Here is a 72,089-nt window from a genome sequence, read left to right as displayed (position 1 = left end):
TGTGGCAAACCTGACCTTTTTCCTTAATTCAATGTATGAAGCATCAGTTGTTTTAATTCTACTTCAAACACCAGCTCTAAGTCAAAAGTTTCTATACGAACAATGGACTGAACCTTGCACTGAGAAAGCAGAAGACAAAAGAAACTAAGTACAACCACTAATGAACCAATCAATCAGCAGAGAGCACATACACGAAGGGGAGAGGGCATCTACTAATTAGAATGAGATACAAACAACTGATAGTAGGCTCTTCTTTTGTCTCTTGCATGTACTTTCTGCGGGCCCTTTCATAAATTACATTATTAGCACAGTACAATGAATACACTCCGTATTTCTTGTGTCCAGGTCCTGCTGTGATTTCGCCCTTGCTCTGAAGCTTCAGGCTGCCAGACACGTCTGCACCCCTCTATGTGGACGTGCAGAGCCCTTTGCCTGAAGAGCTCAGTTTCCCATTTTTTTACAACAAACAAGATCAAGAATAGGCCTTTTTGGCAAGTGTTTTAGATTCTCAGTTCATGTGGCTGGAAACTTGAAAAACATTTTATATTTCTTATGTGTTTTAGTTTTCTAAACGCATATCCTGCTCTGGTTTACAGTGTGAAATCTAAGTGAGTGCAATAAAATGCATGAAATTTCTTGTTAATCTGTGAAGAACAATGATTTGACATTAGTTTTTTTATAATCCCTCAAATTTCAAAGGCTTTGCAATCCAGTATATAAATGCTGGTGCAAGGAATCTGATATCTTGATTTTTCACCTGTTTTTCCTTTTTCCCTTTTGCCACTATAAATGAAATAGGACTCTAGAAGAGTTAATAGCCAGATGCAAACCTAAGAGTCAGGGAAATACTTCATTGATTTAACTGTGAATAGGAGAATCCTGCAAACATATTGCCATTCTCTTCACATGAATTTAATCGAAACAGAAACTTCAGGACTCGCTGTAAAATATTTGCACTGGAAGAGTCCTTTCCAGCACTAGAAAGCTCCTTCATATGCTTGCAACAGCTGCCAGGCAGGTTTGCTAAATCTATTCAGGCTGGAAAAAGTAGAAGACTTTAGAAAATGCTGGAAGGCAGAGTCCAGCCAGCTTCCTGTGCCTGTTGGACTTTTGAGAAGGGAGACAAAAATAGCAGTTTACCCCCTTGAAAACTGGAGGGTTTTCAAGGGTGAGGTGACGGGGCTGCACGAGTGGATGGTCTCTGTGCCTCCACAGCCTGTGCGGATAGTGAATTTGGTGTTGTTTGGGGTTGAAGCAGCATGTAGAGAGAAGGGCCTGGGAGGTTCCCGCTGTGCCAGTGGATCTATGGCAAGGAGTCCTCTGTGAACTGGGGAGATGGAGCAGCTCAACACAACAACAGACTGAAGCCTGGCTAGCATGCTTGACATGCCTGGTAGCACACCATAGACTGCACTAGAATCACATTCAGGGTATAAACCAGAACATTTTCCACTCTGATTTAAACACTGATTTTGAACCCTAATTATGGCAGAAGGAGCCGTTTTTTAAACCCAGCGAGCTCTTGTACATGCGGAAATGCAATAAGTCACTTCGTTCTGACCTGGCCTTTCTTCTTAAGCACACCAAATTAGCGTGTATTTTGTAATCAATGCAGATGTGTACTTACACTTTCCAATGGGAGACAGTCTTCATTCGCTGTGACAGAGAAAAGGCTGAAAAAATGAGCAGGTAAACTGTATTTTTCAGACAAGCAGTGCTGACTCTTCCTCTGTGTTCAGAAACCACAGGCTCAGCTGGGCTTTTTTGATGGTTTTGAGCCATGGGGTTTCTCTTGAGTAATTTTTTGAAACTTTTCTCCTTAGTCACAAGAAAGAAGAAACTTACCCTTTCAAACAAACGTGCCTCATTTAAGAATTGGACTTTAAGAAACAAACCAGGTGTCATAATATTGTGAGGCACATGACTTAGTAGCTGGAGCTGCAACTCGTAGCAAAGAAGCTTGCAGGAATGGACAAGAACTGATAAATGGTAGTTCTTACTGCTGGGAAGGGTGAGCACCCGTTAGTCTCAAAGACCGTGTTGATAGAGCACAGCTTCACACAGCATAGAGGTAGCTCAACCAGCTTTGCATGAACTAGTCTGGCTACCAGGAGGAGGAGAGCAATGGGGTAATCACAGTGTCTCTGTTGTGTGAAAACCAGTAAGTTAACCTAGGAAGAATACCACATCACGAGGGCTTCTTCCAGGGTCCAGGCTACTTCCAATCTGGCTGGATATCGTCACATGGACTGTACAGCCTTTCCCTTTCTCCTGGAGACCAAAAAACATACGTATAAGAAGAAGAGCAACTATTCACTGCCCAGCCTTCCCCCTCTGTGGGTGTGGGTGGAGAAAAGCCAATAGTGGGATACACTTCAGTTCTTGATCCTGCTGCTCTGGATGCCTGGCTGGGAGTCCCTGAAACGGTGACACACCAGCAGTCCTTTTGGGTGCCATCAAAGCCCTGCTGTAAGTATGAGCGGCGTGGGAGAGTTGAGGTTTTCTGTTACATGTTTCCCACCTCAGAGAGAGGAATAGGGCTCAGGAGCTCTGGAAATCATTCCAGCTCCAGGACTGGTTTTGGTGGCAACTGTCATTCTAACTGCATATCACCTTGCTAGATGGAAAAATTATATCACTGCAATTCTTTATTAAGCAGACGTGAATTGTAATATAGCCGGGTCTCAGGAACAGATAAACGTTTAAAAAAATGGCATAATTCTGTTAATAGTTCTTTGAAGATCCCTTTTTCATTTCGTGGAGAATGTGGCAATTAGGTTTGGAGTTGTTAAGAAAAAAAGAGACACAGGAACTTTTCAGCCGTTATCGTCAAGTAATTACTGAAGGTTCATTACTTACTGGAGCTATGCTTCCTGTAATACAAATTTGAGCAAGCAGTGAACGTTTTGAGCAGACTCTGGATGACCCTGCATTACCTGTGGCTGGGGAAAAGGAGGGGAAGACGCAGTTTTGGCTTTTCTAGTCTACTTATTCTGCTGATAGGCTTTTTCCTTATGGTGCTCAAAGGCTGGGATGATGAAATGCCTTCAGTTCCAGCACATCCTTCAAGATGCTTTTAAAACTTAGAAACAACTATCAGGACTTCAGCTATAGCTTAGAAAATATGTCAAGGTAATATTTGGAGAGGGATATGGTTATTGATGTAAAATTATAAATTCTTTCAAAATCCTTCCCAAAATTATTTCCTTTTTGGGAATTTCATCATGCAGATGTTATATTGAACACCAGTTACTTTAAACTGTTTTTAAAGATTGAAGCAGGTCACTGCATGCTTGCATTTCGGTGATCTGATGGACACCTGTTTCCTTGTTTATCTTGCTTGTATTTGGTACCCCTTCCAGGCATGAGGTGATGGCGTGTGCTCTTCTTGTTTTAAACAAATCTTTTTTGACTTTTGTAGGATTATATGGACTCAGGTTGTTCAAAATATTTCAATAATTTTTTTCTATAAACTCAGCCTTTCTCCCCTGCAAACAAAGCCCCTTAATTAGGAATTACTGATACCAAAACACTCTCTTTCAGCATTTTCAAAAGGAACTCTTTTCATTTTTCAGTCCAAAATGCAATTCAGTTTTAGTGAACTTTAGTAAAGAAAAATCCTCAAGTTAAAGCACTTGAAATAAAATAAAAAGATGTTAAGAACAAATATTGTACAACACCAAATACTGTGCCTTTAACTCTTCCTTTCATTTAGGATTACTGAAACAATTTCCTGAGCAAAAGCTTTATTTTTACCATGAATTCTGACCAGGCAGGAAATAAATATTTCAAAAGCCAACAACATCAAAAAATAAACAAAACCAGTTGTTTGTATGATTGTAGTTAAAACACACGACAGAATTCAGTAGGCAGATTGCCTGTGTCTATGGGAAGAACAGAAGTTAAGAGTGGTGACTCCTTACAACTTTAAAACATCAGAGAAATAGAGCCTTCTTTTTCACATCGAAAAAATATTTTTCCTAATAATGTAAAGTGTTTAGAGACTCCTCTCTTGTATTTTGCTAGGTTTGGTGGCATTTTTTCCTGTGTAATCTAGAATTTAAAGTCAAAACCTTAACCTTAGAGAAGTTAGTATTTTTAGCCCAGTTGATGGCTTGCTTTTGTCTTTTGGCAGTGTGGATGTCAGCATCCTCAACAGTCCCTCTCTAAATCACTCAGGAAGTATGTTAGCAACAGCCCCTTCTTTCCAAGCTGGATGCTTCTATGAGGGGTTCAGAGCTGATCTTCCAGCCTGCAATAAGCCTGTTTCTTAGTGCCCTACATCAGGACCCACAAAGCTGCCAGGATGGACTTTGGGGGCTTCCTCCAGCATGAAGGAAATCTCACCATCTAAAACTAGAAATGATTTAGAAACAGAGAGGGATATCAGTCTTTCGACAGCTTATATGACAGCCACGCCACAGCTACAGAAGAGTGCACACATGATGTCCCTGCTTAAATGCCAATGAGGAGAAAATCCGTTTGTTTCACAAGATTAAGTGGAAACATCAGTCTGATTGACTGATGTTTTTAAAAGAGAGACTCAGTATCTGGTAGAAGGACCTAAATTGGCTTTTAGGCTTCATTTGTTCCCATCCTTTGGACAGCAGCACGTCTGTGAGGTCAAAGAGCTTTCCTCCCCTCTGCTCCATGGTACAGCTGTGACGACTCTCTGAAAGACTGCCACCTTTCCATTAATGCTCTGAGGGAAAATTATCCATAATATTAAGCTCACTGGCTTCATGAACTTACATGTAAGATGAATTTGACTAATAGTTTCCATGTGAAGGATTATCAGAAGACCTGCTGGCCTCATGTATTTTATACACACACATTTTATACAGCCAGTGAACTGTGCTTGGGTTTCAGCTGTGCCCAAAGCAACCAACAGGTTGCCCTGGACTAAATGCTGTAAAAAGCCCCCACTGTGAAATTGTCTGGCTTTCTTCCCTTTATATACAAAGCTGGTGAGTAGAGCATATAAATATAATTGAAAAATGGCTGATCTGCTTTTTGATTTATTGCCTACCGCCACTGCAAATCTACTCAATAATCCATTACAAAATGAAGTCTCTTATTTTTCTGCAGTGACAGTGTATAATGCACATCTGTTATCAAATTAAATGGAGGAACCAAAAGGAATTCTTGCCCAATTTATTAGATGGCTTTTGCTGTTCTTTTTTTATGGTCTGGTCAATTTTCAACCTGCTTAGACAAATTAATCTATGCACAACTATGGCACACACCCCAAGCAATAACTTTCAGTCACGTGTATGCATGTCAGTCTTGTGTGAGAGGACTTGAGTGACAGCAAAACCATGGATGCAGGAGATGAGATTTTTTCTGATAAAAAATACTTCTCATGTTGCTTTGGGATTTTGTAACACATTTAACCTTTCACATAGTTGCAAAATTTCCATCTTTCAAGGTTTTTTTTTCAATTGAGATTGTTGATTTAAGAGTGACAGATAGACATAGAGTACAATGACGTGACACTGCCATCTACTAGGTAAAATGCTGAAACACCAGAGATATTTATATCTCAGAAAAAAAATCTGCATACTTGACCTCTAAGATAATTTTCTTAGTTCATGCCAAGCTTTCACATTTTTACCTAACTGCTGAGCTTAGCAGAAAACATCACTGATCACATGAAAAGGTCAAAGTAAAGCTGCTATGTTCAGTTTAGTTGAAAGCATTGATATTTCCCTTGCACAAAAGTATATTTTATGATGTGTCCCCCTAATCCATAATGCCACTGCAAATACACATACACAAGTACATTTTTCCTTTATCATGGAAAGGGATTGTAAATAAACCTATTCTGGTATGGTAAACTGTATGAGTTGCACTTATTTGTTATTTAATGTATTCTACTTGCATCCAGATATTTACTGTTTGGAGCTAGCTCTGGTAGCTGAATTTTTAAAATTTAATACAAGTGGCCGAGTGCAATAAAGGTTTTGTCTGGAAAGTGATGCTTCACCTTTACATGTATTCCCACAGAACAGCCAGCAAATAGAGACACCATCATTACTGCCGCATAATAAATGCTTCGCACGTCCAACGATACTTCTGACGAGACCATCTCTGAAGCTACCGCTCTGCAGGAGGAAATGCCCATTATCTGACACACCAAATTAATGCTTTCCATTTATAGGCTGAACCCGTGTGTTGAGGAGCATTGTATAATGCATGATGCCGCATAATTGAAGCAGGAAAACTGGAGCACAAAGTATGGACAAGAGCAAGTCAATGGCAAAGGGAAAGAGCTCCTCCAGTCTTGCTTATATCTCCTTTCTTATAGATGTGAGCTCAATTAACATAGTAATTCAAAAGCCTTGTAAAACTGCTGAGCGCGTGGTACCAATGTGGCAGTGACTACGCATTGTTATGTACACTTACGGCCTTGCCATAAAGCTGTGTGGATCCCTGAGTGGTTTTTAGCCTCACAGTACCTCTAGCATTGTAAAAAGGTGTCCAGGTTTGCAATAGCAGCCTTGCCATGCTTTTTCTTATTCAGGCCTCTCTTAGACAAAGTATTGAGGAGCTATGGAGCAGGTCATGCAGACATGTAATCACAAGAGTTACCTCAGTCTTCTCATAGTGATGTGGGTACACGTGTTTTCAAATAGCTGACGCAGGGAGCTTCACGGCTGTTACTTTCTAGCTAAGAAAGAAAGGACATTAGCCCATCTGCTCAGCACCTGACTTTCTAGGCAGCTACAGGCTGATAAACTGATAATTCAGGACTAATATGTGTTAGTCCATCGGACCTGTTATTTCATCAGGAATTAACTTGCGGGTGCTTTCCATAGCACGGATATGAAAATAAACTCTTGTGACTATGATTTTATCTGTATAGATATCATTTAGGGATGGATGAAAACCAGACAGTCATGTAGCCTGCTGTGTTCTTTGGTAACTTTAAAAGTCTAAATTTAGTCTAAATTTCCTGTCACTCTACTAAACCAAAATTGTATCAAAATACCACTGGTCATCTTACTGAACTTTTGGCCAGAGGCTCGATAGGGTTTAATGGGACTGTAAGTGTCCCTCTTCCCACCCCTTCAGGTGGTCCTGAGTTCCCCAGATGCACTGATCAGGCCAAGAGGGCAGGCTGTGTCCTTGTAGTACTTCCTCCTGTGGTAGACACCTCAGTATGAGGAGACACGGAGACATTGACCTCACATCAGTGAGCTTACCTAGAGAACTTCTAGTCAGGTAGAAGAGAAAAAGTGTAGCCCTTTGGTGTCCTTCCCTCTGCACAGCTGTGGGAAAGGAACAGCTGGAGCAGGGAAGCTGTGCAGGCATCTGTGCCTTGGCCCCACCGGCACAGGGAAGGGATGGATCAGGGCAGGGATGCAGGATGGTGCAGGACGGGGCTAAACTCTGCAAAGCAGGGCAGAGAGGACTACAAGATTCGTATTGCATCTTCCAGGATAACTGTGGCTCCTGATCACTTTGGTATCCAGTGACATCACCAAGGTTTAGGAAAGGGGAACTGCCGTGGCATTGGCATAGTGCTTATCACTGGTACCACTGAAGACGCTGGAGAGAAACAAGGAGTCTCAAAACTGGCCAGACTGGGGATTTGCTGTGCTTGATACTGTGGCCGGCTCTCCTCTTACTCAGAGCTTGCTTTCAGAGACTGCTACTAAGTAGTTTTGAGATGAAAACACAGCTTATATCAGCGTTACGAAGAGCGCACCATGGGGACTGGTAAAAGTGCCCCTAACTCGCTTGCTTTCCAAGAGTCGCATCCTAGTTGGGTGTATGCTTCCAAGTCTTCCTTACCATACTATGTCATGCTCCTAATGGCTAGTGTGTGTGGGGAATATAATAATTAGTACATAAAAAAAAGGAATAAATTATTTATAATCAAGATAGTTATTATTTTATACATAGGTGATTATGTCAGAAATTATTTCTTGCAGGTTTTCAAGCACTAACTGAAAGTGGGTTTGATTAACTGGATTGCATCCCCTAATGAAATGAACCTATGTATGAAATGACCTCTTGTCTGAAACAAACTCTCATCCGCATTTTTTTTTCTCTAATGCATGAAAGAAGGATTAGATGGTGTCAAAAGTCTGCTTGCTGTATCTGATTACACACAGGTACTGCTATAGATGGAAAAATGCTAGAAAATAGAGAGTAGCGAATGTCTGTGCCCACCCAGAGGAAGAACTATCACATCTATTAGACCTTCATAAAACTCACTGAGCATGTAACATTGATCATTAAAAAAAGTAAATCAAAGTATATGAAGAGACAATAACATAGATTGTGAAATTGTGTGTCTACTTTATGGAAAAGAGAAAACCTTCACAGGATCCCCACAACCTGTGTCTCATTAACCTATCCTATTTCATGAATTCTCATTAAACATGTCAATTAGCACTTCTATTATCTCAGCTCAAAATGTTGTTCAGCTAATGAATAACTTGCATTTTGGTTTATTATTACACCTTTAACACTCTGGGCAACAGGTGAAAGCAAAGGGTGAGTGAGTGAAAGGGAGGTGAGCACTGAAAATCTGAGCAGACGTTCTGGACATTGCCCTGTGTCTTTTTTTTTGCACAGTGGATGCCCTACTGTCACAGAATATTAGAAAAACAGGACTGAAATTGAATGTCACTCTTGACAAAGGTATATCTAGCATTGTCTCAGAAACTTCCCATGAGGAAAACTCCGCACCTTTCCAAAAAATCTGCTCCAGGCCCTATTTCATTCTCCTTCCTGTAAATTAGCTTTTCCTGCTATCTGAAGAAAATCTCTTCTCCTGTACTTTAAGTTTGTGACTTTTTGTTCCATCCACATGGGACGTGGAAAACAGTTCATTGCATTCCCCTCTGCAGCAGCTTTTTCATACAGTATGACTGACTTGGTGTCTCCCTTCAGTCTACTTCCCACTTACGACCTCCATTTCTTCTATTGCCCTCAGACATCCTAAGTTGTAGACCTTGTATTTGTTGCTTTTCTTTCAGTTATCTCTTTTCTGAAGCCTGAGAGCCCAAAGTGGTTTGGCCGATGCGTAGCCACTACTAACCAGAGTTACGGGATCACTTTTGTGTGCTTTGCACACTGAAAGCTCATATATGTTCTCTATGAGAAAGCTTGCCTTTTTAGGATGTACGTAGCACTGTCAGCTCATATTCAGCTCCTGATTTATTATAAGCAGCAGCTCCTTTTCTGCAGGGAGCCTTTCTCCTACCCTCTCTGCTCAGCTGATTATTCCTGGATTTCACACAGTATTTTGGGGCCATAACTCTAACTGATCAACATTATTTTAAATTCTAATCCTGTTCTTCAATATAAGGTCAGTTTAGAGTAAGCTTAAAGAAGAGTGGTGGCGGGGGGGTTATTTCATCATTACTGATTTCTTCTTCTACATAATTAGTGAAAACAAGGAATAGTTCACAAGAACTCTGTAAAGCCCTGCCCAATACTTCTGTTTAGTGGCACGGTGACCTGTCAATATGTATTTCCTAAGTATGTTTATACAAACAGTTTTGTACCCTCTTATATTAGCTTCATCTAGACTGTGTTTCTTACTTAGTTTGCAAGGAAGTCAGGCAAAACAGTGTAGAATCATAGAATCATAGGGCTGGAAGGGACCTCTGGAGATCATCTAGTCCAACCCCCCTGCCAGAGCAGGGTCACCCACAGCAGGTTACACAGGAACGCGTCCAGGCGGGTTTGGAATGTCTCCAGAGATGGAGACTCCACCACCTCTCTGGGCAGCCTGTGCCAGGGCTCTGCCACCCTCAGGGTAAAGAAGTTCCTCCTCTGAAAAGAGCCTGGCCCCGCCTTCCTGGCACCCACCCTTTAAGTATTTATAAATGTTGATGAGGTGCCCCCTCAGCTGTCTTTTTCCAGATTGAAGAGACCCAAATCCCTCAGCCTTTCTTCATAAGAGAGGTGTTCCAGTCCCCTCATCATCTTGGTAGCCCTTTGCTGCACCTTCTCCAGCAGTTCCCTGTCCTTCTTCAACCAGGGAGCCCAGAACTGGACACAGTACTCCAGATGTGGGCTCACCAAGGCAGAGTAGAGGGGGAGGATGACCTCCCTCGACCTGCTGGCCACACTCTTCTTGATGCACCCCAGGATGCCACTGGCCTTCTTGGCCACAAGGGCACATTTCTGGCTCATGGTCATCCTGTTGCCCACCAGGACTCCCAGGTCTCTTTCCACCGAGCTGCTCTCCACCAGGTCAGCCCCCAACCTGTACTGGTGCATGGGGTTATTCCTCCCCCGAGGCAGCACCCTACACTTGCCCTTGTTGAACTTCATAAGGTTCCTCTCTGCCCAGCTCTCCAGCCTGTCCAGGTCTCTCTGTATGGTGGCACAGCCTTCTGGTGTGTCAGCCACCCCCCCAGCTTTGTGTCATCAGCAAACTTGCTGAGGGTGCTCTCTGTCCCCTCATCCAGGTCATTGATGAGTATATTGAAGAGGACTGGACCCAGTACTGACCCCTGGGGAGCGTCACTGACCTCCAACTAGACTCTCTGCCCCTAATCACGACCCTTAAAATATATAAAATTACTGGAGTCTAATAATGTCACACTCTTCCCTTTTCTTTAGACTTGTTGCAGTATCAAGGAAGGACATTAATAGTTTGATATGATATGTTATTTAGAAATTAATTTTGACTCTTTCTTAAACTCTTGCTATTTTACCAGCATCTGCAGTTTTGTGAGTAATTTGTTCCAATAGTTTTCCTGGCTCTGAAGTTGAACACAGAATCTTTATAGCTCCCCAGCAATTCCTGTGTCTCCTGTTGGAAGATGGTGTTATAATCATTCATCTTCCACCTTCTGAAATGTCACCTCTGATTGTTCTGACATTATTTCAGCCCATTCTTTAAATATCTTACAACCATTTTCATCCGGCCCAGCTGGGCTGAAAAAAAAAATGCAGTTACTCTGTCTTTCCTAAACCTTTCCTTTTGTATTCTAACCTGCATTCTTGTCCTTTTGATGCTGGTGTGGATTCACTTAGTAATCCAGTTACAGCCACATTTTCTGGTGAAGAGTGGAAAAAAAAAAGATACTAAAACATTTCTGCCCTTTTCCTGCCATCCATTAGTAGCTTTCGCTTGCTGTTGAGAGCCATTCCCCTGCAGCAAAGCTGAAGAGAAAAGGACAAGGGTCCATACTGGATATCTGCCAAAGTCTTTCTACTCTAATAGACTGGTTCGAAATAAGGTGCTATTCATCCACACAGAAGTGAGATAAAGACCTTAACAAGCATAAAGGAAAATGATGGGGGTTCTGTAGAAATTTCACTCTTAAGGGTAGAAATATGAATGCATGTATATACATATTTACCTCTCTCTTTTCTATTTCATTTTCAAAACTAGATTAAAAAGGGTACCTTTTTTTGTCTCCCATATTTGGAAAGTGGCCAGAAGGGGAATGGAAGGTTTTATTTCCATGACGTTATACTTCCCATGTTGAAAATAATGGGAAAAGAATGGGAAGAGAGATGATGAGCATCATCTTCCAGTGGTATGATCAAAGCATACAGCTTTCCTTCAGTTTGAAAGAGAAAGGAGCTAAGTCTGAACGGGTGCGTACAAATGACAAATTCCAACCAATTTAAGCCCCCTAGCCTATGGCAGTGAGAGGAATGCTAGAAAATTAGCTGATGCTGGTGACAAAATTTCCTAAGTAGGAGCCATGAAAAGTGATACCTGGAATGTAATTTCTTTTCAAACAGGCTGCTTATTCATCTTCAAAACATCTATTCTACTGAGAAGTAGTTTAACTATGTCACTTCAGAGTGTGCATGTAATAACTAAAAAGACTTTATGGCAACATTTCCTAATTCATTTTTCATGCCTATTTTGATTATATAACACACTGGAAATCTATCATACTCATTATATCTTGGGCTGATTAAGAAGGTGATAACAAGCATCCAGTTAACAACAATTGAATTACAATAAAAGATAACCATAATTATTCCCTGGTCCTTAAAGGTTAATAGTAGAGGGCTATGCACCTTCAGGGCTCGGTACGGTTGCCAAAATGTATGCAGGGAAAATTTAGGCTGAAAATATATTTGTAGTATCGTCAAAAGAATTATGAGCATGAAATGTATGTAACAAGTTGTTACTCAGAAGCAGCTATACTGTGGTTTTGCATTAGAAAAGCAAAGGCATAACAATCTATTAAATTAAAACTCCCATTTTCTCACTAATAAGCAAAAGCAATATTAGGTTGTAATAACAACACGAACATGATGATAAAACCGTTAGGATGGATACAGGTTTGATGTAAATGCAAATGAATGGCATGAACACCCAATAAGAATTAGACAGCCTAATGAATTTGCCAAATGCAGGTTGGAAAGTAGTAGAAAATCAGTAAAGTACATGAAATATGAGAAGGCGGCATGTTTAAGGAGAGGTGAGGATGACTCCAAAGCACTCTCCCATGGCCCTGTTGCAGGCTGGCAATTATGACTTGTCTTTCTCCTTTGCTGTAATCCAAGCCTTCGTAAGTTAAAACTGAGATGAGTAAGGAACCTTTCCCCATAACTCAGTTTCTGCTTAGTTAAGCCTGTGGCTCCAGTACTAATTTTGAATGGATTTTCCAGAAGCAAATCTAGCAAAAATAGCAAGTACATAATTATTCCGCTTTAACCCGAGACACCATGGTGTGCACAGGTGGTAGAGCATCCTTCTGCATCCCTAGAATGGGATGCACTCTGATGCTCACCGGGTGAAGGAGACCACTTTTCTTATGGCGAGTTTTAGACTACAAGCCTCCTTTTGCAGAGGCAGCCTCCCACCCCGCAGGAGCCTCCCTGGGCCAGTTCGCGAGCTGCCGTAATGGAAACTTGAGTGCAGATTTAAAGAAAGTGCCTCTTTGTGGAACTGAGATTTTAAACAAGTGTGGCAATTAATGCCAAGGTGGAGTCTGTGTACAGTAGACATGTGTCCATTGGGAAATGAACTGAGTGAGAAATGATTAATTTCACACGGACCACCTGACACTCAACATGGAGTTTCTTTTTTTCTGCCAGCTGTGGAAAATTGATACATTTTAATGCAGTACACTCTTCAAGAAATCTGCAAACAACATCCCTTCCAAGTTGTATATTGCACATACAGACACATCCAACCAAGGAATCTGAAACTTTACAGCTTAATATTCAAAAAGTAACAGGCTAAAAGACATTGCTGTTTATGAGATGCAATGAGAAAAGAATATTCTTATAGAAGGTGCCTGGATTCAACTGGCAGGCAGATCAATGTGTTATCCAGCACCTGAACGGAGGAGCAGTATATTTGTTTCCTACAGCGCTGCAATTGTAAAAATGAGTCAGAGAATCAGCCTATCCATACTTTTATGAATATTTATTATCTTGCCATATGTATCCTGCTTCTATTTATAAGACCTTTTAAATATTCAGCACTCTCAAAAGATGCCTGCAGAAATGTAGAGGTAAGGTCTTCCTATATACCTCATTGTATTATATGAGATCATTTTTCATAATAAAGCGGAAAGAAAATTAGAATTCTTTTTTAATTGAAAGTGGCTATGAAGAAAAAGAAATTAATAAAGGACAAACTGGTACCTTAAAAAAATCCTTTTTTATACTTAGTTATCTCTAGTCTTATTGAAACTTCTGCTAATCAGATATTTAAATGAAAAGGGATTGCACTTTTATAGGCTGTGCTTTTGACAATTTTTTTTTCTTAAATTCTAGGAGAAAAGACTCAATCAGAAAAACATGTTCCCAGTTCAAAAGTTCAGTTACACTCTGATTGAAAACAAGACCATTTGGTTGCTTATGTGTCCTAGTTTCCTTATGAAACACCTCGTAAGTATTACAGATGATCTTAAGAACCCAAGCTATAACACAGCATGTCTGACTCACTGCCCTGTAATGCTGGTAAGAAAAAATTTGAGCCCCGGGAGAATTCGAGCCTGGGAGACCCATGGACCAGCCTTGATGTTGGACTCATTTTTCACATAACTGAGCTTCTTGAGATTTGTGGTCGCTTTTACTTCTCTCATGTTTTATAGCAGAGGGGGTTATTGAATTGTGTCATGGTCTAACTGTAGTTTGGGTGATCCATGATTTGTCCCCCTAGACCTTCCATGCTCATGTATATGCAGCTGAAGAAGGCATCACTCCTCACTTCAGAATTCATGGATGAGGCCTTCAGTGCCTGCACTGGGTTTCCACAGATAAATTGCACTTCAGCAGTTGGTAAAAGTGTCTTATTCATACCAGAAAACATTAATTTCTTCCAGAAAAAAAGTATTTCTCTAAAGTTTTATGGTTTTATGGGTGCCATCCTAATGAATTAATAAGCATAAACTGTGAATGCATCAGGAGAGTCAGATTATCTAAAAGCTACTTCACAACAGTGTTTATAGATATGATATTGTAAGTTAGATCTGGAGGTGGTGATATTCAGAGGCTTTATGCCGATTTGTATCAGCTTTAGGGATCTTGTCCTTTGGATGAATTCCACTGTACATCAGAGAGGAAGGTACTAATTTTCCCAGGAGTTTGCCCAAGTGAAAGCTATAGATCAAGCTACGCACACTTTGAAAAGCAGCACTTTTGCCTCTGGTTTCAATTCAAAACATAGCAGGGAGAAATTTTTTCTATATTCAATTGTCCCTTAGTTTAAACCTCAGTAATTCACCCTAATTACTGAACACTTTAGGTTTAAGCCTGAATCAAATCTGTTAGGAATAGCACTTTAAATTACTGCAAGTCTTTAAAGCAACTACCTCTTGCTTTTCTAGCTATATTGAAAAGTCCAAATTAAAGAACATAAAAGAGTACATACTGCAGATTTTTGGGTTTTGGTTGTTGGTTTTTTTCCTCACACTTACACTACTTTATACCAACATAACTTCACAGTTTTCCCTGGAGATGCCCATCATTTACATTGGTGAGAGAGTAAGGATAATCACGCGTTATCTGGAGATATATAAATAAGAAGAGATAGGTGAAGAAAATGTACAACTTGAGTTACATTCAGAGCTGGACCAAAAGGAATCTATTTTGCCAAAATACAAACCTCTCTCAAACCACTTGCCATCTCAATTGAATCAATTTATACCCTCTTCTGCCTGTCAACTTTGAATTTAACCCCACTAACAGGTGCTGCTACCTGAATTCAAGGAGACATCAGTAGAGCTATAACTGGGAAAGAAGATCTCAGAGGTGCCACCCGGGTACCAGCAGTGGGGTACAACAGATTACCTTAGGTTGGATTCATTCTGACACCTGAATTGAGGTGTCCATGTGTGAGTCTGGTGTTTCAGTTCCTCTTACAGGCAGTGTTGTCAGCTGGAGCCTGTCAAGCTCTTCAGCTCACACCCAGCTTTGGTTCAGCTGCCCAGATGTTGGCACCTAGCACTGTGCAGGGTCCTCCGGGTATCCTGCCTGGCGTAGCTGCTGGATCAAACATGTGGGGTCACCCTCTTGGCCCTGTGCTATGCCTGAGAAGTCAACTGAGGGCATTTCCAACACTCTAGGGCACCTCAAACAGCACTAGGCGCCTATGTGGGGGCAAGGGAATCACTCCCCTATGCCTCAGTAGCTGAATAACCCTCCTGAATCCCCCGGATGCATTACCTAGGCGTTCGGTTTGGTGCCCACTCACAGGTGTGCAGGGGTACTTGTGATGCCACGGTGTATCCCCATGGGCTGGCAGGTGGGGCAAGGATGCGTGCCCTTCTGAAACAGGAGCTGCAACGGAGGGGGATCCTGTTGACCCTTGATCGATGCAGCTGAGGGTGCCTATCTCACCCCCTGCATCTCCCCAGAGGAACCGGTAAGCTGTGATCAGGCACCTCCACTTCAGTGTCCAAACTTGGAGCCGAATCCTGCCCTGTCAGCTGAGCAGCCAAATCTGCATGCCAGGGAGGCATTCTAACTATGTAACCTAAATCAGGGCTGGAAAAGTTGAGAACATGAGTATGAGCAGTTACTGTGTAGTCAAGTGGCATTTTAGGGCAGTGTCTTCCTATCATCCTGTGAAATTCAGCTTTATCTACAGGCTCTCTGCAGTCCCTATAGGGTGTGCTCACACAAAAGCAGTAGACTGGTTATTAAACAGCTTTAAAATCTTAAATTTGTCATTTCAAAGTCATAGAGGAGACAGTAAACCACTTGATGCTAAGCAGGGATTCCACTTTGGTAAGTATGTCTTTCAAACATAAACACGGGCACACAGGAAGGAAATGTAGCTCATACCAGCTTAGTACTGTGATATACTCTCTCATCTTTAAACAAATAAAATATAAGGATTATATTAGGACTAAAATAAAATAAAATATTAGGATTGAACAAAAAATTAACAAAAAAATTAACCACACACAGTAATTGGGAGCCTGGTAACCTCCCAAGAACCAGAACATTTTAGTAGTTCTTATCATATACTCTGTGAAGAATCCATGACAAGTTCATCCCTATCCCCTCCTTTAATGGAAGAAGCACTGTTAAAGAGTCAAGAGCATTAAAGACCTCATAACAGCTTTCTGACAAGACTGTTTTAATTTCAGAAATTTTATGATGAGCGAGAGCTATATAAAGATGATGATAGCATCCACCGTTTCCTTTTTTTCCAAATGGTTATTTAAAATATCAGCCTCATTAAAACAGCTGCAGATGTCTTGTAAGATCCATACTGAAATGCTTCCTAGGCCAATTTCTCATTTGGATGCCCAGGACTGGCACTTTGCCAGAAGGACTGCCGAGTCTGCATATTTGTTCATTTTTAATTTTAACATTGGCATCACCTCATGAAGAGAAGAAGCAAAAATGACAACACAGGGGCATATGTTTTTTTAATAGCAGTGGGTCAAATCTGCTTTTAAGATGAATGGTGGCTTGAGTATACCCAGGTACCTTGGATGCCAATGATCAGAGCTCGCTTACTGATATATAGTGGTTGTACAATGGAAGCACACAAGGATGTGACTCAAGAATGAAGTCTTCTGGCACCATGAATGGTATAAACACAAAGCTAGGTCTCTTCAATTTTGCTTTGTTGACTTTAACCAAGACAAAACCTGCAGTTCTCAAAGCACTAGCACACACATAGAGGTTTTTTTCGGCTCTGGCATCTAGAGAAAACTGTAAGGCTTACTTCTGCAGGGCTGCTCAGCAGACACTGATGTCAAGGGAAGGTGGGGAACACAAGGGTATTTGGGAGTCTCAGAAAAAATCCCTGAGGCTGTAGTATGACTTTCCATACAGCAGAGTGCAGGTGGTTGGTATAGACATGCCAGATGGTGTTGCAGCCCAGGGGGATGGGGTAACAAACCTAAATTCAGGCATTCCCTGGCTGTCTCCTCAAGAGCTCTTTGCAGGATCCAGGCTCCTATTTAGCTACTGGGAAAGCCTGATAATGTTGCCTTATGTGACTATGCCTGGAATGGTGGGATGTCTCTGGGAGAAAGCAATTTAAACTTTACCACCCTAAGGGAGACAAAGTATGAAAACCAGCAACCACAAAACCCCAGACGTCCAAAACCTATGAGAAATAAGAAGTAAAAAATACCTGTCCTTTTCACAGGACAAATTGTTGTTTGGTATTCTCCTAGCTCACTGCTAACCCTTGCCTATCTGCCTCCCACTCACACCCTGTTCTCCCCCAGGGGCTTGCCATAAGTCTGGGAGAGACTGAACAAGACATGATTGCTGTTCACAGGCTGTTAACAACCAAGTGCCTGAGCTCAGCCACTTCTGTTCTTTGGAAGAAACCACATCTTTGGTCCTGCTGATAAGAGACAGACAATTAGAGGTCACCCAATTTTTTTCTGCTCGGTGGTCCTATGCAGCTGCTTCTCAGCACTGTGTCCTTCCCTTTGCCTCACAACGCAGATGCCACCATGGATCATGAGGATCCATGGTATATGAGCCTCTCCCCCTCATCCAGAGGTGCTGTTTTCCACATATCCCTCCCAGGCTCATGACACCATGAGACCTTGCCAGGAGGATGACTTTATGTGGGGTGTTATGGGGATCATGTCCCAGCACCGCCAGTCAAGTGCCCCAGGGCTGCAACTCCCATGAATCAGTAAGTGCTTTTACTCCTAAGGAAATCCATCAGTAGCGTTAACAAATATGTGCATTTCTGGTGCAAAAAAAAAAGCACACTGCCACAATCAGATGGGCTTGCATTCAGAATGTACATAAATACCCAGACCTTTCATCAGAAGCAGAGAGGGGCTGGGACACCACTGCACCACAAGGAAGGTAGCAGAAGAAGCACAATAACATCTAACATCTAACTCTTGGGCAGGTTTCTGAACAGCAGTGTGGCACAGCAAGGACAGCTTACATGCGTGTTTGTTTTCATGGCAACACATTCCTCTTGGCAGCCAAGATAACAGTGCAGCAGACTACTAAGCATAGTATTTATATTTGACCACATTGACTCTGTTCCCTTGATTGCTTTTATATCAAACGAGGTCCTTAAGGCTCCAGGATGAAGAAATACATGGGTGCTTTTATGAGAGTAGACGGAATATATCCTGAGAGGAAGCAGTCTTTTTTGAGGTAAGTCATAGCAATAATATAAGAAAAAGGAAGACAGTATTAAAAAGGGTGGGCTTCTGTTGTTGCTGTTTTTCTCCATGCTAGCACATCGCACATTCTCTCATTCAGTATGCTATTCAGTCCAGGGACTGATTTTATTGTCAGAATTTGAAGTATTGATTAGAGCTGGTGAAAGAGTTCCTTGCTATCAGAAAAACTTTAAAGAACAGCATAATATGAATTCCAGTCATGAGCACGCCCTTTCACAGGCTGCTATAGGCTTAATGATAGCAGTATCCTCTAAATGTACATTAGCATTGATCACCTGTTAGACTGGCACAAATAACACTCTTAATTGAGATAAAAGACAACTTTTTCCCATTCTTTTCCTCTCCTATGGTAATAGAAATAATGCCATTCAGTGTTCACGGATCATACAGACACGTGAAAGATGCCAAAGAGCAAGTACTGGTATTTTCTTTTGGATTGATTTAAAGGAGATAATTGATGGTATTATAACTATCCTTCTCTGATATACCTCCCTCCACTTCCCTTCATTTCCCAGACACAGACATTTGTGTGATTTCTGCAGACAGTATTAACTTAAATTCACATCCATGATTCTTCACTGGTGGGCATTTTATTGCTGTGCCCCCTCATGCTTCTGTCTCTGGCGCTGACAAGGGCATAGCCAGCCAGCATCTCGGTGTCTCCTGGTGCAAACATCACGAATCATTAAACTCTCTACCCACACAGTGTATCCGTAAGGCTGAATTATTTCTATCATGTGAGTAGAAATTCATACTCTTATGCTAGGCTTCACTTTAAAAAGTATGGTAAAATAAGGTTAACACCATTCTGTCTTATTCCTATTAAGGGGCAGGTCCACTACCGCCTTTCTTGTTCAGCAGTGGTCTTTATGTGAAAGAGATGCTGGAAGTTATCTCAAAAAACTTCAAGCAGTTACAGACAAGTCGTTTACATCTGGGCTAGTCACTGTGGGGCTCCTCCATGGCAAGCAGAGAGGAGCAGACACTTTTAGGAGTGATCCTGACAGACATGACATCTGCTTCAGGATGTGAGGAACCATGGTCTTGAGGTGGTGACCACATTAGCAGTAGGTATCCACATTGCAAACATCAGCAGTTGTGAGACAAACCTCACCATCATGTCTTTATCTGGTTGTAGACACACAGAAAGCTTGTAATAGGAAGGCACTTGTGCTGTAAGACACCTGGTGGAGGAAATGCATGGAGAAAAGTTCCCCAGAGACACTGAAGATCTTAATTATGTGAAAGGACTACATATGGTTAAACAAGTTAGTCATGTTTAGCATCAGATTTTGACGTTCTTATTTAGCCTCAGAAATAAATCAAACTGCAAACTGTCCCACTGAAAGACACAGCACTTCTGCAGAGGAGAGATCTTTTTAGATAAAAACAGGTTGGTATCATAAAAAAAAAACATTAAACTTACTATTGGTAGTTATACTTGTGAGGAACTTGGGTAGCTGGAACAGATGCATGTCTTCTCACCACCTGAGACAGGGAAGAGCTGAAACCTCTTCAGCTGGACTGGCAGGAGAAAGGTAGACTCTGCCTGGATTATGCTTCTCCTGGAAACACTGAGATGCACCAAGTCTGGGATTTAACAGTAATACAGCTCACCACTACTGCAATTAGCTTGACAGTGAAAGATAGGCTTTGTTAGTGCTTCAAGACACAGAATGGGCTTCAGTGGATAATCAAAGAAAGCAGAGGTCATATTTCAAGAACATAGGATTTACATTTTTAATGATTGGTCTCTTTCAGTGGTCCATATAATGAAAGGCCTAATGCATCAATCCTTAAATTGCTTAAGGAAGGAAGAAGACATTTTTGCTATAACTCGGCACCTGGCAACTTGATCTTTACATGTGTAAAAACTTTATGTATTCAATACTCTTGATGAGGACCTTAGATTTAAAAGCAGTGCCCTTTTTTAGTCAATCACAATCTGGAATTTATGCTTTCACTGCAGAGGATGAATCTAACCAGAGAAAGTGGATAAGAATTAATGGATTAGTCTTGCATTGTTCATCTGCATTCCTTCATTCATTCTCAGATCACTCACTCACCTTCTTGACATTCGTCTCAGTTCAACTTAGAAAATATGTTCACTTCTTTTGCCAAAGTAGCGTTTAAGAACATTTCAGCCATACTTTTATATATATATGGCTTTTCTTTTGGACTCCTTTTATTTTGCTTGTGTTCCTTAAGTAAAGCTCACACAATTAATGTGATACATTGTGAAATCAGAATATCTCATTACCTTGTATTTACAGTTCTCTTATCCTAATAGAGCACCCGCCTTTGCAGGAATGTCTAGGTTACTTCAGGAATACATCCATTTTTGCCATTGATTGGTACCATTCCACTACCAACTTAAATACAATTTAAAAATAGAGATATGGATTAAATGAATCTCCAGTCACAGCACATTGCCAAATGAAATCTTTGCCAGTGCATGGCTTGTCAGATAGGAGCAGCTGAGAATGGGAGTGGAGGAAGCCAGACGCCTCCAGAGAGGCAAAAGCCGTAGGTAGCTCTAAGAGAACGATTGTTTTTTCTGTCAGATATGAACCCATGAGGTTTCACTCCGCAACAAAACAAAACAGACCGAGCTGTGGCTGTTTCAGACAGAGGTGAAACAAGCTCATTGTTTTGTATGCAAACACACTAAACCAAATCCTCCAGGAAAACTCACTAATAGACTGCATAGAAAGATAATAGGGTAAAGGATAGGTTGAGAAATTAAAGTGAGTTATCTTAAAAACATTGGGTTCAGAGCTGTTATTTTGGATCCCACAACAGTACAATTTCCAAAAAAAAAAAGTCTTGTTAACTGTTCTGTATCCTTTCTGACCTTAGTTAATAGGCTGAAGCTCAGTGGGGAGTTCTTCCCATGAGGAAGAAAGGCTGACAGCAGATTTAAGCATTGCTGATGTGATCAAAGATGTTTAGCTGCTAAAAAAGTGCTGGGCCTTGTTTTCTCTGGCCACGGCAGCAATCAGGCGCCAAGTTCCCTGCTCCCAGCCTCCCACAGAAATTATCCCTTAGCTCCTTCCCAGCCCCCACTGCTAACACTTCTGATAATGCACCCTGTGCTTTTTTTGTTGTGACCATTTTCCTCAGTGGCAGGCGCCCTTCCCTCTTTCTATCACAGATGGTAGGCAATCACAGTTCCAGCAATCAGTTCTTACATGTCTGCATTTGTCTTGCCCTTCTCCGCCACCGCATGATTCATCTTGTTCTGAGGCTTCGCGGCGTGCAAGCCAGCGCTTGTGACAGGTTTCCTATCATTTCTGCTACCTGGTTGCACAGAGCCATTGAGTGTCCCCTTTACGCTTATCTTGAGTGAAAGGCAGCTCTTACACTAAGCAACTTCAACAACATTTAGCTCGGCGCAGAAGACTTCTTATTTCACAGCAAAAGGTTACACAGGCAGGCCCTAATGCCTCTCCCACTTAAATGAGCTAGATCCCTTTGGCTTTGATGGGGACAGAATTAAATTTTAATATGTGAAAGTTCTCCTCTGAGGTTAGATGAGCTATTCTAAAGTAATTTTTAAATCTGACTGTTTAACCAGGGAATATGCCTGAATTTTGCTGCTGTCATTCTCCGCGGTCAGATTCTGAACCCACTGCATAAGCTTGCTTTCAGATCACTGTCAAATACTGAAATGCAGAAAACACTGGATGCCTAAACTGACCCTCAAGGGGATAAGCATTACTGTAATTATTGTTATATTATTGGTATAATTATTGTTATAGTATTATTAAATTCTAAGTTCTATTGTAGTAGTATTACATTGGACAGGTCTTTACTAAGGATTTTTACCAAAAATTATGTCTTGATCAGAAGCTTCCCTTGCAGTAACACAGAGGGATATCTATAATATGTAGTAAGATGATTAATGATTTTATAAAGAACACATCAGCTTTTTATTTTTTATTACCCCAGGTTGATTATTCTGCTTTAATCACACCAGGAGTAACAGGCTAATTTAAACTGGCAGTGACAAAGGAACTTGTTTTATTTTCATCTCCATTACGTATCTCTGGTTTTGTAAAGGAAATGTAGTCCTAAATTATGCCTTGCATGCAACTGAGGGTTCTTATAAAGCAGATGAATGCTAAAAAGAAGCCTATATTCTACATGCTGCCCTGCTGTGCGGGGTTCATTTTATCATTAAAAAAATATGACACACCTTTGTTGGATTCCTAAAACAATTTGTACATGTCTGAAATTGCCAGCACTGAAATTAGCTTTTAGTAAGTGGAAAGGCTGAGTCTTCTGTTCACAAGAAGTAGTTTCATAACTAGGTGTGCTTATAACCTTACAAAAAGCTAATCTATTGCTTTGTTTTTCAGTATCAAAAATACTGTTGCTAGTGACATTTATATCACTATGAAAGAACATCTTGTTAGGCAGAAAGACAGTAGGCCTCCAGCAATTGAATGCAGGCATGTTTATACCTAATAAATACAGATTTATTCATATTCCTGAAAGAACTCTATTTTTCCACCCACCAAATCTTGCTGAACATGCTGTGTTATTGAGCTCTACAAACATGTTTTTTTTGAGGTGAGCCAAAGCACTTTAGCTAGTCCGGTAACTAGCCTTTGAGAGCCGGTCTGTTACCTTCCATTGCTGTAAAGGTAAGTTAATTGTTCAGTGAAATGAGGTAGGCGATTTTGGACTTTGCTCTGTTCGCTGCCAGTGACTGCAGGGTACCAGCTGCTGTAAGACAAATCCATCACTTCCTTCACACTGTTTTGTTTGGGCTGCTGTGCTGTAAAGCTGGATGCGGTAGTTGGAAAAAGAATTGCATTTTTTCTTTTGTACAGCAACAAGGATATTGCTGGATCATTAGCATAGACACAAAAAGTAGGAACATTCACACTTTTGTTGCCAATTTCATTCCCTAGTATCATGTTTTCCTTGTAAGCTAAGTATCTACCCGTACATAAAGGCATTCTTCAAAGTTCATGCACCTGCAAAATACAAATCTTTGTACACCTGCAAAGGTCTAAAAAGACAGTCTCTGTTTTCTGTGCTGCTAGCTTGCCCTTTTTTGATTCTCATTTAAACTGATGGCAACTGCTGTTGACTTGTAAAAGTTATTGCCAATATACCTGCTGCAATGTGCTCCCTGGCAGTGATGGCTTGATGAAGCCACCATGCCCATGGCTGATGTGTCAAGGCCACTCTCTCTCTCTCTCTGCAGCTCTGTCTGCACTGTAACAGAACCTGGATGTTTGCAGTCTCTCTAAGTGCAAGACAGGTTGATGAATAGCCCCATGGCATTTGTATTGAACCATTACAGCTCAGGTCACAAATTCCTCCCCACCCAGTACACCTCCCGGGTGCTTCAGCCACGGGTTGTAGGGTGGGAGCTGTGTACTTTAATTTTGCAATGACACTTGCCTTCCAGTTAAGAAAGGAAGAGTGGTTTTTGTGTTCTCTCTGCTTCCTTCACTTCTGAATCCCTTGCCATGAAGTCAAAAATAAAAATTAATGAAAATAGGCATTTTATTTCTAGATTTCAGTGGTGCAGAGGTTCTTTGAGGAGGGGTCAGAAGTCTGAATTTCTATTTTAGACATGTCTGGGGTTTTTCCACTCCTGCAAACCACTGCAAAGATAAGTGTCCCTTTTGGTCTTGGTGAGTTGACTATCTCAGAACCAGCTCCTATCACTTAACGTATTTAACCACACCAGAAACAAACAAGGAGCTTTCATGTTAAAATAAATGTCTTTAACACATACCAGTGCCATTCACAGATGTCCTAAAGATGGAAGATTCACACTAAATCTAATGGCTGTCACTTCTTTGAAAGGCATTCTGTCTGAGGTGTGTATAGCTTTGTTACATTCATGTCACTTCAGGCACACGAGTGACACATTGACTTTGTCTATAACTGCTGTAACCATCACAACATATAGCCATTGTCTCTGCAACCTTGTAATCAACTTGATCTGCACTTTTACTGAGCAGAATTGATTTTTCAACAGTTAAAAATTAAATTAACTGGTTCTTTAATACGTATTGGTACCTTATTACTCCACAATGAAGTATGATAGGCTGAATTAGGTCATCTATGATTAGTCAAAAGAACAGAGTGAATATGCAGAATAAAGTCTGTATGATTTATTTAGATTTTAATTTGATAAAGAGGCTTTCAACATCTTATTTGAAGACGTATTTTCCAGTGGACTTAACACATTCATGGAAAACTGTGCTAGATTCCATACAGAGTAACCACATACGATCAAACATCAAGTTGAAGGAAGCAATCACAGGAGTATTCCAAAGATGTGAAGATGTGTTTTGTTTCTTATTACTCTGCAAAAGAGAGTAAACAGTTAATGGAGTTAACTTCAAATAAGAGGAGTACAGTACCAGCTGTATTAGGAATAATACAAAGGAAACCAGAACCTAAAATGTTGGGCAGAAAACAGCAAAATGAGAGTATTGTTGACTAGGTGTAAGCCTGTGTGGGTGAGGAATAAAAATTCAACCCCCCAGTATGCCGTGAAGATATGTCTGAAGAAAAACAGAAGGGATAATTTACATTTCTGTTTTAAAGACCTAACTGCCCAGAAGCATTAGTAATGACAGACAAACTCATGACATGAAGTTTCTATCCACTGTCAGTCCAGGGATTTAATTTAGGATCAGTGTTAGTACCTGACCACGAATAAGGAGTGGGGCAGCTCTGCCTCCCCTTTCCTTTCCGATAGCAAGCACTGTTAGCTCAGTGCTGCTGACTGTTAGCTCAGTGTCGATCCCAGCAAGGCGTACAGCCTTTGCATGAGAAAGGGATGAGGCAGGAACCTCATCCCAGGAGCTCTGGATGAACAGTATTTCATTTCACCTAAAACCAGCTGTGTACAGTTTGAACTTCTCAGCTTTCCATAACAGATCTTTGTAAAAGATGATTCATCCTGTATGCATTAGTCTCCCACTCCTAATGCTAAGGTGAGATGAATCACCTTCTAGAGGTCCCCATGTTTCTTTATGGATTACTGCATTTTCTTGACTGACTACTTGGTAGTTTTAGCGCATGCTATGTGCCTAATTTGATTAACTCTAAAACTGTTTTAGATGGCTGAAGTTAGGAGATTTTTATTTCACGTAACTAAACAGGGTTCTGGTTTGTTCGCAGAGCAGTAAAATTGAGTGCCTCTCTTTATTTGAGACCCGTGGAAAATCTGCACTTCAACACAATGAGCAAAACACCTCTGAATTCTTTCATGCTGTTCCATGCATTTTTGAAAATCTCATCCTGCGCTTCTATATTCAAAGCTCTGTTAGATTTTAAATATGAAATACCCTGCATGAAAAAGACAAATGAGAATTATGGTCCCGACACTGTAAAGTTTTTATATGTGCATAATATTACTAATTTTATATGTCATTGCTTAAATACTAGCTATATGAACTAGAATATAAACTTATTTCGATCAAGAATACACAGCAATAATTCTTCAGACTTTGGCACAGAAAATGATCACTGAAAATGTCCTATTATGCAGAAGGAAGATAAATTTATAAAAGAAAATCTAGCTAATAATAAGACAATAGTCGCTTGGAGAACCCCTAGAGATACTGTGAAGAAAAGTGAGCAGAATGACAGAGAACATGTCATGCCATGCCACTCTCTACTAAGGTATGTGCATTGATACACGAGAGATGTAAATCTTACATGGGTCTGTAATCTCACTGGACCTTTTTGGTTTGCTTATTTCTTTGCCCTTTCTTGAGAGAGAACATGAAGGTCATAGTCTGCACAGAGAAGCCTTGTTAAGCCTGGCCTCAGTAGTACAGATGGTAGGAGTACAATGCATAGCAAGTTGACTAACCAGGCACAAGGTTTACATCCACAAGTCCCACTACAACACAGCCTAAGAACGGCTTCTCTTAGCTTGTTCTTTAGTATAAACTATTAATTTGAAACTCATGGCAGGAAAGCTCTGGTAAGAATTATCTGCTGCCCTCAATTATTCATTCTGTAATGATGAGAAGGAGAGTGAAGAATGGTTCATTAACAGGACAAGGACAGTATTGTCAAGTTTCTCCAGGGCCTGTTGACAATTGCGTTATTTTTTTTTGCCTTCATGTCCTTAATATTTAAAGCCACAATGTCTCATAAACTTGCTAAGTAGCAGCTTCTCAGTGGGATTCATATTCTAGCAAGTTGGCTCAGACTTAAACATTTAAACAATATTTTAAGCACAGTTGCTCCTGGGGTTTGATCCCGTAAAGCTCAAGCACAGAGTGTTGCCCATGTAAGAGTACAGTTAATAAAAGTTAATAAGCAGGAGAAGGAGTTACAGGGAACTCAAAACCACACTAATAAACCCATTGCTTTCTAACCCCCCAAGGATGAGAAGCAAGATCTAAATGAAGAGTACATGGCTTACCTTCCTCATTAGAGTGACTGAGCAGTTGCAGGAGATTATTCACAAAGACTGACTTTAGCCAGAAGGTCTAGTTTCCTTAGGTTCCCTCAATAGTCAGCAGGTGATTGCACCTGAGAACAGGAGAATACACCTAACTGTAGGTACTCTCTATACCCGTTTAACCCAGGAGTCGTTCTTTCCATACAGGCAACAGAGGGAGCTTGGGGAATTACTTCTGCATATAGCTCTCAAAGTTTTAAGCACCATCCTCACCTAAGACAGTACTCCCATTTAATTTCAAGTATTTATGAGTGAACAAAGAAGGCAGGGTAGGGTCTTGAAACTCACTGCTTTTCACACTTACTGTGAAATTTTCAAATTTACCTTCCATAATTTGCATGCTGTTTTCTAATGAATTTTCATGGTGGAAATGTGAGGTTAAAATTCTTTTTTCAGTCTTGACGGTTATAGACCTGCTGCTCAACATGGGTATTACAAAGCACAGTGGAGCACTGCAGACAAAAAACAGTCATTTGTCTTGCAAGGCAAGTATTTGGGACGTATGGGAAATGAGCCCGCAAACATCAGTTTGTCACATTGTCTCAAAGGTCAGTCCATCTGCAGGTGTCCACTTGGCACACGTGAGTCACAAGCAAACGTGAGGAAGCTCTGTCCGTACTCCAAGAGAAGTGCTGTGCCAAGATACTTTTTTAGGACTGGGCCTATGACAATGTCTTATGCTTCTCATTAAGCCTCACAGAACTGGGCTTAGCACCATACTAATCAAAGAAGTACAGCTCTTGGTCAGGCTTCATCCCAGGCAAGGCTGGCTCATACCTACCTGGCATGTATCATGTAAATACATCCTGAGTGCGCATCTGCCTCTGAGACAAACAATCTGGTGCTTTCAAGTCCATGTCTGTACTGCAGAGCTTTGTCAAAGTAGCTTGCTTTGTTATGGGTCGGTAGTTTCAATGCTGCAGTTTCAAGAAGTTTCAGTGAAGGGTCTTCTGGGTCAGACACAAAGGTATTCTGACACCCAACTCTCGTTTCAGTCTTGGCTATAAGTCAGGAAGTGCCTTATCACTAAAGAACAAAGAGGGCCTTCCTAAATTGCCTCCTGCCTGGCATATCAGAAAGGAAGATAAAGATAAGCTTCTGCACATTCTCCGATATTTGCATAGTAATTTAGCATCTGGCTTACTATCATAGACAAAGGCACAAAGGAAGTTCCCTGTATGTCTTATTCCTCATATGACCATGTAGTCATACTCCTGATCACTTGTCCCTATTAACTACTGTGACACTTGGGAAATGAGTCTAACCTTGATATTTTTACAGTGGCACAGGAAATCATCTGTCTTTCTATTGTGTGCCTATATATCTAAGTGCTTGTCTTGTCTTTGTTGCTGAGTGAGAAGTTGTTTTAAGCAACTGAATGACTGAGGTGGTGTGCAAGCAGCCCAAAGTGGGACAAATCACATGCAACATCCTGCAATACTGTCCCTGGGATCTGGGTTGGACCCAGGGCTGATGGCTGGGCTGGTGGCAAGATGGTAGGAATCCATGTACATGCAAACTTCAAAGAAGATACTATGTCATGGTCTTTCATCTGACCTATCAAGGCTGTGCTGCAACTTGTTCTAAATTAATCACTAAGTCAGTACCATTGGGTAACTCATAAAACAAGCAAACAAACAAACCCCATAAATATTGGTACTTCATAAAGATCTAAATCAAATAATACTGGGCAGCTGGCCCTTAACAAGAAGCATAGTGGTCCAGACAATGGGAGTTGCTTCTGAATCCATGCCTGTCTCATGAACCATATTTGACAGATAAATTCCCTTAAGCTTATGACAGTGCCTAGTCCTAGAGAAACAAAAACCTTCTGAAGGCTCAGTAGGCTGGCTCCTTTTCAGAGAATGATGTTTAATCACAGTTAGGTGAAAATCATCAAAGCCTGGTTAAGGATAACATAAAAAATAATAATCGGGGAACTAAATATGCCATCAGTAGCATCCAGGAAGTTCTGTATCAAAACTAACCTACATATTCCAGCAAACACGTCACTAAGAAAAATAGACAGATGAGCGGACAAAGTTCAGGCCTTGGCACAGGGGTCTGCAATGTGCTCTTGGTTATTCCGCTCTTCTGAACATGTGATTCATATTGTTTATATTATTGCTTGGAGTACTGAGCCCCCTGGGGCCTCGGCCATGAACCAGAGTCCCATTGTGCTGCTTGCTGGAGGATCACAGAACAAAAATAACAACCTCTGCCTCAGAGAGCTCACAGTGCTAGTGCTATGCAAGGGAGGACCAACAGGCAGGTTGGATGCATAAATAAATGAGACAACACCCATCTGCAAAATGGCCAGTAGAAACCGTGTTGCAGAGGCTTCACTGTAGCCAGAAGATTCCTGGGCTTCAGAGCAGAGGTCTGTTGGAGAAAAGGGCATTCACAGGAGACATGTCTCAAGTTTGAAGACCAAACTTGTCAGGTTATTATCCTCTGTTATGTCTCTGTTTTTAACTCTCTGTAAAATGGAGGTAAGGTTAGAGCCCATCTTCAAAGACTGTGGTGGAGTCTGACTTGGCTGGTCAGTGTTTGGCTGATCAGTGATTAGAAAACTACAGAAGTTCAGAACCAGCTGCACACCTCAATTTTGAGAAGCAGGAGCCTAAAAATAATTCATTTAAAGCTAGGTGTGCAAATACAAGGAATATACATAGCCAAGCAACATCCATCCACCCTCTAGGTTTTGAGGGCACTATAATTTAAGTAACAATGTCTAGACAGAAATATGAAAAATTAGTAAAGATAATCTGCCACATCAAATTATTTGAGAATTTGATGCTATCTAGCTTGGAAATTCATGAGATTTAGTGATCTTTTGCACAAGTGTTCCCCTCTTTCCACAAGCTATCACAGATACATGTGATTTTATCAGAAGTTCACATGGCTTCAGCTTCCTGGGTTTTATAGATATAGAAAACTTTTTACCTAATTCTAGATAGCTAAAAGACACTTACCTAAAATAGCGCATGACCAGGATATCATAAGGTAACTCAAACAGTATTAGGTTCTTGTGTTTATGCACCTGAATTGAGCCCTAGCTGGCTGAAGTGCCGCATACGGCTTCCTCCCCACTTACCAGCAGCTTCATTTGATATATAGGATTACCCATTCTCTCTCACACTGTGTACAGATTGGGTCAGGCTCACAGTATGAACTATTTATTTGTATTGCTCATGCAAGTGAAAATGAGTCTTTTTGGTACTTCATGTTAATTCCATACGTAGTTATTAATTTTTCCTTTCTCATGACATTTTCTGTGGGCTATTCTGCTCTGATTTTAATAAATGTTAAGAGAAAGCAATGTGTGTAATACTACATAGGAAGCATGTCTGGGTGTCCTGTATCTTTTGAATTTGGCATTTAAGATGGCCAGTACTGCATATTATCGGGCAGGTCTCTTTCAGAATTGTGCACAAACAAGAAGGGCAGAAAAACAAAACTGATCGCTCATGATGAGCATGAGCACAGGTATTTAAGTCTTTCCCGACAGCTGGAATTATTTTCTTTATAAATCTATTTATGTCATGACAAACATGACAGCACATTTTCACTTTACATCATTGTAAAGGGATGGAGGCAGCTGTGGTGCAGAGGGGTGAATAATGTAATAACTAGTCCACAAATAATCCAGCCTGCCAAACACCGGTGACAAACCTCATAGTTCGGAGATGTGCTTCAGACCAGCATGCAGGAGAGTCAGTGTTTCTCTGAAGGTTACCCAAGAACTTCTGCAACTCTGCTCTGGAAATCATGAAAATCAAGTTTCTTTCCAGACAGCTGGTGCTTCTCAATTTTATCTGCGGAGAAAAGGCAGAAATAGTTCTTTCTTCAAAGTAACACTCCCAGATGAAGTCAAAGCACAGCCAAATGCTAAATGCAGTAACAAAGCTCACTATCTTTTCCTTGAAGCACTAATAATTATTATTTTATATATTTTTTTAGCAAATGTTAGGCAAAGTTTATTTGGTTTTTAAGATAACTGGGGGTGGGACCCAGGCCTGGACAATGCCTGACGCAGCAACGCCACACCACCAAACACCACCAAGAACCCAGTGTCAAGGTCATTTTATTGTGTGCAAACCTATTCCTAACTAAGCTGTGAACAGATAAATGCAGAAGAAGATGTGGTAATGCTTCAGTGGTTTTTAACCACTTCTTTTCCCTATACACCTGTAAAATGTCAAGCAGTTGTAGAAACCTATCGAGTAAATTTTCCTTTTGCTAAGCTGCTCTGGTTTCCATAGCAGTTAAGGTTCCCTGCTGTGTGTCAGGAGGCTGCTTATATTCTCTGCTCCCTTACTCTTGCTTTGAGATCAGTTATAAAGATGTTGACGTGAAGCACATGTAGAAGAGAATCAAGTTATACCATCTCTGAACGGGGTCTGGCTGTCATGCCAGCTACTGCTTACCGAGGCAATTAAATGAGGTGCTACTTCTTCTCTTAAAATTAGGTGACATAGTTGAAGCTTGAACGATATCCAGGCACAGTCTCTCCATCACTTTCAGACAGAGATAATGACATCAGCCAAATCCTGACACAGCTCTGAATATTTACTGCCTTTTTAATAAACTGGTGTGAAGTCCTGCATGCACTGCAGAGTGCTGAGGGCTTGAGGTTTATGGAATTTGTTTTAAAAAGTGCTTTTTAACTTTTTACCTGAAACACAGAATAATAGCATGTATCCTAATTAAAATGAACTGTAAAAGTGCCTCTGAAGCAGAAAAATAATTTTCATATTTAAGCACATTTGAAGATCCAATTAACCTAAATTTGTCCTAAATTTACAGGAAAAAATGAGTCTAGAAAGATTATTTGGAAGATGGATCATCTCCATCAAGGGTCACATATCTTGTTGGCGTCAACCCCAGTCTTAAAAAATGACACTTACAGAACCAGGAGCCAGTAATTTTCATTTCAAAGATCTCCATCGCTTCTAAAATTACTTAGTGCACTAACACTGAAGTATTCAACAGCACTGGGTTACATATTTAAAGGTTCTCAACTTGTTCTAATTTACATTAAAATATAACAGGATCTTTGTAAGGCATCCAGGTGGCCTATCCGGAGGAAAAGAATTCCAGAACTGATGAATTGTTTGGTGTCCAGCTACTTCACCAAGCAGAGGAGAAGAGAGAATAGTATTTCCCTTCTTCCTTATCCCTCAGAAAGCTTAGAACTAGAATATGTGTCAAGATAGACATTTTTCTCCCTGCTGCATGAACAGACCAGTCCATTATTTTGCAGCTCTTGAGTACTGGGCTGCTGGCAATGACACTGCCTTAAAGAACTGGGAAACTCAAAGCTATTTCTGTGCTGAAGAAAAGGGAGAGAATCAGAAAGGCAGGTAGGGGAATAAACACAATAATGACAAAGTCTAGGGTTTATGCTTTTAAAATACCCTTGATTTGTAATGTAATTTTCAATAAAATTATTTAGAGTGCACTGTTCTTGCTTACAGGTAACTTTATTAGCTCGCTGTCAAAAACAGATTTTTGATATTTTGCACAGGAAAATGGTTATAAACACAGGTCACAGTTTGCTTTTGTGATTAAATTCTGGGCAGATGACTGCACACACGAGCAACCACAACTTACATGCAAGAATTAGGAATTAGTCGACTACTGATGGAGTTTCTGATCCTTATTGTGTGCTGTTCAACAATTTTAAGCAGATGATTTCAGAACAAAAAGCAGCTATGAAAAGAGATTTACATCAGACTACAAAGCCAGCCCATCACACTCCATCATTGCATTCTTGTTTACACTACCTGAAGGTCTGGCTGTTGATTTTAGCTACTCTTTGTGCTTTCAAAGACTTCACTACTTTTCACCTTTTGGCCACAAGCCCAGAGTTAACTTTAGGGAAATTAAGTTATTTTCCAGTCTTTACCAGCACAAAAGTTGCAAAGGAGCTTAGATGCTAAATTGCATGGCTTTTGATATGCTTCAGGGGGGCTCAGAACATACCTTTCATGAAGTCATTAAGGTTCTGCTTCACCATCCCAAAGTCCCCTTCCACAGATGTCCTGCCAAAGGCACCGCTGTAGCCATTATAGAATATTTCAGTAGAAAGACAGAGTGAACTTTCTTTCTCCAAAATTCTTCTTTTCCATTGCAAACTAATTAAGACAGAATCAGAGTCAATAATGAAAATCATCAAACCGTACAAAACAGCACCTGAGTCAGGGCAGGAGGAGCAAACAAATGTGAGGCTCTCCATTAAACTTGGGAGTCATACCACTCAGGGTCTAGAGTTACCAGAAACGCTTGCTCAAGCCTCTGTCAATCTGGCTGACGTGAACATTTGGTATTGGCTCAACGTGCACTGGGAAGATTTCAGCAACTGAAGATATAAATTATTATTGGTATCTTGAGTATGTAGGCAAATACATTCCTCCTTCTTCAAGGAACTATGAAAAAAACCCACAAGAATTTGTCACTTGACTTTTGTTTTTTTTAGGAAACATTCTTCATATGGCATGTTGCTAATTACTGCACCGCACATACACAACCTGCATAATGATGGAGTGAGTTCTTCCTTAAATTAAACCTCAGAAGGTATTTTAGGCATTTGCTTCATAAAAAAGGAGACATATCCTTTCTCTATATCTTTTGGAGCACAAGAAATGTTTCTGCAATGGAACAATATAAGTGAAATTTTCAAAAAGGCATAGAAGAGTTAGAAGCATGAAATGAGAATTGATGGGAAAATCTCATGGCACAGTTTTTCATTACAAGGCACCATTTTGCTGGAACAATGACATTTCAGAGAAACACATCAAGTTTTGTCAAAAGCTCAATGCTTACATTGGTTTTCTCATTTCAGTTCAACAATGCCATCATATTGCAACGAGGTAAAAATATTTCTTCCACAGAATCATTTCATCAGCTCCATGCATTTTTACATACATTATTTAGTATTTTATTCTTATATTTGCAGAAGTCTCATTAACTATGACAATACTGTCTTTAACAGTTGTATTCAAAAGCATTCCACAGTCTCCCAAATAACTGATAGCCCATGGCTCAAACTGTACATAAGCAGGGATCATACTTGAATACATACTGTTCTCCAATCCATCTGCATGCAATTCTCCACCCTGACTGATTTCCTGTGTGGGCAATGAAGCGATAACAAAGAAGTGCCCCCTGATTTTCTAATTGGAATAATTATTTTTCGTAACCTAATATGACCTCTTTGGTTTCCTTAAGATGATTTGGTCCATAGGGACCGAAGAAGTCATGGCTAGTTTGGATTATAAGCAGAACCAAATGAAATGCCAAATCTTAAAATTGCTGGGTGCACAGTCAAATGTACTACATTTGATTAATTGCATCATTTTGTCTAGAAAAATCAATGTTTCTAACACAGAAGACGCTTTGAGATACCAGAGAAGAGCAGCATGGGGCTGAAATTAAAAGCTATCCTGGAGCCTGAAAACTATTCCATACGTAGCTTTATGATAAATTTTACAGAAATGTAAGCGCTCAAATGCTGAATTAAGTGCCTTAGTACCTTTAAGGACTTGGGCTTTGTCCAGATATTAATTTAGGTTTTGGTTTTTGTAACTATGCTGGTTTAGATTTGGCAGCTGCTCTGTCTTTCTCTGAATGACGTGAAAGGAAGAGAAGTTTTGGGGGAATTAGAGTGAGGATATTATACCATACCATGAATGAAACATTCTTATTTTGCATTCACATTATGCCCAGGTAACACAGAAACCCACCCAATTCCTGATATGGGCACATGGCAACATTTTCTTGCACTTCTACTCAGTTTCAGTGATGCAGCTTCCCCTCCTGATTTTTACTGAATAAAACTGCAGAAAGAGTACCTGTAGATTGGCTGAACCTAATTGCAAGTAAAAGTCACTTTGGGAGGACAGTGCTGACTGATGGGTGCCTACCAGACTCCTGATTGCACTGAAGATGTTGGATCTGACACCATGAGGCAATTATCCTCTAAACCGCTAGTATAATTATAAACATGGATGTGCCTTGTCAGAGCACAGCAAGGGGGCTGCCCACTGAGGCCAGACCTGGGGTCACCCAGCTGCATGTGCCAGAGCAGGCTCTGAGCAGGGGCAGCCTGAGCCGATGCAGGGCTGGGTGTGCTTTTCTTCACCCTCATGGATATTAGCTTTACGAACTCGCTGTCTCTCTTTTTTATCTGCATTAAAATCAGTTTCCATTGATAATGAAGCAGAAATGCAAACAACAATATATAGGTTTGGGGATTTTGCATATTCGTGTCCCAGCACTAATAAGCAAAATGCATAAAAAGAGTTTCCATGATATTTAACTTGGCATAGATACAAAGGAATAAAACTTTATACCTTGGCTGAAGCAAACGTTTTGTACAAAGTGAAAGATGATGGTAAGAAAGGACCAGCTGCTTCCACAGAGCCGAAGTGAAAGAAAATTTTCCTCCCTTATCTGAATTCTTGAGGAAAAGAAGGTCAGGGAGGGTGGCAGAGTCCATCCCCCAGCCTTACAATTTCAGAGGAAAGCCCAGTGCTCCCCTGGGCACTGGATCCTCCTCTGGGCTGCAAAGTCAGCGGGAAGTCATAGACCACTGTGCGTCAGCCAGTTAGTGCTGTTCAGAGAAGCATTATCTGGCTTTTTTCTCTTTTAGGTATGCCTTGAAAGTGCAAAGGGAATATGCAGGCTAATCGAGAGCTCACTTCAACTCTGTACCCTGATCTTTTCTCACTCAGTTCACTGGCAGCGTGTCAGAGGAGGTGTGAAGTATCTTCAAGTAGGAGATTACAGTCAATCTGCAGAGTGGAGTGCTCCAAGTGCTCGTGCACACTCAGCATCTGTTGCACCACATCCAAATGCTTAGTTACGTCACCCAGAACACAGAGAACAAACTGTCATCTCTTGTTTCTGAAAAAGAGTTGGGAAAATGTTGTTGTACTTCTGCTATTCATCACCTACCCTTGACCTAAGCAAACATATTGCCTTTTTTGACAAACCTCAGTTATCACCACTGAATTGTAAAGAAAGAAAAAAGAGGAGAAAGAAGTCTATCACCTCTGCAAAACTAAATCAGCTCAGAATCACTTTCTTAAAAGAGAGGACAGGGATTTCTTTGCACAAATGTCAGTCCTACAAACTTGCTGTTTGGTTGCACTGCGGTTGAAAACAGTCACAGCAGCAGACCAGAGGCACAGTATTAAAAACATTGTTATTGCCTGTAACACCAACTAGTACTGGTAATCACAGTTTTACAAATTTCTTTGTCTAGGCATAAATATAAAGATGTGCTAAACAGTGTTGGTAGCTTAGGTTCTGGATTTTTTTTTTTTTTTTTAATGCAGTGTCCTGTGTATAGACTGTGACTGTTCCAGGATAATAAAGATGAGGACAGTTTGTTATTTGTCCTGTGGTCATTTTTGAGACAGAGCTGCATTCTGCAAGCATCTGTTGAACCACCTTTATTTCAGAAGTGGAGTATGTGAGCAATAAAACAAAATTACACTTGGAATATACTTGATTGCATTGCTCATTTTTCTTGCTCTGGGGCACCAGCCTAGCTGGCGTAAATGTCTGCAACTGCACAGTAAAACCTAACAGAAAGTGGGAAAACACAACACACTTGTCAGGAGGAGGTGATCAATCCATACAATAAACTAAATTATTTATCCCTTTGCTTAAAATTAGTTTGAGAACCTTCATTAACTGACTCCAATCTGTTTTCAAAAACTCCTTTATAAAACCATTGTAAAAAAATCATCCGCTTCTAGGCATGCCTGCCAGTTGCAGAGAATGCTACTATTTCAAATTAAATTAAAGGGGACCAAATTCTATGGCAATAGGTCTGCAGACATTTGTATAACTGGAAGCAAACTGAGTCCTCTTTCAGATGACATCTTATGAATTTGCCACGGCATCTACAAGACAATGTATGAAAATAAGCATGCTTCCAGACTCAGTATCTTTCTGAAGGTTGTTCTTTTGCACTAAGGACCCTATGGGGCTAATATAGATTACACAGATTATGAGATACTGTAACAAGACAAGAGAAGCTAATAATAATTTGTATGAGGTATCAGGCAAATGGAGCAAGAGATTGCAAGCACTGATTTATCTGAATTTTCTAATTTAAAACTCTGGGCGTTGTGAATGAATTTGCAAAAGTTTATCATGGATCTGTTCACTGGAACAAATCTTACTCTGTTTATATATTGTGCTTCTGATACTTCTAAACAGCCTATGCTGAGGCGATAATTGTCTGCACTTGACTGTACTTCATGATATATGCTGAGGAATTACTGCAAAATAATATTTTAGCTTTAGCCTTTAACATTACAAGTCAGTTGTTTCCAGTCAGGGGTCATGTTGGCCTTTGGCAGTAGCAGTGATTTTCCATTGTGCTATCTTACGCTTCACAGTGGCAGGCATTATGTACAATTGACTTTTGTCATAGGATCACTGTGATTCTTACAACACTGGAAGAGATTTTAAATGTTTTTAGTCTATTGCTGCTGGTGTGTCAAGTTTGGGTGGACAGCGCTAACAATCCTCACAGTGAAGAAAATTGGCCCCCACTGACAGACACTCTTGGCAGACAGTGAGAAGAGTTTCTTATTGACTGTTTCTCTAGTCACACAGTTACTCCATGCTTACAGGAGAAGGAAGTGAGAAAAAGTCCTTTAAGTTCAGCTTTTTGTTGCTTACAGAACTGCCCTGAGGTGCGATGCTGACAGCAAAGTGAGTTCCACATCTGCTTCAGGGTGCGCTGGGGGGCCTAGCCTCCCCCAAGCTCACCCTGAGTAGGTGCTCACAGCAGGAAAGGAGCGCGGGGAGAGCTGCCACTCTCTGAACAGGAGTATGTGACCATGCGAGACATGGCGTGACCATGTTCATCGAGTCAGGATATTAGTTTTAAGGCAAGAAAGTCCATATGTATCTTTAGCCATGGGATAGCTATTGAGTAAGACAGTCTGTATCATGCACTAAAAGTTGTAAAAGTCTTCTAATAAATTAAGAGGAGAGACTTTTGTGTTCTTTCACCCTACTGTTCCCTCCAACAGCGTCCCTGAGTTGCTCCTAGGCATAGCTTGCTGCTCCAGCTGGCCTTCCCTGCTGTCTCCAGCTCTCCACATCTCCCACTGTCCAGCTGTGACTTCTACCCAGGCAGACTGGCCAAACTCAGTCAAGTGACTCCCGCTACCAGGCTCCTCCTGAGCTGCTGCAGCTGGCACAAATGTACTCATAGACAGCAGGCAGATGATCACTGAGTGATAGCTGTAGCTGATTAAGTTTTGATCACATCACCTCATGTATTTCCTGCTGTTACTCTGCTTGAGGTTAATGCTTCTGTAACAGAGCTGCCTTACTCAGTGTGTGGCTTGGTGGGAGAGTTTACACCCGGTGTGTATTTCTGCAGTGTAGATAGTACTCCCCCATATCCCATAGCCTCCCACCTGAGAAAACATATTGTCTTCTCCCTACTGGGCTCATGCTGGAGGAGGTGGGATTGGAAACTCCAGTCATCTGCTTTTGAGTTTACACCATTTTCTTTGAGGCTGTGGGGGCATTTAAGGAAGGGGTTTTCTATTTGTTTGCTTCCACCAGAAGTGAGTATTTACCCTATATAGTGCACATTTGCTGCTGTCATACTTAGTTTTGCCAGGTTTGCCTCTGCAGCTGTTTTCCATTAAGGCAGGAAACACTCCTCAACTAAGCTCCCACCATGTAACTGACCTCCTAAGGCTCATCTGATGAGAAGCAGCAGTGTCATTTATCTGTAGGCGCCAGAGCATTTTAGACTTCTTGTTTGTAAGTTTACAAAGAAAACCCAGCCAATTCAGGCAGAGGAAAGATTGACGAAGTGGGTGCATCTTGAACCTCCCTTTTATATGGGCCCACTGATTGCCATAAAATCCCATGACAAATTCCAGACTTGCTACAAGTTTTGCTCCCATCACTGTTTCCCATGCCAATGGGGTTCTTATTAAAATCGAGGAGAACATGGTTGGAAAGGGAAGGAGATAATAAGAGCAGATTTTAGCCTGACTGGCTCCGCTTTCAAACCTGCATACCTAATTTGTTCTGTTAATTGTATATTGGCAGCGTTGGCACACTGAAACGTCTTTCTCCCTGTGATCACACTGCACAAGCAATACCTGCAATCCCAATTACACATGAAATCACGTGCCCATAGCTTTAGATATTTTTCATCAAGGAGCTACACAGAATAGGGAAAATATCTAATTATAGCTGCTTCTTTGGCAGAAACTTTTCTCTCTGCTTTGCAGAGAGCTCTGTTGTCCACCAGGCCACACAAATGAACCATCAGTTTGAAGCCAATTAGACATGTAAACTGAGGTAGCCATAGCCCTCCATATCTCAGAAATGAAAAGAAAAAGAAGTCCCAGCATTTGAAAAGGCCATTTCTGTACTCTGTGCTGAGCAGTGTCCCTGTGTAAGTTTACACTGACAGCAAAATATCTTGTGTCTTCTGACTAGTTAAAAGAAAATACCATATTTCCTAAACTAAGGGGGAAGAAAACAGGAATACATGAATAGATTCTGCTCCCAACATGATCTGACCATATAAATATGGCAGTAAATGATACGGCCATGTAGCGGTGGCAAATAGATACGGCAGCGAGCCTTACAAAGCACTGCTTCATACAGTGTGGCTTCAATGGAAATGCAGTTAAAGTTTCTTCTGTCATTAGTGCCAGCAGCCCTGCCTCAGCCTGAGAAAACACCAGGCGCCATCCCCCCACCGCCTTTCACGACGTTCACCAGTATCCAGCCACATCTAATCACTGTAATTAGGCCAGGTTAAATAAGAAATCAATTACAGCTTCTCCCTTGAGCCTCTTCTCAACTGTGTACAGTGCAGTTTTCTTCAGACAGATCCCCTCTAACAGCTGTATTTTGTGTTTCAAGCCCCCTGAAGGGGAGAGGGAAGGGAGAAGGCAGAGCCTCAGCCCAGCAGCCATGTCCGTAGTGACTGAGCATGCTGACACTGCCTGTGCTCCTGGAGTGCAAAGTGAGGTCCTGACTGCCCTCGGCAAATTTTTTCTGCAAATTGGTGTTGCAAGTGGAAAAAAAACCTCCCTGGGGGGTTTCCCTGCTGGGTACCAGGGAGGGCCTGGCCTGGCCTGGCGGTGCGGCTTGCAGGCCCCAGGCAGCACGGTGTGGCCACTTTGTCATCTGAGGGGAAAGAAGCAAACCAGAGCAAGGCCCAGAGTGACCAGTTCCTTTTTTTTTCTTTTCCTTCTCATGGTGGCAGGGTAGGTCGAAGAGTCCACACCGGCCCTTATTACAGCATAATACCAATAGAAAGCAGCTGCGTGAGCCTTTTGGTGCCCTGCTGGCATGTGCCTTGCCGAAGCTGCCTTCTGGCCTAAGGAGCAGCGTGGAGGCAAAGGGAGTATTTGCAGCGTCCTGGCACAGTGTGATCCCCGCCCTGTACTCCCAAACAGCCCCTCACCCCACAGCTGAAAACACGGAGCGGGAGAGGAACAATTTTAATTACATTTCACCACCGTGGGGTGGCCATACGCTCTGGCATTGTCTGGCTGTAGCTGCCCAGATCCATCTCCCACATTCAGAGTGTGTCTGATGTACGGTTTCCCCAGCAGCGTGTTCATAAAGTATCAAGGGCTGCAGTGGTTGATCAACAAATGGAAAAAATCCAAAGAGAAGCACAAAATGAAAAGGACTGATGAAGAAAATGTTGCTTGAGTAAAAACTAGTGACTCCTCAGACTGTGTTCTGCGTTTTCTCTCCCGTTAGAGGCCTTGCCAGGCCAGTCAGAAAAGCGTGAAAAAGTCATCTAATCCTTTTTTTGTAGAAGACCACACATCTGACATGCATACCCATAATCTGGGGCTTTTCAAACCCTGAAAAGTTTGTCACTCTTTCCAGAAGTGGATGAACGACATTACATTTCTTTGCAGAGTGATCAAACAGCATATCCAAAATATGCTTCTTCATTTACATACACTTCTAAGAGGGATGCTGGAGGCTTTTTGTAAAGATCTAAACTTAGAAATACTTCCTTTCAGTGATTATGACAGGTAAATAAGCCAACATGACAATATAAACGATCTCAGAGCTATTCCATCTTGCCAGATGTAATATTCTTAAGGTGCCGTGGGATCCTCAAAGCTGTTATTGGCACTTTTCCCTGCAGAGTTCACACAAAGTTCAGGATTCATTAAATTAGTGTAAACTGGGGAAAACTACAACTCTGGTTAGAATAGAGGCCCCTCCGCTCCTGATTTCAATGCTTCAGGTGTCACTGTTATGAGTTTTCATGAGAGCTGGCCCTCGTGGGACAAGACATGGGCCTTGTAGGCAGACAAGTCCAGAAAGATTCCTGTCACACCTGCCCCGGCTATGCACTTCACGTAGTTACTTAAACTAATGCTTTCCAGACAGAAAAACGTAGAGGAAGCATTAAGAAAATGCAGAACCCCTTCCAAATGATACAGAATAAAATACCTACTTTGGCAGAGATTTTTTTTTTTTAATTTTATTTTAAAGTGGCAAATGTGAAAATGCAATGAGTTCTTTTTTATCAAATGGTGAACACATACAGAGTTTGGCTGACATGTAGTACTTTGCTGCTTCTGCTCTTGCAGATGTTTCCCAGGTGCTTTTCTTCACGGTAATGTAATGTCATGGGTGGAGTTAAGCTCATGTAAGTGGTGCCGATACACACAGCTAATCACTCTTGACTCCCTTTACAGTCTGTGGAAAGGAAGAGGTGCCTGTTTCTCTCTGTTGATTGTTAAAGGAGACTAATATGACCATCTCAGATGCAGGAACCTATGCTTGCTAAAATCAAAAGCTGAGTTAGTCAGTACTCACATGAACTACAGTGCAGCAATTCCCAAGTTTGCAGTCTGCACAGCCGTAGCAAACTGTCTGCAAACCGGCAGCAAGGCAATATGACAGTAAAAGGTACAAACTAATACAACTACAGCGAAGTCACATGCAATGACTTTTGACAGTTGAGGGTCAGCAGTGACTACACATTTTAAAAGTTTCTAGACTGCTATTCAAAAAGATTAGTAATCATCAGTTTCATATTGCAATATTGAACATGCTAGCAGGAAACTGTGAAACAGGCTTTGTGGGATAGTTGAGTGGAACCCATTTCTGAGCATGTGTTTTCACCTGTATTACACAGGGACCCAGAGCATTGCATCCTGCTACAACAGACCATGCACCAGAGACTAATATAGCTCTGTTTGATGGAAACCCAATGTCAAGAAACCCTGTAATACACTTTGGCTATTTGAGTTCTGTTCCCTGCATAGTGGATATAACAGAAGGGTATTTCCCTGTTTCAAGCTCTGTTTCTTGGCAGTGAGGACAGATCTGGACATTGCACTGCAATGGAAGTGGTCAACGCGGATTTGCCAAGGGTAAATCATGCTTGACCAATCTCATAGCCTTCTATGATGTTACAGCTGGTTGGCTGTATGAGGGCAGAGCAGAAGATGTCATCTACCTTGACTTCAGCAAAGCTTTTGACACTGTCTCTCATAACATCCTCCTTAGGAAACTGAGGAAGTGTGGACGAGGGGACAGTGAAGTGGGTTGAGAGCTGGCTGCGTGACAGGACTCAGAGGGCTGTGATTAATGGAGCAGGGTCGAGTTGGAGGCCTGTAACCAGTGCTGTCCTCCAGGGGTCAATACTTGGACCACTATTGTTTAACGTATTCATCAGTGACCTGGACGAGGGGAGAGAGTGTATCCTCAGCAAGTTCGCTGATGATACCAAACTGGGAGGGGTGGCTGACACCCCAGAGGGCCGTGCTGCCAACCAGTGTGACCTAGACAGGCTGGAGAGCTGGGCAGAGAAGAACCTAACGAGGTTCAACAAGGACAAGTGTAGAGTCCTGCACCCGGGGAGGAAGAATGTCAGGCACCAGTATAGGTTAGGGGTGGACCTGCTGGAAAGCAGCTCTGAAGAAAAGTATCTTGGGGTCTTGGTAGACAGTAAATTGTCCATGAGCAAGCAATGTGCCCTTGTCAAGGCCAAGAAGGCCAACGGAATTCTGGACTGCATAGGGAAGAGTGTGGCCAGCAGGTCAAGGGAGGTCATTCTCCACCTCTGCTCTGCACTGGTGGGGCCACAACTGGAGTATTGTGTCCAGTTCTGGGCTCCCCAGTTCAAGAGAGACAGGGAACTACTGGAGAGAGTCCAGCATAGGGCAACAAAGATGATTGAGGGCTTGGAGCATCTCCCTTCTGAGGAAAGGCTGAGAGAGCTGGGACTCTTTAGCCTGGAGAAGAGAAGGCTGAGGGGAGACCTTATTAATGTTTACAAGTATCTAAAGGGCAGGTTTAAGGAGGATGGAGCCAGATTCTTTTCCGTGGTTCCCAGTAACAGGATGAGGGGTAACAGGCACAAGCTGGAACATAGGAAGTTCCGATCAAATATGAGAAAAAACTTCTTTATGGTGAGGGTGACAGAGCACTGGAACAGGCTGCCCAGGGAGGTTGTGGAGTCCCCTTCTCTGGAGACTTTCAAGACCTGCCTGGGTGCAGTCCTGAGTGATGTGCTCTAGGCAGTCCTGCTTTAGCAGGGGAGTTGGACTAGATGATCTCTAGAGGTCCCTTCCAACTCTGAAAATTCCGTGATTGGACAATTACAAGATAACAGCAAAAAGTGGTTACTCAGCTGCATTACCTGTGCTTTTTGCTTCTGTGACTTTTTACATAGTCAGAGGTAGATTAGACAAAGCTCCCAAAGATTACCGGTCTCTTTTTGAGGTATTTAACCTTTTTACTTTCTTGAAGGTGTGTAGTGATGTTCATCTATTCCCTGTTTTCTCTCTGACCCATGTTGCCTAACCTTTTAAGTTGTATCCAATGTATATGCTGCTTATCCTGATGAAGGGAGGGATGTCCAAGGGAATTTTTGAGACCCTGCCAAGTTCAGCCAGAGGGGTAGCTACGAACGTGAATCCAACAGAATTTTGGAAGTGTAATTAACTCATGAGCTTATAAACACACCATTTCTCCCAGCCCTATGTCAAAGCACTCTACCTTTAACCCCTGTCCGCTATAGCGAGACATCGCAGTAGCCCAGTTAAATGCAGCATAGGCTGTTCCTTCTCTGTCACTGGCTACTGCTTATTCCACTCTCTGCTTCTTTTCATGGGAGGAAGATCTCACAGACGTCAATAAAACATTGATCACAGTAGTTGTGAGAGTGAGGAAGGTATATGCCCTCAGCCTTAAAGCGACACAACAGAGACATAATGTATGTGCGCATCAGGCATAAGTTCATTCCTTGAGATGAGGGAAGAACCTAAATCTCTAGACTTGTATTTCTATTACCTAGTATGCCTATTGTTTAATTAAAGTCCTCACTGCAAGGTATTGCCTAAAACTAGACTCTACTCTACTAAAAGTAGACCTGTTGAGAATCGAAAGGAATGGTAGGTTCCCTCACCCTGTAAGAGCTGCGCATTGGGGCATTTGCTGTATCGTACAAGGGAGAAGGTTGTAGGCAGCTCCTCTGCTCCTCCCTCCATCACTGTTTCTGCACCCACGTGTAGTCTGCAAAGCTGCTTTGGCTATGAAGTGCAAAGTGCTGGCAGAATCAAAAGTTTGCCCAGTTTATAAGTAATGTGCCATTTACATAGCAAGTTCTGTGAATAGGAATAAATTGAGTGGGATGGCATTTGTGTTTTCTGTTGCTGAGAGACTGAGGATTGTGGACATGTTCACCAGTAAGACAAAGGCCCATAGTCATGCGTCTGCTACTGAAGAGGCAACTCTGCTCTGCAGTTGTCATGACAACACTGGTTATATAAAGAGACATATCAGAAGAAAGATCATTTGCTCTGTGCCCTATATTTCAGTGTAGCAATATATCCTCTCTACAACAAATCTGTTTTGTTCTAGACAAACTGATGTTTCTGGAAAGATAAGTAACACACCAGAAAGCTGCCTGCTGGAATTCAACAGTTTATGATGCAAAAAAAAGCTTCCAAACAAATAACACACCACGTGAAGACTACTTCCATAATTTGGGGATCATTGGGACCAAGTTCCACTGAATGTGGAGGTGATTTAAAAGGTTCAAATAAATTTCCATTGCAAAGATAAAATCTTTGTGAATAAACACAAGCCCTGACTCAGCAGCAACACAGTATTTTCTAAAGTGCAAAGAAAGTGTTAGACTCAAAATGCCTAAAAAACCACATCACCTTAAATGTTTCAGCAAAATCATGTACTTGGCCTGACCATATCTACTGCTCAGCTAAAGACATAAAGAAAATCAGCCTGTGACTCTGCAACCTACTCACATGGCTAAAAGCTAAAACTAGCAGGACAGTTTCACGGCTGTGTCTGATCTTGCTTTATTATGTTACATGACATTTTCAAAGCAAAGAAGCCTGGGGAAAAAGCAGTAAGCAACCCCACTAATTTAAGAAATCCCTCTCCTTCCTGGAATGATATTCTTGATTACTGAGGAAACCTTTTCAGTCCTCAGAGAGGCCAGCAGCAATGCAACGTGACGAGCTGCAAATGTGTTAAATCCCACATGAACCAACAGAATTGCAAATGAATTGAAGAATTACAGGTCCACCCAAAAGGCAAAGCCTTACAACTTTGAAAAAGACTCTTCAGGTGCGTGCTGTTCTTCTGAAATTCATCTAATCAAGTTGTGTAGCAAAGAGCATTTCACTAAATTTTCCATCAGAAACAGTGCCTTTAAGGGTTGAATCTCTACAAGTTCTCTGGTCTCACTTGTAACTCTAAAGGAAGGTATCTGGGACTCCGGGGAGTTGTGAATGAAACCTTTACACCCAGATCCTACTTCAGGGCATGCTCTAGTGGCAGAGATTGTAGGCTGTTTGTTTGTGGGGGGTTTTTTTGGTGTGTGTATGGTTGGACTTGATGATCTCAAAGGTCCTTTCCACCATGAAGATTCTATGATTCTATGATTCTATTGTTGGTAGAAGTTATTTCATCCATCAGCATAAATAGATTTCCCCTTCAAACCCCATTTTTTTTATAACAACTGAGTTATTTTGTCCAGTATCTTTGGCTATATGGGGGACCCAGACATACTACTCCAGTCTTGAATTCACGTCTCTTTCCCCATGTTACTAATTACTCCCTTTTTGTGCCTGCTGTCACAGAAATCTCATATCTGTGCCCTTTTCAGACCACAAACACAGTGCCCTCTTAGTCCCTTTTTGTGGTTCTCTCCATGGTGACCACCTGGTATGCCCTTTTCTCCACTATTTATTCCTGAAAGGTTGGCAGAACAGAAAGCAGAAGGCAGAGCAGGGTTCGATTCCCTGTGAAATACCAGAGTAGGACTGTAGTCTACTGTCTTAGCTGATAGAAATAAAATGGAGGAGGAATAACTTGGTTTGAAACAGAAGTAAATACATTATTCCTTTTAACTTGATTGAATCAATTTAACTCTTAAAATGAGAAATCCTCAGCAGATTGCAGAAGGCAAATTATTAGACACTCAGTAGAACAAATTGTGTGTTTGAAGAGTGAACTTCATGAGCTCACATCTCTGTCACGTATACTGTGCTCAGCAAACAAAGGAAGATTTTACTTCTAAAGCTATAATGTACACAACAATAAGATCTCTGGGACATATTTAGAAGTTGATGGACTGAAGTGACTCCAGTGTTTTCTCTCTTTGCCCTATCTGTAATAACTCTCCTTGTCATATCCAGGCACTTCACAGAAATGCAACCCATTAACTGCACAACCTTCTTGTGGAAGCAGACAGGATTAGCTGCTCCAATTTGGTAGATGTGGGAAACTAAGGACAAAGAACAAATGGCCCTTCCAAAGGCTCTTTTGAAATGCAGGTCCCCATAATGAATGAGAAATTAAGAAACTAAATACAGTCTTGACCCAAGAGTCTCTTCCAGTATCATACAAGAAGCCTTTAGCAGGCCTAGGAACCGATTTGGGGAATCTTAAGGACTGGCTGTGTTCTTAACCAAAATCTTTCCTTCCCTAAAGAAATCCACAGCTCCAAGGATTTCTTAGTAATTGCACTTCTCCTTTTATAGTTTCTAACGATATCACACCCTTCTCTGTCAGCATTTCCCCCTTTCTATCCTGCAGGCACGGAAATGGAGATAAAATAGCTTACGTTTCTGCTGTAATGAGGGAGAAGGTTGTTGGAAGGAGATTTTCTGCCTATTAGCTGTGTGAGGAGTCCTCTCTGCTTTGATAACCATGGGCTAAATTTTACAAAAGTCACAAAGTCTTTAACCGAAAGGTGAGGGTTGCCAGAAGCATTTCACGCAGCTCTCACCACAAAGATTTTAACTGTTCATCAGAGAGAAAACCCAGGCAAGTCTGTGGAGAGGTGTCTGTATCTAACTTCCCCTCTCATTCGCCTTCAGTAGGACTCACTGTATTATCATAAATCGTGCCCTCAGCTTCATGTTATAATGTCTTAATCTAGCAAGAAATGTGGAGCTTAACAGCTTCATTCACCTACCTTTAGTAATCTGGTATAGGTCTGCTGTTAGAATTAGTTAAAAAAGGTAATGGAAGAATGGGATAGAACAACCGTTTCATGATGAAGTTAATATAATTCGTCTCTCTTGAACAAAAATAAGACTTAGATATAATACAGTTGAAAAATACTACAGCCATAAATGTAAACTTCATTTTCAAGATAAGCAAAGTTAGATATGGGGGGGGGGGGGGAAGAAAAAGAGAGAGAAAAAAAAAGCCCTTATCAGAATGTCCTAAAGGCATGAAAAAAACCTCAGACTCTCTGGAAAGAAATTATATCCTGGATTCAAATGGGCTTTGTTCTCATTACCTTGAACCTTTCATCTTCCATTAGACTTCTGCAAAGTGAAAGAAGGGTTTGAATGAACCTTTTAAATCAAAGTGGTAACCTTTTACATCCACTTGGAATAGCTGTGAACACCTGCTAAATTACTGCAGACACTACTTCATTATTGCCACTAAGAAAATCAGAACAGTTTGCTGCATGCACAAATCAATTCAGCAATTATATTAGGAAATTAAATCCTGTTGTTTTCATAAATTTCCACGCATATTAAAGCATTGATTTCATTGCTTTCTAGCTATTTCCAGAAGACATAAAAATAAGAGAGAACTCAGGCAGGTAGTTCTTTTTCCACTGTTCTTGAAGTGAATTACAGCACAATTTAGTGAGTTAAACAATAAAAAAAAAATAAAAAAATCTCAGAAGTACTGGAATGCTGTGGAAGTCCTTGCAGGTCGTGCCTAAGTTCAAAGCCCTCATATGCACACCTCAGTTTGTGATTTACTTGCACACTATATATCTCTTTCTAAATCTCTTTCAGATGACCAGGCCCTTTACAGGGTGACCTTAAGTGCATACGCTGTCTCTAAGCCCCTTGCCTTGCAAATCCCCAGGGCTTTCCAAGATGTGAGGGACTACAGCAGCCATGATTATGTCAGCATCCAACCATCTATATTCCCTACTGCCACTACTGCTGCTAGTGAGCGGATGAAACCTGCCTCAGACTCTCCACACATGTATGATAGTGGCACTGCACGATGACGGGGTTGGTCATGTGGTCACTCCTGAGATACAGAATAAAATTGCAATCTGTGCAATCTACACACACTTTCCCTCACAGATTGATGCTGTCTCTAGATTTAATAAATGTATTATCTTTCATCATCCAGGCCATTAGTGAAAATATTAAATAATACCAGATTAATTAAATATTAAATAGTACCAGATTCAAGTCAGGCCAAGACAGGCCACTGCTTGTGCTATATTTGACATTGTACCACTGACAATTACTCCGTAAGCAGAGTTTTGTACCTATGGAACAGAAGCTTCTTCCAAGCCATGGCTCCCTAGACTCCTTCTGAGAAGCCATATGACACCCACCACCTGCCTTCACTCTACAGGGGTTACAGATGTCTCCAGATTTTGAGTCTGGCACACGGGATTTACTTGTCTGATGTTGCTGTAGCAATATGTGTCCCCTACCAATGTCCTATCCTTGAACACAATTTATAAGCCCTGCCAAAGTGTCATCCTGACCTTCTGTCCTTTTCCATGCATTAGCATTTTCTGACATTCCAGAGTAGCTTTTTTTTTATATTTCTGAAAGTGTCACTATTTATTGTCCTTTCTAACTTTTCTAACTCCCTGTTCAGTGGAAGTCTGTATTACAGTATGAGCTATGTGTATATTAGGATTAATCCATGGTGCAAAGACATGTCCAGGGCTCAGCCGAATCTCGAATCACATGTCTGTCCATCTTTGTTCTCCAACCCTCTCCTTCTTGCACCTATATTTCCAGGAAATATATGGGGCCGGATGGGATCCACCCAAGGGTATTGAAAGAGCTGGCGGAAGTGCTTGCCAGGCCACTTTGCATCATTTATGAGCAGTCCTGGACAACCGGGGAGGTCCCAGCTGACTGGAGGTTGGCAAATGTGACACCCATCCACAAGAAGGGCTGGAAAGAGGATCCGGGGAACTACAGGCCAGTCAGTCTGACCTCGGTGCCTGGGAAGGTCATGGAACAGATCCTCCTCAGTGCCATTACACGGCACATGCAGGAGAACAGGGTGATGAGGCCCAGTCAGCATGGGTTTGTGAAGGGCAGGTCATGCCTATCAAACCTAATATCCTTCTATGACAAGGTGATCCACTTAGTGGATGAGGGAAAAGCTGTGGATGTTATCTACTTGGATTTTTGCAAAGCTTTTGACACTGTTTCCCACAGCATTCTCCTGGAGAAACTGGCTGCTCATGGCCTGGACAGGTGTACTCTTTGCTGGGTAAAAAACTGGCTGGACGGCCGTGCCCAGAGAGTGGTGGTAAATGGAGTTAAATCCAGTTGGTGTCCAGTCACAAGTGGTGTCCCCCAGGGCTCGGTGCTGGGGCCGGTTCTCTTTGATATCTTTATCAATGATCTGGATGAAGGGATCGAATGCACCCTCAGTAAGTTCGCAGATGACACTAAACTGGGCGGGCGTGTTGGTCTGCTTGAGGGTAGGTTGGCTCTGCAGAGGGATCTGGACAGGCTGGACCGATGGGCTGAGACCAATGGTATGAGGTTCAACAAGGCCAAGTGCTGGGTCCTGCACTTGGGTCACAACAACCCCATGCAGTGCTACAGGATTGGGGCAGAGTGGCTCGAAAGCTGCCCAGCAGAAAAGGACCTGGGGGTGTTGGTGGACAGCCGTCTGAATATGAGCCAGCAGTGTGCCCAGGTGGCCAAGAAGGCCAACAGCATCCTAGCCTGTATCAGGAATAGTGTGGTGAGCCGGACTAGGGAAGTGATCATCCCCCTGTACTCGGCACTGGTGAGGCCCCACCTCGAGTACTGCGTTCAGTTTTGGGCCCCTCACTACAAAAAGGACATTGAGGTGTTGGAGCGTGTCCAGAGAAGGGCTACAAAGCTGGTGAGGGGTCTGGAGGACAAACCTTATGAGGAACGACTGAGGGAGCTGGGGTTGTTTAGCCTGGAGAAGAGGAGGCTGAGGGGAGACCTTATCACCCTCTACAACTACCGGAAAGGAGGTTGTAGAGAGATGGGGACTGACCCCTTCTCCCTGGTGACAAGTGATAGGACGAGAGGAAACGGGTTCAAGTTATGTCAGGGGAGGTTTAGATTGGATATTAGGAAACATTTTTTCACTGAAAGGGTTATTAAACATTGGAATAGGCTGCCCAGGGAGGTGGTGGAGTCACCATCCCTGGAGGTGTTTAAAAAAAGGGGTAGATGGGGCACTTAGGGACATGGTTTAGAAGTGGCTTTTGTCAGGGTAGGTTAAAGGTTGGACTTGATGATCTTAAAGGTCCCTTCCAACCTCAGCAATTCTATGATTCTATAATTCTATGAAAAAGAAGTCCTGACAAACAGGCCAGAAGAATGTTAAAGTGAGCTCTACCAGTTCCTTGACCAAGAAAAATCAGAGGACTAGGATCCCACAGGGCTTCCTAGCAATGAGTCTAGGTACAATCTAGGAGAATATACCATGGATTAAACCCAACTGTGCCAGTTATGCACAAACACAGAATAAAAAGACAATGACAATGTCTTCCCCACCTATGTCTAAACAGTTTTCCATTACTGTATTCTGTAACACACTGGTAGAGGAGAAAACTTTAGGTCTATAGCCTTCTTTTCTTGCTGTTATTAATTCAGAGGTTTTGCTTTAATGTTTTTCTACTATTGGATTTTTTTTCAACTCAGAGCTTGTAACTTGAGGCTTAGTGCCAAACATTTTTTGCTTTATAAAAGCACATTTTCTGTAAGACAACTGACACATATCCCTCAGGATGAAAACTGCCACAAGTGGTCTGATCTGTTCCAAACCTTTTTCTGCAAGTCATTTATTTCAGACAATTCACTCTTCATCTCTTATAAAGCAGAGGCAATCTCTGCATTTAAGGGTCAGCCAAAATAATGTTAAATTGGGTTTTTCAGCATTTATTGCTGTGTAATGTGGCAGACAAATGACTCCGCTAGTCTCTGTTGGAAGTGAATGCCCTTGAGATACTTATGCAGATGTGTGTAAGGACCCTAAAGACAATTGAACAGTGAAGCTCCTTGGGCATCATGGGCCAGCTATGGAAAGGAGGGTACTGAATAGATAAAAACAAGTATGGAATGGGAATTAAACCTCAGCTTGAACAAGGAGAGTTTCTGTACTAATCAGAACAGATACTTTGCCAGCTGACAGAGAACTGGGATTTTTTTTGTTGTTGCTTGGTTGTTTTTTCCTGGAAGATTTGTGAATTGAATCTTCTTTGCACTATGGAAGGTTAGGTGCAGCTTCCACTAGGAAGGTCCCAGAGGCAGGGCTTGTGTCCTCACTCATATGGGCAGGACTGGACACACCAAGACCACCGTGAGGGATCTCCAAGGTAGCACTGAATGATCCAGCGCTGCAGCTAGAAGCTGTATAATACCCATTAGATAGGGGCCACGGAAGTCCTCTTGCTGTTGTGTGTCTGGGAGCTGAGGCAGCACCTGTGTGTGCTGCTGTGCTGTGCATGTGTGCCCACTTAAACTAACTTGAACGTGGCACTCTCCTGCATGGCCAGGACTTTGCCTTATCCCAAGGCAGAGAGGTCAAATGGAAGCTCTAATTTTTGAGGATAATTTTGTGTACTCAGACCCAAGAGAAGACTGACCACAGCCTGAAGTTTAGGATGTTTATAAGAGACCTGTGACTCTACCTGCACCCTACCACTTGCTGTCACTATTATGGGCCTACATTCACATTTCTCACTAAAAATAAACATATTTGTTTTGCTCTGAGAATACAGATGACATATTGAGAGGCAATTAGCAGATTTACACTTTCCAGTCAAATTGCTTTCATTTTAGATATATGGAAAAAAGGCAATCAAAAATCAGCTTCATGAAAAAGCTGTTTATCTCTTGTCTGTCATATGATGCCGTACTGAGATTATCCCTCCAAGCAAAATGCCTCATGGGAGAATGGCAGAAAACTTCTTGAAAATCTAAGCTGTTAACACGTATGCATGTATGTAGCATTAAACTCTCCAGACACAGAGAAATCATCCAGCAGAGCAAAGTCCCAAACCTGAGTTATTAGTTTGATACTTGATACAAAATTAGTTCCGTTGTTACAGTTTTCGTGTTTCCATATATTCATCTTCCCAACTGTCCAAGGAAAGATTATTCAAACGGTTCCCTAAAATTTGATCTGTTTTTCTGAAACCCAGATTCACACAGTGCAGCAGCACACAGTTGCTGTATGCAGTCAAGTGCAGCACATGACTGACGCACAGTCATGAATGAAAACACCTACTAAACTGTATGACAGATAAAGCAATAAATACCTTTTTTGTAGTTCCCTGTGCCTGAAGAACTGGAGATGCGCAAATTAATAGGCTTTGCATTGGTAAAAACTTGCTAACAGGTTAGGCAGACTCAGTCTCAAGAATACTTTTTATATCAATAGCTACAAACGAATGTGAGCTTGTTAGCTTTCCTACAACAGAGGACTACTGCAGTAAGTCAGTAACAAGTTACCATAGTGACCCATTACACACAGGGAAAGTAAATTTCTCTGCACTTATTTTTGGACCTTTCTGTAAGGCTATATTGTCAGCAAAACACCAGCCTGAAATCCAGCGTATGCTTCTCACTTCTCCATTGTGCAATGAAGGAAAACTAGCATGTTTAGGACATACCACACCAAGACATCTCGGCAAGGCAATTGTATTTTGGTGTTTAACTGAGTGTGTTATTAGTACCAAGCAATCTGTGGCCCACTCTCGGAGCTTCACCATCACAAATCCTGTACTGAAATGCTTGTAAAAACTTTGTTCTCGTCTCTCCTTCCTTTGCCTCACATCAAATAAAATCACGATATCTCACATTTTTCAAACACTGTTTTTCATTTGAGTAGGATTTAGTATCAGTTAATAGGACTGCAGTCTTCCGTCTCCATTTCCTGGCCTCAGTATTTCAGTCCCTAGTGAGTTCCAGCATCCATGTAGCTTGCTTTCTCAATGCCAAAATCTTTTGCCTCCTTCACTGGGCGTTTTCTTTCTTCCGTTCACATTGACACCCAGACATTCTCTTGTGAGAACAAGAGGTGCTTCTGGATGTCTTAGCATTCAGTGTGCCTCTATGCCCAGGCAGTCACTGCTCCCCAGCGCCAGCAGAGCAGAGTCCCCGCACTGTGCCCTGAGAGACATTCAGTGTGCTGGGATGAAGCCAGCGTGTCGTCACTGCTAACATGCAATGTGACCCTGTGTTGTGCTCCCAGCCCCTCATGCAGACATCTTTCTGCTCTCAGCATGGAGGGAGAGGCTGCATGGGCACCATGGCAGTCCTCCTAGGGAAGGGGAGGGCTGGAGACTTGCTTGCTTCCCTCTCCTCTTTCCTCTGCAGCTGGGCGTCTTACTTCTGCTATTGGGGCTCAGTACATATGCCCTGTGCAAGGTGAGGGGACAAGGAGAAAGAGGAGCAGAGTTCAGCCATGGATGTTCATCTCAAAGGTTCAAACGCTCCACGAGCAACTCAAGTTCATGGTCTTTGGCACTGGGGCAAAATCAAACAGTTCATTTATCCCTCATACCCGAGGCAGCAACATCCAGGTTTTCTGCTGGAAAAGTTTGAACCAGCCCCTTTTCGGTCTTCTTAGTCCCTGTTGCTTCTCCCCAACAGGACCTGCCAAATCCATGCTGCTTTTATATCCTCCTCCCATCTGGTTAACAGTTAGATGCTGTCAGCCTGACACAACTGCAGTGTCATTCACTTCATCAGGGATTGTAAAAGAAATCAGGCAGTACTGAGCCACTGCCCGTGCCTCTCCCCATCCTCTTCTCAAAGGGCTAATTTACCGTGCAAATAATAACGGTGGAGAAACTGAGAATTCAGATCAAGGACTAATTGACTGATGAGAACGTGCTTCCATTTAATGTTATAGAATTTCAGGAACATTTAAATCCAGTGCCATTTACATGTAAAGTGTATATGTAAAGCCTGGCATAACTTACAAATTCCACACAGTAGAAGCAAGAAGACAGTTATTTCATATACACACAAAGATGTGGAGATTAAAGTAACCTGAGGGCAGCGATTATGCTCTTTGAAGCATCTCTAACTGATCAGCTGAAATTCTTATTTGTAGCAAACACTGGTGCCAATCTGGATGTCTTGTTACAATGATATGTAATAACAGTGCCACAGTAATGAGGGGCAGTTAACTTCGACACACCAAGTGAGTTGCTGGTGTATGACTCATTATGTTGTGACTGGAGAAGCCTGTGAACATCCTGTAATAATTTCTGCAATTTACAATTTCTCTTCATAAAAAAATAAAAAGAAATTTCTGAATACAGATATAGTCTAATGACCCTTTCACTAATTTCTGGATTTGCTTAAAAGCCTTGTTCAACTCCTCTATATTTCAAAGCCTACACATGTTCAATTGAATGTGAAGCTGACAGCAAGACCTTCAGAAGAAATATTGGCTTTGATGTGTAAGTGAAACAAAATTAAATGCAGTGCAATAATTTCTCATTTACACCTGCTTTAATGTGCTTAGAATTAGGCCCACTGTCCTTAAAAGTTAACATAAGAAAGTAAAAGAAGTCAGGCACTGGAAAAAAAAAAACATTTTTCATTGGAAGGAATAAGGCTGTACCTTAAATTTAACCTTCCCATCAATAACAGCTCCCTGATGTGCATTTTTGTGTGCTTGCCTGGGCATGTGATGTATGTGTAACCAAGCATCATTTGCCTTTAAATGAATGCAATAGGTTAAAATTAATAGTCATCAATAAGAATAATATCTTACCTGCCACTCCTGGGGATTGTTTTGAGTTGGGTTCAAGGTTGCTTTGATTTATATGTCAGAAGACTGCACAGCACCTATGCTTCTGTTTGCGTAGCCTGTCACCTGATGAAACTCTCAGCTCCAAGTCAAATACTTGCAAGTGGAACTTACTAGAATGGATGCCAATGTTTGGGAAAAGGTTGTTTCCTTCCTCATCCTGATGAATAACATATGTGTGTTCATATTCATAACATGAAAACTCTCGTGTTATTAGACAGCTACAACAGTCCAATCTCAGACAACAAGAGGATATTCTTCAATTGCCTCAACACAGGCTCCGGTGTCGTTTTATATGTTTGGTGATATCCGAGACATCCACATAGGACCAAATCTGACAAAGGATCTCTGTGAGACCTGAACCTTTCTGGAGTACCACCTGGAAAGTATGTAGAATAACCCTGGGCATTTCATATAGCATCAGAAACTTATGTGGAGGCAACTGAATCTCATCCACAGAGTAATGATACAGTTACATTGCCTCTAGATTTTGTTTCATAGTGTAGCAGAAATTTTATCCAGCATTTCTGATCAATATGGGTAGGATTCCTCTTCTGCTAGAGGGGATTTAAACTCATTTCTCACGTGCCTTAAGTATTAGGATACATCATGGTCTAAGCATGATGTATCTCTGAATTCCTTCAAAGTTATTACATTTTATTTTATTGGGCCAAGGACAGATTGTTAATGTATGGCATTGTGCATCCAGTGAAATATCTCTCAGTAGCACATACCTCATTGCAGTAAAGCTGTCTGTGTCTTCTTGTAGTCTGGCTTTCTGTTAGAGGAGGCTCTCTGTGACCTTCCCCTTCTGCAAAAAACCACACTGGTTGAAGTGTGGAATTAGTGTATAGGACACCTGAAGAAGAAATTAAACATGAAGGCAATTTACATTCTTTGATCTAATAGCAATTTAATATCAAATGCTTGAAATCCCCTGGAAGAGGAGAGTGGAGTAATGATGAATAGGATGGGTTGATAAAAGCCTCACTGCTGGCTTACCAAAGTCAGATAGGTAGGTGAGAGCGCATGTTCAAACCCCTTAACGAGAAGTTCAAAAGGAACTCTTGTGTATCAATGCTAGACTGAATATCCTCATTTCTTGGCTGAAAAATATCCTTTTGTAGAGTCTCACCATTTTGGTTTTGCCCTAGGACCAACCAGGAGCACAAACGTGTAAAACCATCAGTGAGAGGTGATTTAAGAAGCTGTTGCCTTATAGCCAAGATGGCAACAGTGGCAGTGATCAAAACATGTGCTATCATGTCATGTGTGATATACTATTAAGCACCCTATGAATGCACTGGGCGATGTATCTCACCTCACATATATTTACACGCTTATGGATTTGGGGTGATTTCAGCTCTCCAGGTCATGGCTGAATAGAATACAAGGCTGAGCTTCTCAGTTTTGAGCTTAAAAACTGAAAACACAAGTGAGGCAAGTCTCTGCTACCTAAGTGATTTTACTTCTTGACTAGTGCAGAGATGTGTTTGTTCTCTGCTCTCATTTTCTGTGTCATCTGGTGCCACTGAACTACTGAAAAATTGAAACCAAACTCAAATTACCAGTACATAGGGCTGATCAAACTACAAGGAGATTTAGGGTTTATGAACTATTCTGTTTTGCTACTTTTTGCAGATTATCAATGTAAATATGTACATTTTAAATTTTCTTTCATTGATTTTTAATGAAATCCATCACTTTCACAAGGTGGAGAGAGCCATTTTAGTGGGCTTACTCTACAGCATGTGACCGTATGGAAAAATTAATACAGGGTTATGGATGCTATCTACTGGTCCCAAATCCTAGGTAGCCTTCCCTTACACACAAACTGAAACAATACCTTTTAGATGCTTGGGCAGAAGAAAACGTTACAGAGTCAAGAATTCAGTCAGTCAATGGGGTTATTTAGTGGGATATGTTCTTGGCCTTTAGTTTCAATCACTGAGAACTTTTTGTCCTACACACATAGAGTTTCTTGATCAGTCGAAACCTGTTTCTTTACAAGAAGTCTGAGGCAGTAACACAGCATAAATAAGTATGAGTTATTGAATACCCTTTGGAAACCTCAATCTAATAAATACTTTAAAGTACAATATGTATCTGAACATAAGAAAAGTCTCCTTGAAATGCCATGTTGGTCTGAGGCCAAGGGGCTTGACCCAAAGTCCATTGAAGTCAACAGGACTCTTTCCAACAACCTCATTATAGCATTTTAACTCTAACCTTGTGTGAAAATAAAAAGTGTACTCTGGTTTTGAGTGATGGAACCACTGATTTGCAGTATGAGGCAAAAAAATAGATATATTTCTCCCTTGTCTGAGAGCTTGCTGGCAAGCAGTCTTGGATAGGGCACTAGTCATGTTATTTTGCGATTAATTACTTGTAGTCAGGGTTTATGTCACTGTGGTTTCAGCTGCATTCAAAGACATTTTTATGGAGATCCAAGCAGTTGTTATGATTTTTCTTACGAAAAGCACCTGCATTTGCAGAGAATTCCTGAAGAGCGGGCTTTACAAAATCCACATGATAAATGTGAAAATTAATCTAAATCACTAACTCATCTTCTATTAGCAGAAGTGCTTGTACAGATCAGTATACTAAAAGCAAGTTTGAGCTTTCATTATGAGACACTTAACTGTTTTGAGAACTCAGATTGAAAGGAAAGATTATATTGGTTGTGTATACACATCACATCACATATAAAACACAAATCTACTCAAAGGATTGTGATTTAGACACATGTGAGGAGTAGAATATGCTTGTGGGTGTGGATAGAAGAGCATGTAATGAAAGGTTAGGAAGATCATCTTGCAATTTAGTAGTCTAAAATGTTTTGAAATTGTCACAGAAGAATATTCCTTCTTAGATACCGTGCTGTATATAACCCAAAAAAAGATCTCAAAACATAAATGTGGTATGTTTATGACAGCACTTGTATGTGTTCTGTCATCTGTGCTACCACAGCACTTGCAAACCTCCCTCGAGTCTTGCACAGGACTTAGATAGGTTGTTAGGCACTGCTCAAACACAAACCAGACTGGCCTCTTTCCCAAACTATGTATCTAATGTGTGGTCTATATTCATCCCAATTAACTTAAGGCACAAAGACCAATGTCCTTAGTTCTCTATCCAGTTCAACTCTATCCTGTTGAACTCTATCCAGTTCAAAAAAAATAATATAATAGAAGACAAAGAATTGTAGTCACATACAAATACCTAAACTCCAGCCAGAGTTTCCAGCAAACCAACAGCTCTGTTATTATAGAATGAGCATCTGACGCTGTCGAGCAGGTACAGGCTTATCCTGAGAAGGTGGGCATGCTTCTAGTTAAGGCTATTGCCTGCTTAATGCGCCACTTTTGGTTTTTTAAAGATCCACATCTTTTATTCATTCATTCAAATGTGGAATGAAATGAATGCTGAAATTTCAGTTTTTTTCATTAAATTAAGCTATTCCTTTTTGTCCAGGTCTAGAGGAAGGCAGGAAAAGGCTGATTTGAAAATCTAGTGCCCTTGAGAAAGGAGATGAATAGGCATTTTACTGGTTTGGACAGATAGGGAAAGGATGGATTTCAGGGGGTGGAAAGGAGGAGGGAGATGACAAATGACAGGGAAGTAAAAAAACCTCTGCAGCATTTTTTTATGCCAACAAAGAACAAAAGTAGCCAGTAAGGTTTTGCACAGCACAAATCTGCAAGAGATAAGGTCAGCAGTAACATTGAGTGGCTCCAGAGGTTAAATATCAATACATTTTTTTTCCTCAGTTCTACCATAACTTGAGCACAGGCCTCAGAGAAAAATCCCTTTATTTGAGTTGTGAATGAGGTGGGTTTTTTCTGAGGTTTTTGAGTACAGCTTATGTGGAAGGTTTGAGACAAGAGAAGCCATGAGGTGAATTGCAAAAATGGAGAAACAAAAAAGTCTTACACTTCTCATGCCAAACAGCAAGACTTGTGGTTGTTACTGGTCTCCCAAGCAGAGATGCGTTTGTGAGTACACATCTTCTGCACTGTGTGGAGTCTAACGGGTGTCAGTAACTCTTGCACAGGCATGAAGCCTGCCATCCATCTGCACAGCAGACATAAAGGCCTGAAGTATTTTCTGGAAACCACATTACTGACATGGATAGGCTATAACAGCATCCAGAATAAATTATAGCTATAGTACTAAAACTGGTCTCCAGCCATCTTCCACTATGAAACACCAATGCAGAAATGAATATAAATTAAAACCAAGATTAAGTTAAAAAAAAAAATCCAAGGAAAGGATAAGTATTTAATGACATTTTGCATTTGGCGATGTAAACTGTTTCACAGCTAAAGCACAGCGTCAAAGCACAGAGTAAATTACCACAGATGGCAATTTTCTAGATTAAAATATCATCATTATAGCAGTTTTGACCACAATTTAGGGTCTTTTTCTTTAAACTGCAGCTTCAGATACCACTTGAGTAGACTAAAAGGCACCTGTTGCTTTCATTTCGTTAGGTTAGGACAAGAGAGCCTGGAAGCGAAAATGAGAGGTAGCAAATCATACATTGCAGATGAAATAGAGATGGCTAGAAGGGACGAGGTAAGACATGAGGTCACTGATTTGTACATTCATGGGTTGGGCTTTGAGATTTCATTTACTGCCTGCCTACTGCCTATTCCACAGAACAGAGCCTCACTTGCATGCATCTTCTCCAAATGTGTGCGACTGACAAAAAAGAAGCAAACAAGTACAAATCTCCAAGCCATTGAGGAGCATGACTTGATTGAACCACACTGTGGCGGGGGAGGCTGCAAAGGAGCACTCTGACCTCAGAGCAAGGCTCTGTGTCTGTGCTCCCCCACGTGCCTCACTTGGGGGACAACACTTTTTAAATTCTTTTTTTATTTCTTTTTCTTTCCACCCTAAGTCCCAGTTTCCATTTGAGTGGCTAGCAGCACAGTGACACTCATTATCCATGTGCTCAGTCAGGAGGCATTTTTGAGCAAACACCAGGCCTTTCTGCTGTTCCAAAGTACATGTTTTTTCATCTGGCAATTCATAGCAATTTATACCATAAATAACACAACTTTGCTCTTCTCTCTGTTCCCTCTTCTCTTTCCCAGAAGGTCTCCAGCCAGCTGGTGGGGAATAGAAAAAGCTACCTGTAACCAAGTGACATAAGAGCCAAAGGAAAGATTTTGCAGATGCCATGGAGGATGACACATGTTCATGCAAATATTACCCGTAGAGACACCACTAGTGGAAGAAGGGCTACAATAGAGAAAAAGAAAGATCATCTTCTTTGTGCAACCAACTGTGTGGTTTCCAATAGCACTGTCTCTCCAAGACTAATACTGGGAGTAGGATCCAGTTGTCTACACATGTGTCTGAGATGCCCTAGAGTATCCCAGCTGAACTACAGCTGCCCTTCTAGGGAACCATGGATCTTCCATAGGTCCTGTGACAAACCTGCCAGTCTATGCAGGTATCTCAGACACCTGAGGACATCTCACATGGCACCAGATCTTGCTTGGGAGCATCTGCTTAACCCCTCTAGTCCTGACAATCAGCACAACCCACCCTTAGGTAGATACCTGCACTGGCTCAGCTGAATGTCTCTCTTGACTCCTGTCACAGTCTGCACCCAGGAAGAAATCCATCTGCTCAATCATAGATATCCGATGCCATCAGAGATGTTCTAGAGTATCAAAGGCAGGTAGGTATGATAGTAAGGGAGACTCAGGTCCTTCTGGAGAGGCAGCAGGAGCTCAGGCAGAAATGGCCTACTGCCCAGTCAGCTCTACACAGCTATATTAGAATTGCTCTCAGTTGAGTTGGGAGTGTATTTCTAGCTTTATTGCACTTCTGTAAGAGAGCACCCAGTATCAGATTTTCACTTTTTTTTTTGCTGAAATGCCACAGGATACTGATTTCTAATTTACCATAGAAAAGTGTGTTGAGGAGAAGGAACAGAAACTTTGGGACTGGAAAAAAATAAGATGTGGCTACCTGTAACCAAGTGACATAAGAGAAGAGCCAATAGTGACTGGTCTCTGGTTGGCCTTTGTGCTGCTGATGACAAACCTCCAAGCCCAGCAGTTCAGCCAGTTTTCAGTCCACCTCACTGTCCATGTTATCTAGCCTGTACTTCATTGATTTGCATATGAGGATGTTATGAAAAACGGTGTTGAAAGCCTTGCTGAAATCAAGATAAACAATATCCACCGCTCTCCTCTTGTCCACCAAGTTAGTCAATTTGTCGTGTAATAAACTGCCACACTATTACCTACAACATTAACACCACGCACACAAACTACTACCTTCTTGACCTTCACAGTTTTGGAAATATTTTCAAAATTTACCTGCAGTTACAATTGCCACAGAATGAAATGGTTTTCTGGATCTAGCAATGCTGCCTGAAAGAAGAGGATCAATGAAATAAGGGTCACAAACCCATTTTGGTCAAGAGCAACTGCTAAGGAGTTATGAGCGTTCAGGAACATGCCATTTATAGTGTCCTTGACCCATCAAAGCCAATCCTCAACACTTGCGACGGCATTATATGTTTTCTGTTATAAAACCATCAAATAACCCCTGAAAACTAGCTAGAAATACTTAAAGGAGTGGGTTTTCTTCTGAGTTTCCTTGTGCACCCTGGGGTATACTAGTGGTCAGAGTCCTTTGAATCCGAAAGCCTGTCAAGGCTAACCCAAGCAGTGAGGTAGCGGTTAGCACTCCAACAGCCAAGGCAACAGAGGAAGCCAACACCAGAAATGAAGCAGCACTTGCTAGGCAGGCTTCTTGCTATGCACAGCAATAGTTGAAGCATACCTGCCTCCCACACCCTCGAAAGGGCTCTTTTATCTTCTGTAGCTGACTCTGAATAATTTTTAATTATATGGATACTCAGTTTCCTCATATAAAGTGTGGTGCAGACTGTAGGCAAGCAGACATGCCTTCAGCTTAAGAGGGCGTGATTTTCAATATTTAAATGGGCATGAGTAAACAGTGTGAGCTGGGCCTTGAGTGATAACGCAGAAACAAGAATGTACAGATTTTCTTGCTATTGCGTTTATTTTTGATCAGAGGAGCAGCACTGGTGATTTAATCTATCATGTCAAAAGTCCTTAATGTCAATACAGAAAGAATAGTAATTTAAATCTGTCACCGACAACTGCCCATTTTCAGCTCTAGCCAACAGTGCAGCTCAGGAAAGAAGAAGAAAGGCAAGCTATATTGACGTGAAAGGAGACATCTTTTGTAAATGCATGGTACACACCTGCCTCTCACTAGAAATTACTAGTATTTGATTTCAGACACAAGTGTCCACGTCTCCAGTGACTAATGTAGATTTAATCTCATCATTTTCCTTAAAAGCAAGCAGTTGTATTTTCCTTACAGTGATAACACTATTGAGTTTATTCAATAACAGGAAAGACAAAATGGACTGGCTTGGAAGAGTTTCTAGGTCTAGTTGCCTTGAGTTTGCTGACAGAAGAGTTTGTAGGAAACTGCCTCTTTTCACTGGGTAAATGCTAAACTATGTTGGCTAAGGTATGTCTGCTCAGCAGTCAGCTCTGTGACTACAAGGGGTAAAACCAGAGTTAGTAACTAGCTAGATACAGTCATGCCAAGCCATCAGTGTGGCAGTGTAGACCCTGGCAAGGTCTGACTGCCCAATTGTTTGCTCAGAATGTATTTAGTATTTACCAAATCACTGCGGCTCTCTGTCCACCACCACTCCAGGCAGCTAGCTTAAGCTAACTCAGATGTGTTCATCTGAGGTGCAGTCACAGCAGGGGTAAGAACATGGCCTGACGTAGCCATTTGCCAGCCTCACGGTCAGCACAGGTTTAATATTAGCACTCCATAAAGCACTTGAATACAGGTTGTAAATGTTTGGTAGAACAGTGGAGACCTTTGGCTCAAAATGAAATGAACTTTCTTAACACAGCAATTCTTCTTAAACACAAGAATTGTTGCTGGGGTATGGTAGTACTGGGAGCCACACAACTTACCTTTTGGTCTGGGTGCTAGGATGGTTTCTCCAAGACCTCCATTTCCACATGTGCAAAGCAGGAATGGAATTTACTGCCACAAACCATCTTTTGAGTGACTTAATTCCCTTGAGAGCTATGAGAGCATCCCTAGAGATGCCGTGTGAAAGCACCACAGAAATAAACATAAAGCAGAGTTTGCTTTATGCAGAGTGTCTGAATTAAACAGTCATGCAGGGAGACATTATCTGTTTCTAGATATGTGAAGAAGAAAGAGTATTACCCAACAGCAAATACTGATTTAGCCTCGGACAGCATTGTGAAATTGAAGATTTGGTAGAATATTCAGAATGCATAAGTGTAATGGAACCAGTAGTGTGTTACCCTAATTTGTAGAGAACTATATCATGGTAGAAAATCAGCCACTAGCTAGCTATGTGCTTACTTTAAGAAGGCATTTTAAAATATGTTTTCTTGTAGCTACATTACCAAAAATAATTTTCCTTCTGAGAAGATCTGTAAGCAGCAGGGCTTACTTTTGTGCCTTTTACACGTTCACAGTTTAAGCAGTGTTTTTTCCAGAGTTACCTCTACCCCAAGTAATAAAGGCAGGCATGTAGGGTACATTCCGGACTACTAATCCTAGGTGCCAAAGTGAAGTGGTACAACATTTACAAAGTACATATTTATATTTTCCAAAATATTTTAGAAAACTTACATTAAACATCTTCATTACTTTACTGTCCTTCAAAGCAAGCAGGTTTTTTTGCAGAGTAGGTTATAAATTGGACAAGCCAGAGACTGCTCAGAATTTACCTAGATGCAGGCAACAAGAGATGCAAAGCTCGGGAATATGTTCTATCTTGCCTTCTGGCAGCTGACTCAGGGGTGTCCCTGTCAAGTCAAAATCCTGACCCTGGAATCCTCTTGAGGGGAGAAACACCTTAATAATGAGTAACTGAGCACATATTAACCAAAGAAATTTCATGTTGCAGAAACAGGAACAAAGATATTTCTCAGTTTGAATGTGTGCGAGTTCTCATCACATTTTGTATTGTCAGTCTTGTTCCTTTTAGGCCTTTCTATTTTCAGATTCCTTAATACTGAAAACATGGTTTTCACAGGGCTTTAAGGTATGTCCTCAGTCTGCACTTGGCATCTGTAATCCAACTCTAAAAGTAGAGATTGCAAACTGGGCTAGACAAGTACTGAAAACAGAAAAAGAAAAGGAGAATAGTATTTAGATAGTTTTAAGGCTTGATCTAGAAACACTTTCTAACCTGCATGGACACTCAGTTCTGCCGTCATGGGATAAATTGCTCCAGCCTTACTGAAGTTTGGAACAAGTTTCATACAGTGGCTCATGAATTGTTTATGGATCAAACTTACTTTATGCTAACTACAGAGTCTCAACAAAAGTAGTTTCATAGAATCATAGAATGGTTTATGTCGGAAGCGACCTTAAAGATCATCTCGTTCCAACCCCCCTGCCATGGGCAGGGACACCTCCCACTAGACCAGGCTGCTCAAAGCCCCATCCAGCCTGGCCTTGAACACTTCCAGGGATGGGGCATCCACCACCTCTCTGGGCAACCTGTTCCAGTGTCTCACCACCCTCACAGTAAATAATTGCTTCCTAATATCTAATCTAAATCTCCCCTCTTTCAGTTTAAAACCATCACCCCTCATCCTATCATAACACTCCCTGATAAAGAGTCCTTCCCCATCTTTCCTGTAGGCCCCCTTTAGGTACTGGAAGGCTGCTATAAAGTCTCCCGGGGCCTTCTCTTCTCCAGGCTGAACAACACCAACTCTCTCAGCCTGTCTTTATAGGAGACATGTTCCAACCCTCTGATCATCTTCGTGGCTCTCCTCTGGACCTGCTCCTACAGGTCCATGTCCTTATATTGGGGGCCTCAGAATTGGATGCAGTACTCCAGGTTGGGTCTCACAAGAGCAGAGTAGAGGGGCAGAATCACCTCCCTTGACCAGCTGGCTGTGCTTCTTTTGATGATTGCATTGGCTTTCTGGGCTGCGAGCACACACTGCCAGCTCATGTTGAGCTTCTCATCAACCAACACCCCCAAGTCCTTCTCCTCAGGGCTGCTTTTACTCCATTCTTTGTTCAGCCTGTACTTGTGCTTGGGATTGCCCTGACCCACATGCAGGACCTTGCACTTGGCCTTGTTGAACTTCATGAGATTCGCATGGGCCCGCCTCCCAAGCCTGTCCAGGTCCCTCTGGAAGGCATCCCTTCCCTCCAGCACGTCAACTGCACCACACAGCTTCGTGTTGTTGGCAAACTTGCTGAAGGTGCACTCAATCCTACTGTCCATGTCGCCAACAAAGATGTTAGACAGCACTGGTTCCAGATCGACCCCTGAGGAACACCACTCATCACTGGTCACCACTTGGACATCAAGCCGTTCACCACAAGTCTTTGAGTGTAGCCATCCAGCCAATTCCTTGTCCACTGAGTGGTCCATTGGTCAAATTCATGTTTCTCCAATTTAGGGACAAAGGTGTAGTGCGGAACAGTGTCAAATGCTTTGCACAAGTCCAGGTTGTTTTGACTTTCATTGTAATTATATCACAGAACTCTTCAGAGATGCTTACAGTACCCCTGTAAAAAACTTTTCTGTTCCCCATAGTAGCCTGTCACTAACACCGTCCTGAAGATAGTATGAAAAATGCACATATCAATACTGTGTGCATGTAGAGGTTACTGGCTATTAGAAGTGCATCAGCTCCTCTAGGATTGACATATGCTTCATTTTTTGTATGCAAGATATAATATGCTGCTACAGTGTTATGTATGCTAAAACCTGCAAACATTGCTGGGTCTTTACAGACAATATATGGAGTGAAGTGAGCACACATACACAAGGTGGTGCTGCTGGGCTAAGACAGTGAATCTCCTGCTATTTCACTGCAAAGACCATTTTGTGAGAAAAAATCTCACCCATGAAAAGCTTTCTTTTTTGATTTTCCAGTTTCTGAATATTCCACACTGCACATTTCAGCAAGTGCAAGTCTGACTTTTGGATTTGTTTGGCTCTTCAGTATTTTTGACACTATTTTGAATCCTGTCCTACACGCCTTTTTCACCAGACTGCAAATACCACACAGGTCTGTCAGCAGATTTTACTGAGATACCCTAAGGTAAAATTGTCCAAGTTCCTACATGAATATCACAGGACACAAACCAAAGGTCCAAAGAATATTTTTTTTAAGTAAGTGAGGTGTAAATTCCTAAGCCATCTAGGCACCTTTGCAAATTTTAGTCAGAGCCTCTAATTTAACTCCTTGGAATCAAAATGGGAGACACCTTAAACCACTTCTTCTATTGAGAGTGAAGTTCACGCCTGTGTTTTTTTCATAACACACACTGAGGTTTAAATAAAATAAAAGAATGAACAAGTAGTAAATTTATTTGATCCACAATATTAATACTAGTAAATAAGGAAATGTAAAGTCTCATAATCCAAATATTTATGGAAATCATGTGTATGTGGACATATTCCTGAATTCGTCGATTATGTTAAGTAATACTAGTTGAGACCAGCTGCATTACTTGCCATAAATTTTCAAATGCTGCAAGTTGAGTTCTGTATGTTTATGCTGATGTGAGCTGTAATAATTCTGGAATTTCTTCAGGTTCACACCAATAATATGGAGAAAAATAGCCAAATTGTTTTGTTAGCCATTAAAAATGAAACAAAAGCAAGAATTAGAATAGCAATGAAGATGTGCAGAATAGCTCATTACCTGTTAGAGGGTTCTTAGCCAAAATTTAAGTGCAGAGGCGATCTTGAAATGTTGATTATGTCCTCTAAAGTACAGGGTATCCTATGTCATGATCTCCTCTGTGCTGACTATTCTAGCTCTGGTGCTGAGTAGTCAGTCTGCCCAGAGAAACCTTTAAGGTGTCTTAAGGATAGTTAGTTTTTACGTAATCACAAAGTAATTAAAGTTTGCCCTGGTTTGCCTAACCATCAAATGAGTGCGAGTTATTTATTGTTCTTTGAAGACAAGGAAGTTGCAAAACAAAATAGGCATTCCTTTGCTAGAGAACAAGCTCTGTGTTGTCTGTGATCAACTTGACACAACTTGTTTGAAAATTTTACCACAAGGTTCTCTCTTCCTTAATTAGCACAGTGTGGCTGGGCAGGACACTTACTGTGATTGTGAAGAGAACCAAGGCCTCTCCCGTTTCAAAATATTTTAACACGAGTGGTCAGTTTGTGGTCTCAGTAGTGGGGGTATAAAAATCTGCAGTAAATCTTTGATGTCACCAGGATTTATTACTGAAATCACTGTTGTTATTCCTAACTGACATTGTTGATCATGAGATCAAAGCTTGGTTCCTAGCAATTGTATCTTGAATTTTGGTTAATTGATTTGTGTTCTCCAAAATATATTTCCCTCCTAACCTGTTTCCCCCCAAAATCAGACTTTCATAGAATCATAGAATCATTTAGGTTGGAAAAGACCCTTGGGATCATCGAGTCCCTGTGACATTTTCTTTTTTCACTTCTACTAGCAAGGCATCTTGCATCACTCAGTCAAGTCTGGTCAAACGCTACAAGCTCTCCACGTGTACGAACTCCCACACACAGACGATGTGTAATAACAACAAACTAGTATAAGAAAGATAAAAATTCCTGCTGCTTTTTTTAAGCAGCAGTCACTTTTGCTTTGTGGACTACATTTATACTTTACAGAGAAATTCCACGGTAACTTACTCGCTTCTCTGAATAGTGTCTGCCTTTTTATTTCTTGTGCTTTGACACTGTGTGTTTTTTTTATGGTGTGCTGAGTGCTAAATCTCCTGCTGATTCTCATTTTAAAATATCAGCACCTCCTTTTTATTTTTGAAGTAAAGAAATAGTAATAATAAAAAACCTTCTTTTATTCCCCCCATCTTGTGCATTTTTCCTCTGCCAGTGGGCCTTTTTCTGTAATTCCTACTGTAAATTTCCATTGTAAATCCAAACATGTACTGTAGATGGAGCTTTAAGGTTTTTCCAGGAAGCAGTCCATTCTATGGCATAGAAATACCCCAGACATTAGAGAAGTGGGGGAGGGCAAGACCCGCACAAGACAGGTCAAGGAGCGGGATGATGCCAGGTGTGTTTGTGATTTGGATTTGTTCCCTTTACATTTGTCTCTAACAGAGTAGCACACAGAAAATACAGACTCAGGAAAATCTCGTCTCCGTCGTCTCTGTAATCCTCAGGAAAGAATGAAAGACAGATCGGAGCCCCCCTTAGAGTGGGAAACCCAAGTGTATCCCACAGAAAGGAGAGACAACTTTTCAGCCGGTTTGTTGAAAGGAACGGTGCAGCCATCACTAAGCAGAAGAATTATAATGAAATAAGTGAAAAAGATTCCTGCAAGCCACAGTCTATGTGAAAATGAAAGGTCAATGGCAAATTCTAATTAGCATAACATTTTTAATGGGATTAATCCTACCCATGTGTATCAGCAGCAGATGCAGGCTTACAAAAGCAATACTGAAGTGGGCAAGAGGTTAATTATGTAGGTAGACATCACAGCACCACTTTTAGCAATATCCAGAAAAAAACTGCTGTGAAAAAGTAGAATTGTCTTATTAATTTAAAAGTATACTTTTCCAGTTACTTCCCGTGTGAAAAAATGTTTCTAAGCAAGTTCACAGCTTTGCTGAAAAGCTGGAAAACCAGGAGCTGTTGTGTTCTGGGAGACTAGTGGTGATCCAGGCCAGCACAGCCTGTTTTCCTCTGTCGGCATTCCCCTTCCCTCTCTACCCCCTACACACACATGTGCTGATCTCCACGTGCCCTGTAGCTGGCAGGCCTACCTTGTAACACGCAGGAAATAAATACACCTTGAGACCAAGGGAACCAATCTTAATCTAGAGAGGTGATTTCGTGCCAAGCAGCACTACTGCTGACCTGATACTGCGGGCACTGCATGGTGGAGATCCAGAGCAGCCCAGCGGGCGGGGAAGGCTGCATGGTGCTCGTCTTTAAGATGTGGCAGAAAATAGAATCACAGAATCACAGAAATGCCTAGGTTGGATGGGACGTTTCAGATCATCAAGTCCAGCCATCAACCTAACACCCATAAAAACCACCACTAAACCATATTGCTAAAATACTTTGAAACACCAGTCTTCTCCAGTGTGGAGGTACAGAGATGAAGACAGTAAGTCCTGACTATAGATGTCTCCCAAAGCAAATGAAAACTGAGTAAGAGTTTGCTCTTCTTTTCAAAAAGAGCAGCACTTGCCTTTTACAAATGGCCTGCAAGGCAGTGTGTCCTTGCATACACCAGAAAAACTGGATTCAGTTTCATCCTCACCCTCAGGCCGTTCACATCCATATCTCCTATCTACAGAGGAGGAGGAAGCCAGAGACTATTTTGGGGTGAGTGCACACTCCCTTCTCTCCTATCATACCACCCTGCAGATCACCTGTGTCAGAAAGAGGAAGACCATGTCTGTACTTTAATGGCGCAGGGTCTGACTGAAGTCCCTCCAGCCATAGCTCCATGAATTGCCCATGAATTTTTACTAGCTAAAACACAGCACCAGTCCAGAGATCAGAAGCCAGTGCTCCTCCACAACCTCGCTGCAGATAAGGGCACTGAAAGACGTTTGTGTTCATGCGGCTGAGCTGTCACAGCCCCTTTCTCCAGTAAGACACCTGCAGTCGCCCTCCTTTTTTACAGCAGCAACCCTGGCACCCCTGTTGGGAGACCTGACTTTTACTGCCAACTCATGCTGAGGTGATCCAAACATATACCCAAACCTCTGTAGGGAATGCTGTAGTCACCTGGAGCATATAAATTTAGCTTACATCTATCTACATTATTAATAGACATTTTAATAAATTGCTGTAGCTAGCTGGGGTAAGTCCGCCAGGTGAACAGGCTGTCTAAAACAATAGCTCATCCCCACCTACTGCCTTCTGTTGGGGTGCATGTACCTATCTATTTATGTCTGTAACATGCTGATTACATTAATTAACCCTCCATAAACTATTTATAGGTGTGCCTTTTATGTAAAAGTGTAATCTGAAATGCAAACAGAGGTTTATCCCCCTCCACCGCACTCCTGGTTTGCAACAGCCCATGCCTCCGAGTTTAGATTGACAGCTGGCCTCCTTTTAAGCACACCAGGGTGTGAACCCTGACTTTCTTTCAAGATCGTCCAACCCACACAGAGGAAGATTTTCAAACCAGTTCCATGGGGCCCAGCATCAGAGTGACGTTTACTGTGTGCAATAGGTACATTCGTTAGGTGCGTCAGTGCATAATGAAGTTACAATGTCGGCGGGAGCACTGCGTTAGGAAAAGGATTTGTATAATTACAGCCAGTGCATTACTCTAAATGCACTTTAGTCTGGAAAACCCCTACTCTTCTCAGATTGTGTAATGTCATTAGTAGTACCTACTGCATCTTTAATCGCAATTATCAGTACTTTTTTTAACTCCCACTCTTCAGAAGTAGAAAAAAATCCCACAAATTGGATGCATCACACTTTCTTACTGTGAAATGTGGTCTCCATTTTGTTACCTGTAGAATCTATGATGAAATCAGATCTTTTCCTCAGAATACAAATGAGATGCAGGATCAACTTATTTCTATCTATTGGATGTGAACATTGTCTAATATCTTACCAATGATCCACTTTAAACCACCGTCGTCTTTTAAAATCCTCTTTATTCAGATTACTGGACAAGCATGACAGAAAATAGAAGAAAGTAATTCTGAAATCCTTCTTTGATCTACTTTCAAAACCAATTTGCAGTAAGTTAGCTCCAAATTGATTTCTGGAGTAAATCATCAAATAGACAAACAACATCAATCGATACCAAGTATTAGAAAAACTTCCTAATCCAATTTATAAAAAGATTAAGAGTTCAGAAACACTACAATTTATTTCATATTTGTCACTATTAATAATAAATCATAATTAGAAATAAATTATAATTCCTAATTTCCTACTATAAAAAGGAAATTTTTATAATAAGGTTTTTAAGAGTTTGAACAGCAGAAGACTGCCAGTTGCTTTTAAAAAGGCTGCTTCTGGTTCTGCTTTCTGTTTTTCTGCTGCAGTGCTAATTAGAATAAGTCAATTTTTTCCCCTTGATGACACACATAGTCATCCTGTTATATAGCATTACTTGGTTGGTTGTCCAAAAGGCTGCAAATGTAATGACACCAGCTATCATCAGACTGTTTTGTACCAATTTTGAGAGCGCTTGATTTATGTTTAGATTACATTTGTTCATATGAACAGGTTTTGTGACCCTGTGGTGTATTAATGTACCAGTAGCATCTGCAACTGCAGCATTATTAAAAAAAAAAAAAAAAAAGCAGCTCACATCATGAAGAGTTATCTTAGCAACAACAGATTGTGCACTAGAGTAATGCGACGTTATGTTGAGATAATGAGATGTCAGAGACTTTATCCAGCCACCCTGACATGGTACCAGTGAATTCATAGTTTTAAGCACCAGTCAAGCTTTCAGCTTGCATCTGTGAGACTCTTCCTTTGGCTCAGTTTTAAATAAGACAAGGGTTTGCTCTTCTACCTGTGATCTATGTTTTGTTATCTGCCCAGCTGATAGGCCAGAACTGCTCTGTCTATAGTCTACAGAATCACTCCCTGCAAGGGGATGGCCTACCAAATGAGAATGTCTTGCATTACCGGGACATCATGCAGCATGATTTACAGCAGG

General features: G+C 41.4%; 1 long non-coding RNA gene across 1 annotated transcript; it reads right to left on the bottom strand.

Moving 5' to 3' along the window:
* Positions 1-26,991: 26,991 nt before the first annotated feature.
* LOC134523047 (uncharacterized) lies at positions 26,992-33,333 on the bottom strand. Its single transcript, XR_010073202.1, has 3 exons — positions 33,019-33,333; positions 30,706-30,848; positions 26,992-27,101 (listed from the first exon to the last, which is right to left on the bottom strand). It is a non-coding gene; the product is annotated as an uncharacterized LOC134523047 (long non-coding RNA).
* Between the last annotated feature and the right edge of the window lie 38,756 nt (positions 33,334-72,089).

The sequence above is a fragment of the Chroicocephalus ridibundus genome, chromosome 1, assembly GCF_963924245.1.
Source record: "Chroicocephalus ridibundus chromosome 1, bChrRid1.1, whole genome shotgun sequence".
Taxonomy (NCBI): Eukaryota; Metazoa; Chordata; class Aves; order Charadriiformes; family Laridae; genus Chroicocephalus; species Chroicocephalus ridibundus.
This window is presented reverse-complemented; position numbering and strand designations above follow the sequence as displayed.